This window comes from Cupressus sempervirens, chromosome 7, assembly GCF_028749045.1.
Source record: "Cupressus sempervirens isolate cs-2001-9-10 chromosome 7, ASM2874904v1, whole genome shotgun sequence".
In the NCBI taxonomy this organism is placed as follows: Eukaryota; Viridiplantae; Streptophyta; class Pinopsida; order Cupressales; family Cupressaceae; genus Cupressus; species Cupressus sempervirens.
Window position 1 is genome coordinate 46,677,621 of NC_143124.1, and position 72,089 is coordinate 46,749,709.

At 33.3% G+C, this 72,089-nt stretch overlaps 1 protein-coding gene across 1 annotated transcript; it reads left to right on the forward strand.

Annotated features, from left to right (window-relative positions):
• Positions 1 to 30,591: 30,591 nt before the first annotated feature.
• LOC149545389 (borneol dehydrogenase, mitochondrial-like) lies at positions 30,592 to 31,894 on the forward strand. Its single transcript, XM_089790639.1, has 2 exons — positions 30,592 to 30,735; positions 30,986 to 31,894. Exons 1-2 carry the CDS (start codon positions 30,698 to 30,700, stop codon positions 31,779 to 31,781), a joined length of 834 nt encoding a protein of 277 aa, XP_089646765.1. The 5' UTR covers positions 30,592 to 30,697; the 3' UTR covers positions 31,782 to 31,894.
• The last annotated feature ends 40,195 nt before the right edge of the window (positions 31,895 to 72,089 follow it).

Sequence of the window (72,089 nt, forward strand, 5' to 3'; positions counted from 1 at the left end):
ATAACCCTACAATATGGGAAGCATCATGAATTGACTTGCAAGGAAGGAAATATTCCATTTTGGAAAACCTATCATAGCCTTGTCTAGCTCTAGGTAGCCCAAGCACAAAAATCTATGCTAATGGAATCACAAGGTTTTCTATAAATAGGTAGCGATGTATATAGGCCAACATTTGAGGTTGTTCCCTTGGTTGTTTGGCACACTATGCATCTCTCTACAAACCTGCTTACATCTGCCTACATTTTAGGCCAGAAATAGAATCTCTTGACCAACTTCAATGTCATATCCAAGCCAAAGTTCCCTCCTAGTCCTCCACAATGCTTCTCTTTTATTATATTCTCCCTCATGGATCTTATAGGGATACATAACTGGCTGCCTTTGAAGAGAAGTCCTTCCTACAAGATATAATCTACAAATTTAGTATGATACTTATCATTCATCTCTTTACATAGTTGGTATGCTTCAGAAAAATCTTCAATCTAACTTTTTGCATGGTCAAATTCCTCCTACTAAGGGCATTGCTACTTTGTTAGCAACCCCCCCCCCCCCCCCCCCCCCCCCCCCCCTTTTTTTTTAATGGTGAAATTGTATGCTTGGATGTACTCCATCTATTTTACATGCCTATGGTTCAATTTATCCTACTTGTTCAAAAAGCTTAAAGCATGATTATCAGTATAAACCATAAATTCCTTAGAACACAAATAATGCCTCCATCTTCTTAATGATTGAACCATTACATACAATTCCAAATCATATGTAGAATATCTTTGTTTTTCTTCATTTAACTTTTCACTAAAGAAGGCTATTGGTTTACATTCTTGTCTTAGGAATCCTCCTATGGCCCTATTAGTTGCATCACATTCAATGGTAAATACCTTCTTGAAATTTGGTATAGCAAGGATGGGTGCCTCTGCAACCTTCTTCTTCAAGTACTCAAAGGACTAATCAGCAGCCTTATTCAATGCAAATTGACACTTTTTTCCACCCTTGATTGTATCAATCACAAGGGCACACACATCACTAGAACCTTTAATAAATTTTGTATAAAAGCTCGTGAAACCATGAAATCTCTTTACCTAACTTTCATTCCTTGGTGGAGGCTAGTTGAGGATTGCTTCCACCTTTTCTAGATCCATCTTGAGGTTTCCCTTGGATATGAGAAAACCTAAGAATACCAATTCTTCTTTCATGAAGACACATTTATCTAAGTTTATCTTCAATTTCTTCTCCTTGAGTTTCTTCAAAATGAATTCCAAGTGCGTTAGATGTTCCTCTTTAGATTTACTAAAAATTAATATGTCATTAAGATTAAAAACAACAAAATGATTGATAAAACATTCCAAAACTTCATTCATGAGTCTCATGAATGTACTAGGGGCATTAGAAAGGCCAAAGGGCATCACCATCCATTCATAAAGTCCATCATTAGTTTTGAAGGCATTTTTCCATCCATCTCCTTTCCTTATTCTGATTTGGTGGTACCCACTCATCAAGTTAATCTTAGAATAGTAATTTTCTCCTCCTAGGTGATCCATCAAATCCTCCATCCTAGGCATTGGGAACCTATATCTGATGGTTGTCTTGTTTATGGAACTTGCTTCTATACACAACCTCCATGTATCCTCCTTTTTAGGTGTCAACAAATTAAGGACTACACAAGGGCTGATACTCCTTCTTATGAACCCTTTTGCAAGCAATTTCTCAACTTTTCTTGCTAATTCCAATTTTTGTTCTAGTGTCAACCTATAGGTAGGCTTGTTAGGCAATGTAGAACCTAGAATAAATTCAATACAATGACTTACCTCTATAAATGGTGGCAAGGTATTAGTAGTAGGGTTTGAAATAACTTATTTATATCTGTCCAAAAGATGCCTCACTTCCTTGGGTTCCACATTCCTTATTCATGATCTGCCTTCTTTCTTTTTATCTTCTTGTTTTGGCCTTCCTACAATGGAAAAGCATGGTGTGTTCTTCACCTTGAGAGTCTTAAAAAACTCCTTCTCTCCAACCATCATCACACTATATGTATGTTTGGTCTCCTTTCCATCTTTTGGCAATGGTGACATAGTGTACTCCTTCCCATTTTTGGTGATGATGTAGACATTATTCCTCCCATCATGCTTTGAATTGACATCATACTTCCATGGCCTACCTAACAAAAAATGAAAATTATCCATCTCTACAACATCACAAACAATTTTTTCCTTGTACTCTCCAATTTGAAATTGAAGATTAACTTGTTCATTAACTACAACTTGTTGCTCCTTGCTTAACCATGAGACCTTGTAAGGGTTAGGATGAGAAGAGATCTTTAATCCAAGCTTATTTACCATTTCTATTGATGCAATATTATCATTTGAACTAGAATCAACAATTAGCTTACACACTTTACTTTTCACCTTGCACAAATTTTTGAACAAAGTCTTCCTTTGGGGTGGTTACTGCTCTGCAACTGTCTTCAACAAGTTTCTATTGAACATTAAGGATTCCCCTCTCTATGGATCAACATTACCTCTCACTCCTTGGTCACTTTATGCATCCTCTTCTTTGGCCAAGTGGATCCTTCTATCTCCTTCTTGGTTATTGCCTCCCATCTTCTCATGATATCTAGATGATTTATGCCCTGTCTGGTTGTAGGTGAAACACCTTCTAGTGAATACCCTTAGAGTTCTTCCTCCAAACTTTCCTCTCCCATTAGGTCTCCTACCTCTAAATCCTCCTCTAGGATTTGTGTCTCCTTCTATCTTCTCTTAATTTCTTGTCTCCTCTTGAGACTTATTGGATGAGCCTCTACCTCAAAATCTTCCTCCACCTCTAGTGCTTCCCCCTCTTCCTCTTTTTTTTATCTTCAATCTTGAGAGCCAACTAATAGCACTGATGTACTAATTTGGGGTTGAATAGTATCAACTCATCCTTCATGGAGTACTTAAGCCCATTCAAGTACCTTGTCGGTTTTTGCTTCTCATTCTCAGGAATCTTAGCCCTTAGAGTGAATTTATGAAACTTCTTTGTATAGGCCCCTACATCTAAATCCTTTTGTCTAAGCCTTTGCAACCTTTGGTGTATTAGGACCTCATAGTCCTCAGGCACAAATTACCTTTTGATTTCTGACTTCATCTTCTTCCATGTTGTCAAGGGTTCCTTCCCTTCATCCTTCCTTTCATTTTGCAAGAAGTTCCACCAACCAAGGGCAGATCCTTTCATCTTTAACTTTCCCACCTTCACTCTTTGGCTTTTAGGTGTATTATCAAACTCAAAGAAGTTATCAAGTGCCTCAATCCAATCCATACACTCCTTTGGATCTATCTTTCCACTGAACATAGAAAGTTCTAATCTTTGATCTTTTCTTCCCACTCTTTCCAAGGCTTCTAACATTTCTCTCTGATCTGTAGACATGGCTTTTCTATACAACCAAGGATCTTCTTGCTCATTCCTTTCTTCTTCTCCTTCAGAGTCTTCTAGGACTCCTCTTTCCACTTTTCCTTTCAATCTATCCAATTCCCTCTTCATGGTTCTATTCTCTTCTCTCATTGCCCTACTTTCTGCCATGTTCTCTTTGATTGACTTGGCCAATTCCACATTTGTAATCCTGAGATTTATCTCCCTCTCTCCTTCCTCATTCTTAAACATATTTCCTCCTCAATTAGGCTCTTAGTGGCTCTAATACCACTTTGATGCAAAGCATGCAACAAAAGCACAAAGTACTCTTCCAACCTCCAATCAAAAACCTAACTTTCTTTCAACCTCCAAATAGAAACTTGACTTTATTTGAAGGTTAATTACTACTCAAATGGACTTCTAACATAGGTAGACTTTACCCTACAAGTGGACTCCACTTCACAAGCTCAACCCTCAAACCTAGGGTACTCAAGCAACTTCGAACAATCACATCTCTTAGGGACTCCCTATCACCAATAGGCCTAAAATGGTGAATTCTTCTTAGATTGGGTTAAGACTCAACTTCCTTGATAGAAATGGTTTCTATAGAACCAACTCAATAAGAAACCCCAAACATTGAAGTTTCTCAATGCTCAACAATAAATTTGCAAAAAATGTTACCAACACTTCAACTAGGAAAAATCCTAGGTTACTCGATCAAACTCCCAAATCATACAAAGGACCACCAAATGTTTTCACACCTTTAAACACCCTTCATCTTCTCCTAAGAGATTCTGAAAGGACAAACACCAACTCTATTCCAACACCAACTTAAGCCCACTTTGTGTCACAATCCTAATTGGCCAGATTAGTCCAGGTTACACAGAAGACAAGGGAAAATAGGTTCATATACTTTGTTCAACCCCTTAGATATCTTTCAAACCTTTAATTTCTCCTTCTACACCCTTCACCTAGGTCAAATGAATCCTTTTGGGATCCTGGTCATTCTTTTTCCTTCAAAACTAGACTAGACATAAGACTATGTCCAGTCTAAGGCTTGCTGGTAAAAATAGGTTCCCTACTCGTACAGACCTAAAAATCTTCCATCTCCAATACTCCTATCCTAAATTTCATTCCACAAAGTGGCATTGAAATCCCATGGTGGATTTGCAGGTTAGGAGGCCATCTTGCTGAAACTCTGAGATTTACTGTAAATCTGAATAACCTTCACAAAAATTGCTATAAATTTTGTTTTAAATCTGTACAGGCCATACAAAATTGAAATAATAGGGAAAAAGGTAGAAATTCTAAGTTTTATTCACTAAATGTTGTGCATCCATCCGTACAGTGACCTTCTCCACTTACAAAGACCTTATATAAATGTCTTTCATGGTTACAACTACTATTTTAATGGTTTAAATACCATACAACTCCTTTTTCAGTTTGAAAACCAATATTGCAAAAAGTATTGTTTAGCAAATTTTTGCATTCTGCAACTTTCTTGCACTTTTTGCAATTTTTTGCATTTTGACAATTTTTAACTCAATTGCCCCCCAATTATTTTACAACATTCCAAATGACTACCTAAGTGCCTTATACCTCCTAAGGACCTAAAAATCCCTTATTTCACCTAAACAACCTAGATTGATCAAAAAGTAACCTTTGGTTCAAATGATATCTTGGCTTATAATGGCACCAAGGATTCATTTTACCTTACATGTGGTCATGACCTTGAAGGTCCCTTAAAATTACATTCCTCCACCTATACCTATGCAACTTTTCTTGGTGCCTTGCACCATACCCTCATGCTACCAAAGTATCATAAGATCTTGCAAAGAGTGATCTCTTAACCACATCAGCTAAAATTTGAAAGACATATTTTTTGTAGCCTTGAAGGTAGTGACATAAAGATTAGTAGGATAATGATTAGAGATTCCCCAATCAAGAACTTTAGATCTGGTAGATAATTTGACATCCATCCATGAAAAGAAACCAAGAACCTATCTATCCTTTTAGAAATAGCCTCAGTCTCACTCCTTTTATTATTCTAGGGGAAGGTACCATTGCTAGGTTTAATATCAATGAGATTCAAGAAATAAATATTATCTCTATGCATATTTGAAGAAGCCCAACCGAGCTACTATGCCTCTCTTTTAACCTAAACTGGTAACAACATTAAAATCCCAAGCCACAATCCAAGGGAGGAAAGGATCTATGGAGCTAATAAAGTTGATATGTGACCACATATGGGATTTACCCACCAAATCATTAGGAGCACAAATATTAGAAAATATGCACCTTTCTCCAGTCTCAAAGTGGGAAGAAATCAAATACATAGACAACCTACTCGAAATACACCACAAAGGTGTCATCTAGCTTGGATTCAAGAGATAGGAAATTCCATAGGAGCTACCTTGGGCACTCACTCCTTGCTAGTTACCATGGGGCCACAACTTTGGCACACAACTATCCAAACCATCAACTATAATCTTAGTTTCCTAAATGAAAATAATATCTGGAGAATGGGCCTCTATCAATCTATGGAAAACCTTTTGTCTAGAGATTTTTTTCAACCCTATCACATTCCAAGGGAGAATAATTATTTAGAAGGTTGAGAGTTGTGGGAATCCAGGGGCTTCACAAACCTTGACTCAACTAATATCTCCCCCATCATCTTAGGCTTCTCCTAGTTAGTCTTCCTTCTACTCTTGGATGACTTCTCTAGGGACCCTTTTTAAAAAGGCTTCTGGTGTAATCCTAAAGTGGGTGGAGCTATGGTACCTTTTTTTTTATCTGGCATCAACTTCTAGGAAAAGAGAGTAGATGCATTTTTTTAAAAGTTGCCCCAAGGTCATGCCCTCCCAAGTACACAAAAATCCTTCTCCTAAGATGGCTTATCCAAAAGAGTTAGTTGACTTTGTTTCTCTTCTAGTAATTGGGCTAGATTCCTTACCTCCTCCTCTTGGGAACCCTATCAAGATCCACCCCTAAGAGTAGATCACCTAGTATTCCTTCCTCCCATACAAAATCATCTAGAAAATTAAACCTATTTAAAGTGTCATCATTTTGTCTATCCTTCCAAGTTCTCTTCTTCCCATTTCCTTTATAACAAGGCTTAATTGGGACAAATCCTTCTTGTCTACACATCCCTCCAACATAGGAGCCTTACTCTTATCATCCTTAGGGGCCAAAGTAGTAAAAACCAATAGATTAGAGAATCTATTTCAAGGGCACTTACAAGTTAAGTTCCCATACTCATGACATATCCCACATCTAAAAGGTAGGGTTTCGTAGTCCAATATTTGAACCCATGAAGTAGGGCCCAAGTAGGTTTTGATAGAGTCTAATAGCAAGTTATTAAGATCAACATCAACACAAATCCATGCATAAGAGATAACCTTATGATCTTGAGCCTATGTAGCTGAACCTATAGGTTTACCAAGCAATAGCAAATTTGAGCGGAGAATATCCTCTCTCCAAAATTCTAGAAGTAGTCTTCGTAGATGAACCCACAAAAATACCCAAGAAAATTAAATCCTATGTGCTAGGGTTTGATAAATAGACCCACCGTATTAAAGAAACATGGACCACCTTCAAACACCTTATTTCGGTCTATCATATTTGAAAAAATAGTTATTGGCAGCCAAGAGAATCTCCATGTCCCCCTTAAGATTCCAAATCATATGGGCCCATGATTCTAACATAGAAAAAGAGTGACAAAGACCCAAAAATGTACAAATGAGTGCATGATTTCTCCAGTATTCTACATCCTCTGAAATATTCTTAGGTTGAATAACTAATATTGGTTGATCATTTGATCTATCTAGAAATCCATTCACCTTTTTTATTCAAATAATACCCTTTGAAGATGAAGCATCAACCCCATTTGTTATAATATCAGCCTTTCCCTTGGCCCTCATTCGCATTAGATTAGAGGAATCAACTATCTTCATATCATCAAATAAATTCTAAGATTAGGTAATCTCTAGTTTCCCCTTGACCAAAACCTAAACAAGCCCTATCACTAAAATCTAAAATCCACTTACCTTTAGTTGACAAAACTCTACCATGCACCATGCACAGCTAAACTATAGAAGCCCTACACCCCAGGCTTACCCTAGCCATCCCCAATCCCTAAGCTTCCTTCAATAACCCTAAACTAGACCCACACTGGTAGTCAACCATAGCTAGCAGTAAGGACATCACAAAACCCCATAAGAAGCATGCAAAAAATATTGAGGAAGAGCAGGCTAGGGCATCCTTACCCTAGCTGCCCTAGTCACAGTGCTTAGCTCCATCACTCCATCACCCACATCTTCTTCTTAACATTTCCTTTCTTGAATTTTTTCTTTGATTTATTATTATTATTTTTATAGTTTTTCCTATTCTTCCCATGAAGTCATAGCCAACAACTAATATGATTGTAAATTTAGTGAAAAGTTTTGGTCAAAACATTTAGCTAAAATTTAGAAGTTAAAGATTAATGTTGAAGCTCAATTAATGGCTTCGAAGATACTACATTGCAAGTTGCTAGTTTGTGGCAGAATGGAATGTATTATTATTCAACCCATAAATTTTCCTTTTTATAAAAATCTAAAGACATAGGTCACATCTTTTATGGTTTCTCTTTTGTGAAGAAATTATGCAACCTTCATTTTCATTACCTTGTAATTTTTTCATAACCCTAACTGGAAGAGGCTTTAGTTAGAGTTGGTTTTCAAAATAACATAATTTCTAATAGTGTTTGACAAACTATTGTATTGCACATCTAGAGAGTTCGTTGTAAAGAAGACTTTGATAATGAATGTGATTATCTTAAATTTGTAATTGTAAAGCTTTATTGCAACATATATTATTGCCTTATATGTAATTTTACTCAACCATAGGTGGATTCAAAGAAGAGTTCCACAACATCATATCATGTCCAATGCATCCAAATTTAATTAGATCAACTACCCAAAAATTATAAAAATGGTCTGCTTCATAATATTCAACCTTTTATCTAGATTTTGGGAAAAAAAGGAAGGTTATATTTCATAAAATGCAATCTTCTCGATGTATATTTATTATTTGTACTACCTATAGTTTCTTTAGGTTGTAGTATTTTCTTCAATTTGTCCTGCAGTTTTCTATAACTACTCTTCTTCTCTTTTTAAAATGTATTTTTTAAGATAAAAAAATAGTACTATTAGAATGTGCTCAATTACACATTCTCTCTTCTCATATTTTATAAGTTTTAAATTATTAAAAGCACAAATTTGTGTCACCCTTTTATAAAGGAAAAGGCTAACAAAAGTATAATTGTTCATCTTCAATGACATAAAAATGGTAGTATTATTTAGAATTTGATAATGAAGTAAACTAATAAAATTTATAGAAATGGATGAGTTTTAGGATTATAATTTTTAATAATTATTTGGAATAAGAATTGATATATTTTCCCAATTTTTAAAGACAATTTTTTACTCGGTGAAAAAAGGTAAAAATTAGGGGTCTAGTTCCCACCAGAAAGTAATGTGGAAATAAACTTATTTCCCTTCTATCTTAGACTATGTTATATATAACATATCTAGGTAGAACAATAAAAAATAAAAATTGGATTTAGACCTATATTTTATCTTTTATAATGATTCAAAATTAACTCATCTGAAATCGATACTCTTCAACTCCCACCACATTTTTGGAAACAATTTTTTTCTAAGAAAAAGAAAAATTATACATTCTTGAAGAGGAATCTCTTCTTTGGAACATCATGTGATTTTTAATTTCTTTTGATATGATTCGATATTTTTTCCTTTCTCAAACTTGACATCTTCTTCAGTTTTAAAATATGCACTTGTAGAATTTTTTGATTACAATATACTATATCTAATTGAAACACTATAAACTCTATATGAGAGTATTCTTGACTTTGAAATCTATAAAATGGTATTTATATGTTATTAATAAAATATCATAAAAAATATTAAGAGTTACTGAAATTTCACTTTTCTAAAATAATTTTATTTCTTTAGTAGTTGGATACAAATTAGTATAACACATGCATTTAATAGACATTTCCAATTGAAAAAGTGTGAGACCATATATAACTTAGCTAGAGTGAATTTATCTAGATCATATGTTTAAAAAAATTATTTTTAGATAGAAATACTCAAAATTTAGACACTCTAATAAGTTAGCGTAAAAGGTGACACAACATTGTACTTTTTTTCTAAATCTTAAATTTTAAACATGTTCACCTTTATAAATTTTTTAAAATTTATTACACTCATGTTATTTTAATTTACGATCTTTAAAATTCAGCTAACACCTATTGATTTTTTTTTAAAATACCCTAGACAGAGCCTTGCTTAGGATAATAATAATTCTGACTATTGGCATCATGGAACATGCATGGTTAGTCAACAATCTTCTAACTAGCCAAATTTAAAATCGACCTCGATGAGTACAGTCATAAATTTGGGTCTAGTTATAACATTTCATTTTCTTATTGAGACACTATTCTTTTATATGTATTATACTACTTGTTTAAAAAAAAAAAGTTAAAAGAAAATCTTATTAAGGGGACACATATTTGTTTTGTCCAAATCTTTCTTGTGCATCTTGGTAATCAACTGGTTAGATAGCAATGGGTGAACTTTGGTGATAATGGCTACTTAGCTAGTGATCGTATTCTCTCTTTATCTTATCTCCTGTTATCTCAATATTCTTACTAACTTCTATAAATGACCTCCTCCTTTTATCTCTCATTATATCATCATCTCTTCTTACAGTCCTTTTATCTTACTAATCCTTTATTTACATCTCCTCCTATCTACCTCTCACTCTTTTTGTGTCCTTTTCTATCTCTCACTCTACATCTCTATCAAATAATGTAATAATAATATTTTCATCTTACCAACCCTTTATTTACATCTCCTCTTATCTCCTCACTCTTTTTGTGTGTCCTTTTCTATCTCTAACACTACATCTCCATCAAATAATGTAAGAATAATATTTTTATCTTACTAATCCTTTATTTATATCTCCTCATATCTCTCACTCACTCTTTTTGTGTCCTTTTCTATATCTCACTATACATCTCTATCAAATAAGGGTTGTGTGCAACTCTTGTCCCTTACTTTGGCTAGTTTGGAAGGAGGTGTGTAAAATGTAGATACATGTCAAGGAGATTCCAATGTAGTATATAAATAATGAAGGGTAATAATGGTTTAGAAATCTATGTTTTGATTCATAGATTTGTATAAAACACAAAGACATAATAAAAAGTATGTTATGACTGCATTGATAAACAATTTAAATAATTTTAACATTGTAAAAGAATATCATTTAGCCTCCAAGAATAATCTACATATATAACTCATCATAAAACCCTATGTAAAATCTATATTACCCAAAATTGATGAGGAAAAAAGTACCAAGAATTGTGTCCTTGAAATGAATCAATAAAGTGATGACAATAGAAGAGAAGAAAAATAATAATAACAATAATTTTTAAAAATTCCCTTTAAATCAATAAAAAATGTGATGACCATATAAAAGAAGAAAAATAGTAATAAAAATAACAAAACAATCAATTCCCTTCATTTTAAGTCATCAATCACAAGTGAACAAAACAATTTGAAAATTATGCCGTGCTTTTCTGACAGGATTCTATATTTTTGTATGAACAAGGACTATTGTATTCTCCTATCAAAAGTATCTAATAAAGTAAAATGTGGAAGTTAAAAAAAAATGTAAATAAAGGATCCTTGTGTAAAAAGTGGCATGATAATGTAATAAGCAATCCATAACTCATATAATTTGGAAAGCTTACTCTAGATAATCCAAAACCTAAAAGGTGATACGTACACAAGTACACTAAATAGATTTTGTAAGAGCATGAAAATAAGGTAGATAGATTAAAAAAAATGGTGAGATCTAATGAAGAATGATATGAACCTCAAATATTCCCAGCAAGAATGAAAGGAGCAAAAAAAATTCTATATTTACATTCCAGATACATTACCTTATCAAATGAAAGAGTAATCATTAAAGAAAGAAAGCTTTCACTCTGTACATCTCTTTTTTAAGAAAACATATCAAGCCCTATATTCATCACATTGTTTCTACCTTATTATTGCAACTCTTAATTATTATTTCAGCTGTGTTACAAAAGATAGATGTATATGAAAAGTCGTACAGTGACATGTTGAGATATCTAGGGGAAATATCTGATAACTCTTACTTATTTCATATTTCTAGAACTTTCTATTGGTGGGAATCATACTACTGAAATGAAGAAAGGTAAAAAAAAAAAAAAGATCACATAGAAGGAACTAGATAGAATAGACCCGAAGGTTAATAGCTAGTAGGACTTTCATTTAGAAGACCATAGATCTCTACTTCAATAAAAATTGTCAATGAAAATGTCACCCACATCATATAAACTGTATAATCAATTCAAGATACAAAAATCATATAAATATCATTTTGAAAGATTCAAACATGGATTTTTTAAAATATTTTTTCGTACACAACTTCTTTAATGTCAATTTTTTATTTTAAAACCTTAAAAAACCTCTTTGTCTAGTTGACAAATTAATTTACTATGATTCTTATATAAAAAGTTATAATACGAACTGGTGACAAAATAATTAAACTTGAAAGCTTTATTGGTTTCAATTTATTTCATACGTTTCAAATTTGTCTAACAAATTAGTAGACACATATTTTTTTTAAATCATTGTAATATATCATAAAACATATAATTACTATCGAATTGAGCTATCAACCAACTTACTTTTCACCATGCCAAGCTTGCTAGCTACCTCCTGATATTTGGACACAACTATCCTCCCTACAAACTCTACAGTTGATAAATTTTCAAAAAATAATAAACACTATGGATTTTTCTAAAAATTTCAGCATTTGATCTTGATGATCTGAATAGTTTGTAGTCGAAAACAACAAAAAAAATGGAAAAAAAATCACTATGATTTTTTTTTTATTTGGTGCATTTTGTCTAGAGATCAGCCTATTCCCTAATACTTTTCATACATTGAATTCTCCTTATAACTTTGAAGTTCTACCAAATAATCATACTATCGAAAATCTAGCTGCTCAATAAAATTTGATTTAGTTTATATGATAAAATAAATACCAAGAAGCCAGACATATCAAAATATAGAAGTCTAATTTTATGCTTTACAATCAAAGATCTCCGATCTATTCTGAAGTTCCTTGTAATATTATTCATCACACAACAAAGTAGCCTCCATAATAACAACCAACAAAATATGTTATCTCAAGATTGGACACCATTTTACATAGTTCGATCCAAAAATATCAAAAGTGGGAGCTCCTGAAGAATTGTTACATAGAAACAAGAAAAACCATAGCTATAAGTTCCAATACCCAACCTCATTAACGCACACAGTAATATCATGAAAAAACATTAACACAACCTCATGAACAATTATATCATAAGTTCCAATGCCTAACTACAAGAAGATGGGAGAAGTGCTCTAAAATAAAATTTAATAAAATAGATGTCCATATACTATTAATAAAAGTGATAGTTACAAAATCAAATATAGCATAAATAGAAGTGATAATTATAAAAACTAAAAGTTTGGGTCTAAGAAAAAACCAAAGCATTGTATATATTCTCCATTTTTGCATCCCTTTGAAGAACTTCATAAAAAATAAAATTGTACATCCTTCGTTGTACCTTCTTCAACATGTTAGCCAGGTCATTTCTCCTACAAGAAATAGAAATATAGATATAGTCATGTCAAAATCCTCCTACTCCCCAAAGATATCTAAAATCATCTATAAATGGGGTAGTGAAATCTAACTATTTTTTCTTACAGTGTACTTGGATCTAACAATACTTTGCATCAATGTGGCACCCCCTAAAAGGCACACCCATCTTCTAGCTAGTTGGAGATGTAATTTTTCTATTTAGGTATATACTTGAATTTAATACAATCCTAAATACATAATACCCATCCTATAAAATAAGAGAAATAAATCTGGAAGAAAAGCTTAATTCATATTAAATCACCTAAAATGACCATCTTAAATGAAATGCATGACAATCTTTTATTGATAAGAAGCAATCAGTAAATTTTCAATAGAGAATTTGATTAGCAACTAACAATAAAAAAAAGACCAAATAAAATTCAATTTGCAATATTTTATTAATTGACAGGAAAAAAAATTCCTTGCCAACTTGCAGTGAGCCTTTAAACCAAATCCAACTCAATAACAAATTTATGCAAAAAGAAACAACTTTACTCAAATATCTTTGAAATACTTATGGACTAATTAGTTACATAAAAAGGAAAAACTAGACATCCTTGACTATTTATAAAATCTATTCCTCAATAAGAAAATAATCATTATCCTATACATTTTGATATTTCCATGGTGATTTTTTTTTTCTTAGCACTTTCTCTTGTGGAAACTTAGGCAACATCAAATTCTAAATCTTGTACACTACAACAAAATTCCAATCAAGACCACAATGGCCTCAACAATGTTAATCGAAGCACCATAAGGCCAAAATTTAGAAAAATGTTATAAAGGAAAAATAGATCTAGTGATAAGAAAATATTTCTTAAAAATTCTAAACATTCCATTAAAATAGATAAAATTAATCATTATCTACAAAAATATGAGCTTGATGAGTAAACATTAAAATTATGATCACTATTAGAAAACAGTATCCCTAAAATAGATGGAGGTAAAATAATCTAAAAAAAGACCTTATTGTCAAACCATTTAGAGAGAGATATGTTTTCTTAGACAAAAGTGAGGAGAGATGGAGGGAGGTGCCCTAGCAAGTGAGGAGAGATGGAGGGAGGTGCCCTAGCTTGGTTGTAGTTTTACATATGTCGATGTGTGGCAACGTTTCAACTTATAGTGGGTGTTGTTTTTGTTTGGCGTTGTCTTCCTAGTTTCAATCTTTGCATGGCAGAGCTCTCTACGACATCAATTATGGATCTTTCTCACATGGAAAAGGCTCATAGTGGGTCCTCTTCAAGAATGCATGCTCAATAAGTATATACATTTTATACGAGTTTTGGCCCTAATATGAAGAAGATTAATGGGCTTCTTCCTAGAACCCAAGATCACCCAATTTTGGTCATTCCTCCCAATTTGGTCGAAGAAGATGTCTCATATTAGAGTAGGCATGCTCTAATCTATAAATTTCTTGGTATTTATATTCCTTCGTCCACTCTTGAGGCTTGGAGCTGGAGTTCTTGGTAGATTGAAGGAGATATAGACATTATGCTTGTGGCAAATAGCTATTTTATGGTTATTTTCTAGAATATTGCAGATTGCAATAGTGTTTTTGGAGGTGGCCCATATTTTTATAATCAAGTTGGATTATTTATTAAGCCATGGAATGTAGTTTTTAATTCAACTAAACAGATGCCTTCTGGAGTTCCTATTTGGGTCCATCTACCTCGCCTCCCCCTGAAGTTTTGGCGAGAAGACATTTTACATAAAATTACTAGTCTCTTGCGAAAGCTTGCAGTAGTTGCTACACAAACTCTTGATAAAAAAATTATTTCTTTTGCCTAGATTTTTGTTGAGATAGATCTCAATAATTCCCTGCTAGATTCGATGGAAATTTGTTTGGTATATTCATCATGGATTCAGATATTAGATTATGAATCTCTACCTTTTCAATGTCATTTTTTGTCATTAGTATGGCCATCTCCTGTGACATTGCCCTAAATTTCATAAGAATGTTGATTCCCTTTCTTCAGCACCTCCTCCTCTAGGTAAAGAGGACAAAGTGAAATCTCCCATGCTGGCTGAACCTTAGGGAAAAGACAAGGAAGGATTTGTACCTGTTCAAACTAAGGCTAGAGGATGTAGTCAGAAGAGGCCATTCAAGGATAAATAGACAGATGGAAGCTTTAGTAGGTTTGATGTGCTAGAGAATTTACCTTTGGAAGAAAGGGTCCGACCTGTGGTCACTTCTAATTGTGTTGGGTCGATATGGAAGGTTGTACCAACTCTTGAACTAGAACTAGGTCAAGCTATTCAGGAACAACAAGTGGCTCAGGTGACTTTAAATAATTCCATTGAGGATGAAATTTTATTGGCTGATTTAGATAGAGAAGTTTTTGTTTCATGTCAAAATAATATGGGTTCATCTCATAGATTAGTAGCTCAAGAACAACCCCTTAAGAAAAGTCCCACTAATAGCACCTCAAAAGGGTGGAAGATAGACCTTCAAAAAAAAAAGACTAGAGATCTATTGGCGGAATTTGGGTTTGTTAAACCTATTGATGATCGCTTTTCTAAACCCTTCAATGATCATTCTCTCTTGGAATGTGAGGGGTTTGAATAACACTTGTTGTCAAAGAGATATTCATGATTTGATTGAAATTCATTCTCTAGATGTCTTTTGTGTTCAAGAGACTTAGATTTGTATTGAGGTTATGCATCAGCTTGCTCCATGCATTTGGTATGCTAGTCACTATCAAACTATTGGTTGGCAAGGGTATTTTGGAGGTTTGGCTCTATTCTGGGACCCTCATAAGATTTCTCGCCTTTGGTGGATTTTTAGTCATTACTCAATCTCTATGGTGGCTACTGCCTTAGACTCTGGTGAGACTATTCTTGTGACAAATTTTTATCCCCCTATTGACATTCATGGGAAGATTCATCTCTGGGATCACATTAGGTATGTGTGTTCTAGTGCTCCTTATTTTACTTGGATTTTAGGAGGTGATTTTAATTCTATTTTAAGTCTCGAGGACAAAAGAGGAGGTTTAGCTAGGCTTGGCATTGCTTCTAATCTTTTTTAAGATCAGGTGAATGTTCTTTCTATTATTGATGCTAAGCCTTCAAATAAGGTTTTCACTTGGAATAATAGACAGAGTGGTCAAGAAGCTATTTCAAAACATTTGTATAGGTTTCTTATTTCTAGTTATTGGATTATTAGTGGCCTAATTATGAGTTCTAAAATTATTGACTGGAGAGGTTCTGATCATTGGCCAATTATGTTCTCTTCTTCTCTTGTTGTACTCCCTAAGAACACATCTTTTAGATTCTAGCTTATGTGGCTTCGACACTCATCCTTTTATGATCTGGTGGCTAAGTGGTGGAGAGAGGGTGGCCCATCTTATGGCATGGCTACGTTTCTCCTTGAGATGAAACTTAAATATATCAAACATCATCTTAAGAGATGGAATACTTCTTGCTTTGGAAACCTTAAATCTAGAAAGAGGAATGTTGTAGATCATCTTGCAATGATTACTCACCAAATTAGGGACTCAAGGTTTACAAAGAATCTAAGAGTATATGGGATGTGGAAGAATGGGAACTTCGGGAAGAGATTTACAGGAAGCAAAAGGCTTGCATTGATTAGCTGCAAGAAAGGGATAGAAATATTGCTTTCTTTCACCATTCTATTCAGGATTGTTGTAATAAAGGGTATATTTATTCCCTTGTTAATACTGAAGGGCTTAAGATTTCTTCTTAGCCTGCTATGACCAAGTAAGACCTTTTCTTTTATTCTAACATTTTTACTGAGGATTCTTAACCCGCAGCTAAGGAGGAGAACTTAATTCTTTCATGCATTCCTTCTCTTATGACCAATGCTATGAATGATTCTCTTCTTCATCCAATTTGTATATTTGAACTTTAGGAGGTTGTGTTTGGGATGAATAAAGGTAAAGCTCTAGGCCTAGATGGCTTCCCTATGGAATTCTTTCAAGAATTTTGAGAAATTATTAATATGGATCTTTTGGAATTGGTTAAGAAATCCCTTCAACATAAGAAAATCCTTTTTGCATTGAACTTTACTTTACTGACTCTTATCCCTAAGAAAGAAGATGCTGACAATCTTGACTCCTTTCACCTCATTACTCTTTGTAATTTTGTGTACAAAATTATCACCAAATTGATTGTTGATAGACTCAAGATATGTTGGAAATGATTGAAATGATCATAAGAACAATTGTTGGAATAATCTATGGAACTGGTAAAGAATGTTCTTAATCATTGTTTTGTCATTGATGTCAAACTTGCTACTTGGAGGGATGGCAATTGCTTTAGTGATCCAAATACTATCAATTAGTTGATTTTCAAGGTGGAAGCAATCAATAAGATGTAACTAGAACACCTAGAGAAAGGTTGAAGTTATCATGTTGTAATGAAGTATAAGGATCAGTCAAGCCATTAATGAAACAGTGTATTGGATGACATACTAAAAGATACAAAGAATGAGCACATTGAAACATATCAAAGATCTAAGGTTTTAGCTAAGTCTTATGTAAAGCTCAAACCAAGTTCAAGTGCCAAGAAAGTTCAAGTGCCGAGCAGGTATAGGTGCTGAGTAACACAGAAGAGCCGAGCACCAGTAACTCAATGATGTCGAGTAACACAGAGGTGCCAAGCACTAGTAACTAAATAATGTCGAGTTGCTGCATTATTTAGAAAATCGAAGATTCATCAGATCAAAGCCGACAAAGTTGTTATCTAGAAATTTTTGAATTAAAAGGAGGATAAGAATGATGAGTTGATGGCACAGAACACCATGTAGAACATTTTTAAGGTACAGTTGGCAAAGAAAACAAGATATGGGGTAGATACATTGTATCCTACCTAATCCATTTTTGAAACTCTAAAATTAGAGAGGGAGAATTGAGTGGCAAAGGAAACTCAAACTTGTATATAAGAAGACATATGTTAATAGAAAACAGTGTGGAAGAGAGTGAAAAAGAAGGGATAGTGAGAGAGAGAGCCCTGGTCAAGCATTAAAGCATGAAATGTTGAGGAACTCTGTTTGGATAGACGACCATAAGGATGATTACAGTAGCAGAATGAATAGGTAAACTCAAGGAGATGAAGCTTGAAAGGTAGACAAGCAAGTCAAAACTAAAGTGATTGAAGCCAAGCATAAGGATTAAATTGAAAGAGTGATCTGAAATCTGCAAAGTATGCTGTAAGTTATGTCAGATCAAAAGACCATTATCATTACTTTCTAGCAATTGTAACAGTAAGATAAATCCTATGGACTTAGGTTGGTTTAATATCCATTAGATAAATCCTTTAACAGGGTGACATTCCAAGTGGATGTTCTAAAGACCTTTAACCAGGCCCATTCCCAACAATTTGGTGAAATCCTCTAACAATGTCACATTTAACAGTGTGTTGTAAGCCTTTAATGGGGTATGCTTTTAACAAGGCATCACTTCAGAAGAGTGAGAATCAAGTAGCATGTTACTGGTGGCTTTTCCCAAATTGGGTTTCCACGTAAATCATTGTGTTATGTGTTGAATGTTTTATCTTTGCATGTTGATTTACAGTAATTTGCTTATCTGACTATTTTAAGTTTGAACAGATGAAAAGGGTATAAAAGTATTAGAAAGGTACTAATAGGGCATTTTGGACCTTGAATAACTGATTCACCCCCCCTCTCAGTTATTCTAAAGAATTATAACAATTGGTATCAGAGCCTGACTGCTGATTTAGTTTAAAGGGACTACTACCAAAAAAGATCAAAATGCCAAAGAGAGAAGTTCCCAAGCTCAGCAAAGACAACTTTGTTGCATGGAAAAGTTTGATGAAGCTACATCTTGGATCCATAGGAGATTATGCCCAAAATTCAATTTTCACTGAACATGTAGATCCAACAGGCACTCCTACTGCCGAAGACATGAGAAACAAACAAGAACACAACCAGACAATGCTAGAGATTGCCTCTGCACTCAGCTATGCTGAATTTGATGATATTAAAGGATGTGACACTGCATTAAAAATGTGGAAAGCCCTATCAGACATCTATGGAGGAGATCAGAGTGTACAAAGAGAAAAAAGAGAAAGTCTCAGAGGAAAATTTGATGACATGGAAATGGAACAAAATGAGAATGCTTCTCAGTATGGTGCAAGAATAAAGGAAGTGGTAAGTGCAATAAGATTATTGAATGGTCAACTAGATGAAGATACTATTAATAGTAAGTTCTTAAGAACCTTACTCCCTATCTATGCTACTAGAGTATCAGCAATACAGGAGCTAAGATGTATACCAGGAAATAATCTAAGCTTTGAAGGTATAATAGGTAGACTCACTGCATTTGAGTTATCTAACTTTGACAACTACAAACCTGAAAATGTTGAATTTGCTTTTAAAGCCAAGTTATCACTAAAAGATGCTGAATAGGTGAAATCAAGGAAATGAAGAAAAATGAAGTATGTATCTAGTGACAGTAGCACTGATGAGGAAGATGTGAAACAATTGGAAGCATTGCTCGCTAGAAGATTTCACAGGAGCAAAGGAAAATTCAAAGGTAAGATGCCTATCATTTGTTTCAATTGCAATGAAGTAGGTCATATTGCTGCAAAATGTCCATAGAAGAAGGATTCCAAGGAAGGCAACAAATACAAGAACAGAAGAGATGATGACAAGAGAGATTATAAAGAAAAAGGTAAGAAGTGTTATATTGTTGAAGATAATTCTAATGACAATGATGATGAAGTTGTTTATGTAGCCATGAAGGACCAATTTGATGAAGAGGAAGCCACAGCACTGGTGACATGTATAAACAAGAATGACAGATGGATCATAGACAGTGGATGCTGACATCACATGACAAGAGACAAAAGTAAGTTTGTTAACTTTACTCAGTGTGATGGAAATAGTGTTAGATTTGGTAATGATGCTCCATGTTAAATCAGAGGAAAAGGTTCCATTAAGATCACAGACCAAATTTCATGTGACAATGCATACTATGTTGAAAGATTAAACTACAATTTACTGAGTGTCTCACAATTAGGCAATATAGGTTGCAAAGTGGAATTTGAAAACAAAACTACAAAAATCTATGACAATAATGGTAAACTAATAGGAAAAGGTGATCAAACAAAGAGTAATTTATTTTAACTTGATGATGCTTCTTGTCTATTTGCAAAATTTGACGATGAATGGCTATGGCATAGAAGATTATGTCATGTCAACTTTGACAATCTGGTCAAAATCAGTAAAATGAAGAAAGTCAGAGGTCTACCATAATTGAAGAAGCCTAATAATATCATGTGTAAACAATGTCAGCTAGGAAAGATGACAAAGTCAAGTTTCAAAAGCAAAAACTATACATCTAAAGAGATACTTGAGTTAGTTCACACTGACTTATGTGGTCCAATGGAAATACAAAGCTATAGAGGAGATAAATACATAATGTTATTTGTTGATGACTACTCTAGGATGATGACTGTTATGTTCTTAAAACAAAAATCTGATGCTTTTCAAATGTTTAAGTGGTATGTGGCCAGAGTTGAAAAGGAAACTGGAAAAAGCTAGAAATGTCTAAGATCAGATAGAGGTGGTGAATTTACATCAAATGAATTTGAGATATTCTGTAATGACAATGCAATCAAAAGACAGACATCAACTCCTAGAACTCCCCCACAGAATGGAATTGCTGAAAGAAGAAACAGATCTATAATTGATTGTGCCAGAACATTAATGATGGAAAAGAATGTTGCTCTAAAATACTGGAGAGAAGTTGTAAGTACATTGAACCGAGTACAAGTCAAGAAAGGTACAAATACAACACCCTTTGAATTATGGTATGGTTACTCACCAAATGTAAAACATTTCAAAGTATTTGGATGCAAATGTTTTATCTTTAAAGATGTTAGAAATGGAAAATTTGATGCAAAAAGTGATGAAGGTATATTTCTTGGTTACTCCACAAGAAGTAAGGCATATAAGTGTTTGAATGTTAACACTAACAAAATTGTGGAAAGTACAAATATAAATTTTGATGAGCACATAGAAGTCCAAGCTAAAGAACCAAAGAAAATGGAAGAATACAAAACCTTTGTATATTCTTATGAAGGAATAACTGCTAATGAGGATGATGTCAATCAAATTGAAAGTCAACAACAAGTGTCAGTTTCAGCTGATTCACAACCAGTGAATGACGAGCTGCATTCAGAAGCCGAGTTACAGAATGAAGAAAATACACAATCTGATTCAGAAGATAGCATACATGATGAAGAACAACCTAATAATGAAGAATATAGTGATCTTGAATCCGAAAGATCAAACAGGGAAACAAGGACAGAGCCAAGATTATCCAAATATGTAAAAAGACATCACCTTGCTGAACAAATAATTGGTGACAAAGATGCAAGACCAATGAAAAGGAACAGACTAAGACATGAATCATGCCTGATAAGAAAATCTGAACCCAAGATAGTATACAGTGCATTACAAGATGGCGATTGGTATAAAGCTATGGAAGAAGAAATTGATCAAATAAGAAAAAATAAAACCTGGAGTTTGGTTCCCAGACCAACTGACAAGAATGTGATTGGCACCAAATGGGTATTCAGAAACAAACTAGATGAGAATGGTGAGATTACCAGAAATAAAGTCAGATTAGTATGCAAGGGTTATGCTCAAGAAGAAGGAATAGATTATGGAGAAACATTCGCTCCTGTTGCTAGAATGGAAGGAGTAAGAACTTTACTTGCATATGCTGCCTACAAAGATTTCAAAGTCTATCAGATGGATGTAAAATCTGCCTTCTTAAATGGTATACTAGAAGAAGAAGTCTACATTTAACAACCAGAAGGATTTGTTGATGAAAACAATAGGGATATGATGTGTAAGTTACATAAAACACTCTATGGTTTGAAACAAGCACCTAGAGCATGGTATGAGAGACTTCACAAGTATCTAGTGCAAATTGGATTTGAAAGAACTGATGATAATAGCAACATGTACATCAAAGCAGAAGAAGGTAAAGACATTATTGTATCTGAAATTTTTGTGGATGACATAGTATTTGGTGGTAAGGAAGTACTTTGCAAAGACTTTGCTGACAAAATGAAACATGAATTTGAAATGTCTATGTTTGGTGAAATCAAATGTTTTGTTGGATTGCAAGTTCATCAACTCAAACATGGAATTTTTATTACACAATCAAAATACATCAAAGAAATTCTTAAAATATTTGGATTGGAGGAATCCAAACCAGTCAGCACACCAATGGCCACAGGAAATAAGCTATCCAAAAATGATGAGTCAGCTGAAGTCAATCAAATAATGTACAGATCCATGATTGAAAAACTACAATATGTTGTACATAGTAGACCAGACATAGCATTAGCAGTCGGAATAGTGGCTAGGTTCTCTGCCAATCCTAAAGAAAATCATCTAATAGTAGTAAAAAGAATAATGAGATATCTCAAAGGGACTGATGATTTTGGTCTATACTACAAAAAGAATGGAAAATTTGAACTCAACGCATATACAGATGCAGACTGGAGAGGAAACATTGATGACAGAAAAAGCACAAGTGGAGGTGCATTATTTTTAGGCAAAGGGCTGGTTACCTAGACTAGCAAGAAACAAACATGTATATTCCAGTCCACTGCAAAATCAGAATATGTGGTAGCTGCTGTCAATTGTACAAACATTGTATGGCTCACACATCTATTGAATGGAATGAAAGAAGAAGTAAAAAAATCGGTGATATTATATTGTGATAATACAAGTGCTATAAACATATCCAAAAATTTAGTGATGCATGCAAAAACCAAGCACATTGCAATCAAGTATCATTATGTTAGAGAATTGGTAGAAGACAAACAAGTGAAGTTGGAATACATTCACACAAAGGAAAAAACTATAGATATCTTCACCAAACCATTGCCCAAGGATGCCTATGAATATCTTAGAGGCAAGCTGGGGGTTATGCCCCTAACTCAAGCAGTTTAAGGCAACAAGGAAGCTGCCTTGCATCAACAGGAATAAATCATTGAAATATTAACAGGTTGATGCAAAAGATGACAGTAGGAACAGAAACTCCAAATCAGTCACAAGCATGGTGATAGAGGGAGAAAGACAACAAGATGCCAAATCTTATATTTTGCATAATAAAGATGCTACATCTTTGGCATTTATGTCAAAGAGGGAGAAATATGCATAAAATTGATCAATGCAAAGTAAGAGGGAGATATATATGAAAGAGGTAGATATATGTGATCATAAGTGAAAATGCAACAAATCAATACAATCTTGGTGGTAACTGAATTGATTACTTGATTAATTTGGTTTGCCATCAATGCCAAAGAGGGAGATTGTTGGAAATGATTGAAATGATCATAAGAACAATTGTTGGAATAATATATGGAACTGGTAAAGAATGTCCTCAATCATTTTTTTGTCATTGATGTCAAACTTGCTACTTGCAGAGATGACAATTGCTTTAGTGATCCAAATACTATTAATTAGTTGATTGTCAAGGTTGAAGCAATCAATAAGATGTAACTAGAACACCTAGAGAAAGGTTGAAGTTATCATGTTGTAATGAAGTATAAGGATCAATCAAGCCATTAATGAAATAGTGTATTGGATGACATACTAAAAGATACAAAGAATGAGCACACTGAAACATATCAAAGATCTAAGGTTTTAGCTAAGTCTTGTGTAAAGCTCAAACCAAGTTCAAGTGCCAAGAGAGTTCAAGTGCCGAGTAGGTATAGGTGCCGAGTAACACAGAGGAGCTGAACACCAATAACTCAATGATGTCGAGTAACACAGAGGTGCTGAGCACTAGTAACTAAATAATGCCGAGTTGTTGCATTATTTAAAAAATCAAAGATTCGTCAGATCAAAGCCGACAAAGTTTTTATCTAGAAATCTATGAATTAAAAGAAGGATAAGAATGATGAGTTGATGGCAAAAAACACCATGTAGAACATTTTTAAGGTACAATTGGCAAAGAAAATAAGATATGGGGTAGATACATTGTATCCTACCTAATCCATTTTTGAAACTCTAAAATTAGAGAGGGAGAATTGAGCGGCAAAGGAAACTCAGACTTGTATATAAGAAGACATATGTTAATAGAAAACAGTGTGGAAGAGAGTGAAAAAGAAGGGATAGTGAGAGAGAGAGCCCTGGTCAAGCATTAAAGCATGAAATGCTAAGGAACTCTATTTGGATAGACGACCACAAGGATGATTACATTAGCAGAATGAATAGGTAAACTCAAGGAGACAAAGCTTGAAAGAGAGACAAGCAAGTTAGAACTAAAGTGATTGAAGCCAAGCATAAGGACTAAACTGAAAGAGTGATCTAAAATCTGCAAAGTATGTTGTAAGTTATGTCAGATCAAAAGACCATTATCATTACTTTCTAGCAATTGTAACAGTAAGATAAATCCTATGGACTCAGGTTGGTTTAATAGGCATTAGATAAATCCTTTGACAGGGTGACATTCCAAGTGGATGTTCTAAAGACCTTTAACCAGGCCCATTCCTAACAATTTGGTGAAATCATCTAACAAGGTCACATTTAACAGTGTGTTGTAAGCCTTTAACAGGGTAGGCTTTTAATAGGGCATCACTTCAGAAGAGTGAGAATCAAGTAGCATGTTACTGGTGATTTTTCCCAAATTGGGTTTCCACGTAAATCATTGTGTTATGTGTTGAATGTTTTTGATTTACAGTAATTTGCTTATCTGACTATTTTAAGTTTGAACAGATGAAAAGGGTATAAAAGTATTAGAAAGGTACTAATAGGGCATTTTGGACCTTGAATAACTGATTCACCCCCCCTCTCAATTATTCTAAAGAATTCTAACAAAATATGCCTTCTAGTTGTGATTTTAGAGGAACAAGGCAATTTTATGACCGGTAAGAAAATTCTTGATGGAATTGTTATTTCTTTTGAATTTATTCACTCTATGCATATATAAAACAAGTGAGCTATGTTCATTAAGTTGGATATGGCTAAGACTTATGATAGAGTCAAATGGAGTTATCTCCAAAAGATTCTTTTGCCCTTTAATTTTTTCCAATAGTGGGTGAATTGGATAATGAGTTGTGTTACTTTAGCTTCTTTTTTTGTTCTAGTGAATGGTGTTCCTTTAGAGCCATTTTCTTCCTCTAGAGGACTTTGTCAAGGGGATCCTATTTCTCCTTATCTCTTTATCATTCTAGCTGAGGGTTTGGGCCACTTTCTTAAGCTTCATGTTCACCAGGGTTTGATTCATTGGTGAAAATGGGGTGCTGGCTTGCCTCCTATTTCACATCTTTAGTTTGTGGATGATACTTCATTTATGGGATAGGCCTGTCTTCATGAAGCTAATTCTTTTAGGTATGCTTTGGATGTGTATCTTGCAGCTTCAGGATAGAAAGTTAATGAGAACAAATCCTCCATTTTTTTCTTCAATACTCCCTAGGCTATTTAGAGGCATATTGCTACTATTTTGAGGTTTCAGATTAGGTCTCTTTCCTTTGTTTATTTAGATATTCCTCTTACTATTAGTAGACATCCTAGATCTTCCTGGCAAGTTTCACTTGATAAACTATGGAAAAAGGTTAATCATTGGACTCATCGATGGCTATTAACTATTGCTCGCCTAACTCTATCAAAATTAGTTATTCAAGCCCTTCCTATTTATAGGTGTTTTGTTCAAGCTATTCCAATGTATTTTGTTCAATAATTTGATGCTTTGTCCCATCAATTCCTTTGGATTTGGAACCTTTCAACTTTAAAATGGAGTCTAGTTAAATGGGAAATAGTGTGTAGACCTTGGAAGGAGGGTGTTCTTGCCTTACAATCAACTATTTTAAATAGACAAGTTCTCATTGCAAAACTTTATTGGTGTTGGTGTACTAACCAACATCAACTTTGGGCTCATATTCTCACCCATAAGTATTTTCCAAATATTGATGTGGTTGAAGTTCACTGCTTTCCTTTGGAAGGGAGAGGATCCATGATTTGGAATACTCTAAAATTTGAAGCTCGGTTGGTCAAGTATGATCTCTTTTGGATTTGTCATTCTAGATCCCAGTCTTTATTTTGGCTTGACTCTTGGGATTGGCACCCTCCTATTCTTACCACTCATCCTCAGCTACATGCCCTCTTACTATTGGTTGGGACATAGTTAATTTTTATAAGATACAGTATGTTAAAGGTTTGGCATCTTCCTCTCATTGGAAACTCCCATCTAGGTGGCCTCTAGGAAGATTTGAGGAGGATAGGAAGTAGTTGTTTCAGATATTGCAGTCTTGTGAGTGTACTACTTTGGTTAGCAATGATGTTCATGCTTGGGACAAAAAAGATTTTTATGGAAAAATTTTAGTGTCTATAGAATATGTTAAGCTTCTTCGACAGACATTGGGGGACATTTAGATGCCTTAGTGGAAGCAAGTCTGGTACAAGTTTTCTTGGCCCAAATGTAATTTTTTAATGTGGTTATTGGTCCATAGCTGATGTCTTACATGGGATAATTTATGCAAGCGTGGCTTCCAAGGACCCTCCATTTGTGTTCTATGCCAGAATAGTGAAGAAAATATCTCTCATCTCTTTTTCCACTTCTCTTTTGGTAGACATATTTGACACTCTTTGTGGAATGTGTGGAACCAATCCTATTGGCATGTTTCCTCTGGCAGAATTCTTTTCTCACTCTACTATCAAGACTTCCTATCTTCAACTTGCTTGGACTCTTGGATCCTCCTTTATTATTTGGCATATCTAGTTGGAACAGAATGGTCGTATCTTTAAGGATGAGTTTTTAGAATATTTTCACTTATGGTTAAAAATTCTCCATTCTTTGTAGGAAACTATTTCTGCAAAATGTTACACTTCTGAGGCCATGGAGCTAGGGGAGGATATTTTTAAAACTCATCTAAATATACCCTGCTCACATGGAAATCTGCTAAGAAAGATGTATAGAAATCCCTTGCAAAAGATAAATCGGGTGGGGAAGTGGAGTGCCCCCCTATAGAGTATTCTTAAAATCAACACGAATGGGTCTTCCAAGGAAAATTTAGGCCCTGCTAGCATTGGTGGTGTTGGTAGAGATAGTAAGGGGGATATCCAATTTGTATTTTCTATTTATAAAGGTCTTCAGATAACAACCTGATGGAGGCCATAGATATTTTGTATACTGTGAAGAATGCTTGTGACCCTGGTTGGAGAAGGCTTATCTATAAATCTGATTCACAAGTGGTGATATGTCTATTGAATCAACAAAATTCTAAAGTTTTTAGTTGGAAGTTAGCTTTGATTGCGGACCAAATTCATAATTTGTCCACTTCTTTAGAGTCTATTAGTTTCACTCATATTCCTAGGGAATGGAATAGTGTTGCTGATTGTTTGGCAAAGTGGGCTTCTAACCATATATGTAATTAGAACATTGTTGATAAGAATCAACTTTTGATGGGCTTGTCTCATCACCTTGATCACTTGGATGATCTTGACAGGGCTATCTGATGCCCTTTCTCTCTTTGTATTTGTTTCTCTTTTATTGAATAAATTTCCATCCCTCTTTTATTTGAAAACCATTTAGAGAAAGAAGGTGCTGAAACAAAGAGGGGATATGAGGATAAGCCCAAGTGCTTATTCTTTGTAATTCAAATACATAAATGCAAATGATACCTGACTCCAAATGCAAGAACTAACACCTAATCATTTTATCTTAAAAATAAACAAACTTAAAATGTGTTAAGACTTTCTGCAACCAATGTGAGAGTGTAAGTTGTTGCAGCAACACTCATACATATCACCTCTTGAACCCTATAAAAAATTCAAAGCATAGAAATTAAAATTTCAAATAACTCATTTTTGTGGTAAGCTGAATATTGAACAAAATAAATAGTACATGACACTCAAGAAGGTTTTCTAAAATTAAATTTAGGTGTTTATTTTTTAACAAAACCATTAGTAATTATACTTTAATGAAATGTTTTAATACACAAAAAAGATATTATAATTACACCCTTAATTATCCACAACCATTTATATATAAAATCAAAACTTATATATGTATATATAATAAAATCAACTATATTATATATAATATACATTTAAATTTAAAATCCACTATAAATTTGCTATCAAAATGAGATTTAGTTATATTTAGCAAGCAAAATGTCTTAGCATAGCAAAGAGAGATTGTTTAGTAGTTAGTTTAAAAATGTTAATATAAAATGCAATTCATTGCATTATAATTTGAAATTCTTGGAAAATAAGTGTGATAAGAGTTTCTATCTCACTGTCTAAAATAGTTTGACAAAATAGGATGTGAAGTCATTTTTCGGAAAATATATCCACATTGATATGTGTCCAAGAGGGCTTTATCAAGTTTACTCTCTTCAGATGAAATTGGCAAGTGTGGATGTCAAAAACAATTTAAACTAATAAAATTCTGAAAAAATAAAAATACAAAATACTCATTTGTTTCTATAATAAGTTTCCATACCTGCTTCTGAAATAATAATTTAAATTCTAATAATTTATTTTCCCTATCATGCCCAACCAAGAGGCGGATCAGTAATGCAAGAATTAAAAAATAAATAATGCTATAATTGCAGCAAATAATTTCAAATGTATCTTTAGTTTACCCTATGTGAAACAAAACATTTGTATCAAAATATTTGTATTAGGATAAGTAATGCTGCAAGATATCTCCAATAAAATAATGGAAAGTATATAAATCATTTGTGCTAAATTATATTAAAGTGCAGCGTACGGGAACGAACAAACAAAAACTCTAAATTAGTAATAATATTTTTTAAGCTTGGGAAGGATAAGATAGTTTAAAGAAAAATTAGTAATAATAGTAATTACGGGGAAGATTGTTGTGGTGGTGCAACTCTTATCCTACAGGCTTTGAGAAAGATGAATCATAACTTTGTGTGATTTATTCAATATGCAAAATGGTATTCTCATATTAATGACACATGTATCAATCTTAGGATGCCACAGATAAACCACAATAGACACATGCCTGCAAATTGGTACAAATTCTAGTTTTTTTTTTTTCTCATTTTTATGAGAGAAAATAGACAGACTACAAGGAAAAAAGGTGACAACCAATGAAAGGATAGCTAAGTCTCATTGAAATTTGTACAGTTATCGAAGCAACCACTAATAGTGAATAGCCAGTTGAAAATTATAGTCCCCGCCTTTAAAGGCAGGGACTAATAATGTAATAATATTTTCTAAATTTCCTGTTTTATTCTGTACTCCTCTAACAAACATAAAATATTCAAAATTCATTCAATTATATCAATATTGTCTTTGAATTCACATATAGAGAAAGTTGGATAAAATATTTTATATGTGAAATGACAGAGACATCTGATTTTCTTCTTTTAGAGCAATGTGAGAGTGGCAGTGTCATTAATTTCTAACTCTCTACATCTCAATCAAATAATGTAATAATAATATTTTCTAAATTTCTTGTTTTGTTCTTCTTATAACTAAAATAAAATATTCAGAATTTATTCAATAATATCGATATTGCCTTTGAATTTGCATGAAAAAGTTGGATAAAATATTTTATTTGTGAAATGACAGACATCTGATTTTCTTCTTTTAAAGAAAGCATAAGAGTGGCAGTGCCCTTAATTTCCAATTCTTTCCCTATTTACTAAAAAATCAAAATGAAATGTTCGAGAAAAAAATGTTGAAGGAGTATACAAATTGATTTTAAAGTGGGATTTTGGAACTTGGCCAATCAATGCACACCAAAGCATACCGACAAATATGTAATCATTGATCCACTATGATATTTATTGAACATTTTAAAATACATTAGCTTTTTCTTAATTTAAACAAACATGAGAGTGACAGTGCCCTTAATTTTCAACTCTTTTCCTATTTACTAAAAAAATCAAAATGAAATGTTTGAAAAAAAAGGTTAAAGAAGTATACAAATTGATTTCAAAGTAGGTTTTCGAACTTGGCCACTCAATACATGCCAAGGCCAAAGCATACGGACAAATATTTAATCATTGATCCACTATGAGGTTTATTGAACATTTCTAAATACCTTATTGAACCATACAGTTATGGAGTTTGATTTAAAACATGTATTAGGAAAAAGCTTATATAAGCAGTTTATTATATTTCTATTATAACTAGGTAGTTAAGAGAATGAGTTTGAAGAAAAACAAATTCTGCAATTTGTTGGCTATAAAGCCAGCTCTTTAAAAGCTTTCATACAAGGGAAATTTTTGTTGGTGTAAATAAGTATTCACTTTTTACACTATACTTAAATTTACTTAGATTAATGAATTATATTATTATTTTATTATTTAGGATAAGACGTGTGCTTAGTTGTCATGCTTATCCTATCTTATCTCATACTTATCTTATCTCCTAGCACCTTCTAAAGATATTGTAGATGCATCTTAGAGAACACACTTCTAGTATTTATGCACCGAACATCAAATGACAATACATCAATTTTAGATATTGTTATTCTGATCATACTTTGTTTATCTACTATTGAATATTGTTATTGTGATCATCTCTTGTTATTCTGATAATCTCTGGAACATGTCTACTACAGAGGTTGCAGCTGGTCTCTACGAAAGGTTTTGTTTTCCTGAATTTTCCTCCATTCCCTAATATTTTTTGAAATGAAATTCTTCTTTTTTAAGAACTTCGTCGTTTATGAAGTACATGTTATGCTGATTTTACACAGGAAAACAACTCATTTTGCCAGTGAATGCCAAATTTTCTTTCCAGCATGAACACATAAAAAACAGAGACTCGCTACACTAATATATTTTTTTTCTAGTTTTTAAAACATATTTTAAGCAAACTTATATCTGTTAAATGCAGACTGCAAGGCAAGGTCGCAATAGTCACGGGCGGATCAAGGGGTATCGGAGAGGCCACTGCTCGATTATTCGCAAATCATGGAGCCAAAGTCATAATTGCAGATATTTCTGACGATGCTGGCATGAAAGTTGCTGAATCACTTTCTCCCTGGGCGACATATGTCCACTGTGACGTGAGGAAGGAGGAAGATGTAAGAGCAGCAGTTGATTGGGCAGTGCAAAAGTACGGTAACTTGGATATAATGTTCAATAATGCCGGAACAGCTGACGTCCGAAAAATGAGTGTGCCAGAATATGATATGCAGGAGTTCGAGCGAGTGATGAATATCAACGTAAAAGGAGTAATGCACGGGATTAAGCACGCAGCCCGCGTAATGATCCCCAACAGAAAGGGCAGCATAATTTCTACGGCAAGTATTGCAGGAATAGCTGGAGGGTTTACTCCTTACTCCTACACTGCCTCCAAACATGCCGTTGTTGGGCTGACTAAGAACGGTGCAGCAGAGTTGGGGAAAAGCGGTATACGAGTGAATTGTATATCTCCGGCTGCAATTGTTACGGATCTGGTAATGGATTTCATGGGAGTGGCCAGGTCCGCAGAGGGAAAGGCCAAGGTAGAGGCAGCGATTGAGGAACAAGCCCCATTAAAGGAAGCCATTCTTAAAGCAGAGGATATTGCGAAGGCTGCTCTCTATCTCGCCAGCGAGGATTCCAAATATGTTAGTGGTCACAATTTGGTTGTGGACGGGGGAGTAACAGTTGTACTGGATGAAACTACAGTCTTTGGAAAGTACTGACAGGGAGCCAGTTAGAAAATTTGTAAGGCTATGTGATTGTATCTTGGTCTGCAGTGGGTATAATCTACAATAAAAATTAATACTTAAATGATATAAAGATTGAGGTCTTTAAATATTGTATTATCTTTTTTGAGTAGTTAATGTGTAACAAGTAAGATATTCTCCACAATAGTGACATCTGCACCAAGTATTGTAGTCCCAACCAAATAATGCTTTGATAACCTGTTCTGTTAGATTGAATGATTTTGATCTACATTCAGATGCCTTGTGACTTTGTTCTTTGCATTTGTGACATTTGCCCTCAAACTTTGGCTTTTCCTTGCATTCATTTGCTTTGTGACCATGTTGATTGCAATTGTCGCATTTATCATTGAATTTTTTTTACCATTGCTCCAACATCTGTTGGATGTATGACCTAACTTTCCACAGTGATTGCAGGTAGGTTTTTGATTCTTTTGGGTACCCTGTTTGGAAGATTCACCTTCTTCATTGTATCCAAGGCCTGCTTTACCTTTTTGTGTATGAAGATTCTGCTCATTTTGCAAATTCAATTGATCCATATCTACTTGAGATTTTATCATCCTTTCATTGACTTATTTTTCAACATTTAAGTCATTTTTTAAACTTTCATTGATTTGTCTTTCAGATCTCATATCACTTTGCAAACTTGCATTGATTTGTCTTTCATTGATTAAATCATTTCTCAAACTTTCATTCTCAGATCTTAGAATCATAATTTCTTCATTTGCATTAGATAGTTGTCCTATAAGATCTTCATGCTGAAAGGATAGATTATTTCTTACCTCTAAGTCTTCATTTTCTTTGTTTCTCTATTCCAAAACTTCACATAACCTAATGGATTGGAGTTCTTGTTCTCTTTTGAGCTTTCTTACTTCTTCCTGCAGAGAACCATTCTTTGCTAGGAGATCCTTGATTGCTTCATTAGCTTCATTTGAATTGCATGATGGTAAAAGGTTTTCAATCCTTTCTTCAATATATTGATAATCATTCATTTTTCTTGCAAGTTCCTTCCTTCTTTTCAAGGATTGAGAAAGATGCTCCTTTGCTTCATTGAGTTGAGTCATGGCCATTTCTAGATCTAGCTTTTCATTCTCAATAGATTTGTCAAGTCTGAATATCTCCATTGTCCTTGATCTTTGCTCAAGTTGTCAAACTTTATCCTGAGAACCACAATGCTCTGATAACAATTGTTGGAAATAATCAAGACTGACAAGGTTACTGAGAGGGGAGGGGTGAATCAGTAACTCTAAAACTTTAACTCTATTCTGCATAATAATATTTTTACCATTCATCCATCTAAACTATTGTATGCATGAAAAGATAAACATTTGTAACACATGAATACACAAATTTGGCGACCCAGAAACCTTCCAATTAGAAAGTAAAACTGGGGTGGGGATGATACTCACAAAACTTCAATACTGCAGTATAAAGTTGGTTGGTTAAGGCTTACAATTATCACTTCTAATGATCTGCCCTGTTAGGAGCAAGTAGGATTGCTAGATCCACATTGTCAAAGGATTTGCAAATATACAATGAAGTATGCACTCTGTTAGGAGATTTACAAAAGACTATTAAGTCTACCCTGTTAAAGGATTTACAAACTGATTCACCTATTAGAATGAAGTAGTAGATTTGGTTACAACTGTTTGTGGATAAGATTCTTTGTGCTCTGATCACTTGATGTGATGGATATAGCTTTTCAATACCAATGTTGACCTTGTTGTATTCCTCTGTTCTGCTGGTAATTCGCTTTCCTTCTTCTCAAAATATTGCAACACACCACACCAACGATGATTCTACTTAGCATCTCATTGTTTCAAATGATATATATGATTCCAATAGTTACACTGGCAAGGTCGGCCAAAACACAAGTGAACAAACATTACTGAGTCAGCCAGGTGGTAGAAAACTTGGGTTCCACAAACTGACTCGGTGACCCTTTGATACTTGGCATGCACTTCAATACTCTGCATCATCATGCACTCGATAAGAGTAGAGGCACAGTCCATAATAATCATTTTGAGTAGCTCAGAACTCGGTAACCATTGGTGACTCGGTGAATGTTGTGTAACTCGATAGAAACTGAATCCATTGATAACCTTCTTTACTTGGTAAATTCTGATTCCCTTGTTTACTCGGTAAACATTGATTCTTTCATTTACCTTGTTTACTCGATAAAAATGAACTCCTTCATTTACCCTGTTTTACTCGGTAAACACTAATTCCTTCATTTACCTTGTTTACTCAGTAAACACTAAGATCTTTGATGACTCAGTGAGCATTGTCTACTTGGTAAACATTGTGAAGCTTGGTAATCACTAACTGATTGGAGAACACTGTTCTACTCGGTAACTACTGTGAACTTGGTAAATACTGCTAAACTTCCCATATGCTCGATTTCTAAAGGAATGCTCGATATCAACTGTTTACGTGTGGAATTTATAAGGTAACTATTGAATGCTCAGTGTGAACTGTAGACTAGGTGATGAGCTTGGTAAGCATTCAAAATCGAATAAGTGTTGTCACTGATGACAAATATATCATAATTCCAACATCTTATTCTTGATCCATAAATTTTATAGGTCCACTTTCACATGCAAGAAAAAAATAATGTCCAAACTGGGGGATGGGGTGATAGGGGGGTTGGGGGGAGGGGGTATTTTGGAGGGGGGGTCATGGGGCATAAGTTCATGACTAAAAGGGAAATCTTACTTTTGTATCATCGAGGAAGAGTTAGTAATCAAAGATTAGTCCATAGTATGCTTCTTAGTGGTAAATTCCATGGTACCCATGCTAAAAGTAGTAGAGACATGTCATGGTTCATGAGAAGCTTTTACTTCACAATTCATACCAACCTTCATGAGTGAATCTTAAAGATTTTAACTAATTAAATTGATTTTTAGGAAGATTTTATAATAGTGCTTCTCTAGAAAGCATATTATACATGAATATGTCTTTCTCAGCTTCATTATAACCATCAAGTTTTTCTTCTTCAATTACATATATTTTTCTTACAATAATCAATTGATAACCTAGATCCATGAATAGGAGATGTTTCTTCATATTTCCCTCCAACTATTGTAGCTAAATCCATCAAACTTTAGACTTTCTTTCATGAAGCATGCCATAGATATTCTCAATGAGTTAAGGTTTTCCTTCGAAGACCTAATTCTCCAATACCAATTGTTAGAAGTTAAAGTCCAACAAGATAAATGTGAGTGGGGAATGGGGTGAATAAGTTATGTAATTAAACCAACTCTCAATATCTTATCTTATTGTGAAATATGTATACATAGTAGAAGTGACAACCAAAGAAAGATTTAAAAAACACACTAACATTAGATATGTTAAATAGGGAAACCCTTGATCAAAGAAAAAAATATAGTAGGGATGGTACCCACAAAATGATGTACTAATATATAAGTTCATTATGAAAGGATGTCCCTTGTTAGAAATCAATGAAATATATTCATTACACATGAGTTCCTATTAGGGGAATCTTCTCAATATGGTTCAAGGTCTCCTAACATAAATATTTCCTCTAACATGGGATAATTTGCTAAATGAATTCTATTTGACTCCCAACATGGTCAAATCATTTCATGGGGAACTTATATATTAATCCATTTTCTTATAGCTTCCATCCCCACGATTATTTTCCCTCTAATCAAGGGCTTCCCTAGTTAATCATTTAAGATCAGATTTATAAGTTTTTTTTTTAATTATATTTGGTTACAACTAATTCACACCCTCCCTCTTATTTGTGTTGGGAATTTACTTCTTAACAAGATTTGATAGAAGTCATAGTACCATAAAAGTATTTTATATGTCTCACAACTGCCAAACACACAAATTACTCTTGTTAAGAAAGATAATCAAGATAATACATCAAAAACTTCAAACTTAAGTGTTACAACATGTCTTTTTTCCTACATTCTTTAAATGTTAAACATGTCAATATGTCATCTAAGCATATGAAATTAAAATTAACATATAGTTGCAATCTCAATGTAATTCATCTTTCTTTTTAGACATCCTAGAACTATAATCCTACCATAAACCATTTTCTCATAGTGAGGGAGCACCAAATTAAAAAAAACACAAAATCTTTGCAAATATTCCCAAATTAAAAATTTTTAACTCTTGGTTTTTCCCACCCACTTGGATCCACATTACTATGTGATTTTTTGTACTTCACTAAATTACACTACATAGAACATGTTCACTTTCCACCATCATTTGTGTGGATTGTGGGGTTTGGCTGGTATCATCCTATTCCTTTATTCCTTCAACTTTATGACCAAATTTGTCCAGCATTCCCAATATATGTGCTCCATGTGGACTTCAAGTAGCCCATTCAACATGTTGTAGATTTCCTCTATTGTGGTTGTTATCTTTTACTTACATTTGTCAACTTCATCCTTCACAACATTCATGATTAACATTGAATCTCTCTCACTAGCCAGTTTATTAATTCATCTAGCTCTCGCTATCCTCATTCCCCATAGTAGGGATAAAAATTCAACTTCATTATTCCCCCCTCCCCCACACTTCCTAGCATAGGAAACCACTAGCTTACTAGTATTATCTAGGACAACACCTCCAGTCGCTATCCTCCTAGCAATGGCCAAGCCTTCAAAGTTGAGTTTCAAAAAACCTTCCTGAGGTGTGGGGGTTGCCAAATCATTTTATGTCTAGTAAAATGTTTAGAGCTGTCAAATCTTGCCACCCTTACACTTAAGTCTGAATAATTAAGTCATCCAATTTCTTGGTCCCTTGTGGGGGTGGGGGCGGGTGCTAGGAGAGTCTTCTCCTAAAATACATGATTGTTCCATTCCTTTTAAATTTTCCAAGACACATATGGGGGGATGACTCTCCTAATTGTTTTGAAGTGCAGGTGATTAGAGGGATAATCCCAATTAACATACTGATGGAGTTTTCTCATTTGAGCACCATTGAATCTCCCACATAGAGAAGATCTTCCCCCGAAAATCCATAGAAAAAGGGAGAATGTATGAGGAGGTGTTAAATGGATTCCATTGTGTAATTACATAAAACACAATAATTAGCTAGCTGGAATCCTCTCCTTTATAGATTATTAATGGTGAGGATTACCTTGTGTAGAGTCATCCACCAAAAGAAATTTATTCGTGGTGGGATCTAGGGGTGCCAAACATTTTTCCATTCCCTCATGCCTTCACCACTCTCAATACAAAAAGCATAAGAATATTTCATTATGAACTTCCTAGGAGGGTAAATTTCTATACCAAATAATCGTACAATAAGCTAGAGTGGATACAACAATTTTGTAACATTTCCTAGGGCTCCATAAGTAGCTTCATTCTAGGATTGTCTTGATTGTAAAGTATTTTTGATTTGTTCTCAAGGTTAATGTAGCTACAAACTAGAGTACCATAATGTGTAGTACATTAATCTCTTAGAGGTTGGAACATGGTATTCATGAGGGGGCCATCTTGTAACTAGTGATCCTCCAAAAAGTCAACATTGTTCCTGTTCCCAAAAATCTAATGAGTATCCTTCTTTAGAATTTTGTGAGTTTTTAAAATATGGTTCCAAATTTTTTATCCAGGGAGAGCATCATGGTCAAAATATGTTAGTGCAATGATTCACCCATGAGATAGTTAGCCCTAAGAATACTAAAAAAAGTTCTCAAGGAGCTAATAAGTTTCCATCCAACCCTATCTGGTAAGGCCTTATTCCAATGCCCAATTCTTCTATAGTTCAGTCCCCTCATGGACTTATGTCTAAAAAATTTCTCACAAATGACTAAAATTATTCTGTTCTTGTCCTCCATTCTAAACCATAGGAAATTTATTTGAATTTTTTCAATAATATTTTTATATCTACCTAGGAGCTTAAAAAGTGAAAGAAATTACACAAGGATGCCCTATAAGGAAGCTAAGAGAAGCTAAAGTTGTTGATCTCATTCTAGTTTTGAGGAATGAGTGTCTATACACTTAAGTCATTTATAGGTTATGTACTTAGATCATTCTAAATAAGTAATGCATGTCAAATAGAACATGTCAGGTAGTGCATGCCAAGTCACTCACGTGTCGAGCAATAAAATGTGCCAAGTGATTCTAGTGTTGAGTAAGTAGTGCATATCAAGTCACTCAAGTGTCTAGAAATAGTACGTGACAAGTGATTCAAGTGTCAAGTCAGTACTGTGTACTAAGCCATTTAGATGCCGAGTGACAAAATTGAAGTTGTGGTTGACGACAAGCATTAGAGACTTCAAATGTTGAGTTATATTGTTTTGACATAGTTGTTTGTAATTGCACAAATTACTATGTATATCATTTTAAACTGACTTAAGATTTATTTTGATCCTAGATGATAGAGATAAGTCTTAATTAATGATCCCTATTTAATACATGCATATGATTAGAAAAGGGAAGATTATGAAAAAATATGGGTGAATCACAATCTTTGATTCTTACCTAACCCTATGTCAAAAAAATAGTCTTAAAGAGTGAAAACCATAATTCACAAAGTATGCATGGAGGAGAACATAGAGCAAGAAGAGATGCTTTGTGCATGCAGAGAGAGAATTTTAGTGTGACAAAGGAATAGTGATCAAGAGAAAAATATTGCAAAATTAGTTAAATGAGAACATAGAAAAGAAGTGAAAGGGAAGAATAGATACATCTAATTAGAGGAGCGTCAAGAATACATGCAAAGAGGTGATTTATTGTCTAACACTAGAGTGCTAATCTTGGGTTCATTCCTAAGACATTTTAATAGGTAAATTAGTTAAATATATTAACAAAGTAGTCTTAATAAGTTGTGTTGAAATCCTATAACAAGGTGCTTACTTCATTGTGATCTGTAGTCCTCTAATTAGATACACTTCTAATAGGGTGTTGAAAAACTTGAACATGGTGAGACCTAACAATCTTTGTAAGCCTTTAATAGGGCAAACCTCTCATAGGGTAGATAATATCTTATTATCAAAAAATTGTAACCTTCATTACATACACTTAGCTATTGTAGTAGAAATTTGTGGGTGTCATCCCCACCCCACATTTACCTTCTCATTGGAGGGTTTCTAGATAATCATATCTTATTTCATTTGTGTGAATGGTTACCCATTTACATGCTTTAGATGTATATTCTTGATCTGGTATTTTATTTTACTTATTCAATTATGAGGTGAATAATTTTATGGTTAAAATTTTCAAGCACTAATTCACCCACACCTCCCCTCCTCCCTCAAATTTTACTTTCCCTATTATATCTCCAACAAAAGTTTCCCTACACTACTCAAAATGTTTTCCTTTCTATCCTATAAGCTTGCTCTATATAAGTGTTCCAACAATCCATTGCAATATTTTGAGGACACTTATTTTATTGTGCGAGGGAGGCTAAGACAAGTATATAGTAAACTCACCACCTAGGATTCTAGAATTATGATAAATGTCCTTCTTAGATCCTTGTCTGTATTAAAAAATACACATTTCTTTTTTGATAATTTATACATCGTCCCAAAACTATCTCATACTAGTTAAGAAGGGTCTTCTAAGCTCTAGCTTCATAGACAAAAGAGAGGTGAAATAGGAAGGTATCATTAAGAATCTCTAGTAAGTTTTTCTATAACCTTTTCAAGTAATGCTTACTTACTATAAATTGACACACTTTTTAAAAAAATGATTAAGAATTTCATCTATTATTAAATCATGAAATGGTGAATTTTTTAATATTTAATTTATTTGCTCAATGTGGATTGTATATTGTGGTTTGAAATGTCAATGAATTTTATTTTTCTTATATATTAATGGATGCACAAGTTGGTAAATCATTGTCTATCATTATCATCTACCTTTATTATATAGTTCTTCTTTGTTTTTTAAGGAGTATACAAACATATATTAAAAATTATGTGATCTTGTTAAAATGTATAATAATGTCAGAACTACAATAGTTTTATTTTATATTATATAAGAAAAAGTAAATAAAAATAACACTCATATATGATCTTCAATTATCTTTAAAAAAAATTTATAAAAAAAATTAGACATTATAAAAGGTTGGCCATTCATTGTTTTTAAAAAATATGTCTAATACTAATACAAATTTAATTTAAAAAATTAACATTCTAATTTTTTTACATAATTCAACAAAAAAATGTATTAATTTATTATGTGAAAAGGAAAAATTATGCATTTGAATGTGATTTCCTCATGAACATTAACATTTAAATATATTTTATTATACATATAATAGTGTGGAAATAAATATGATGAAGAATTTTTTTTTTATTTGGTCACTTCTTGTCAAATGTTCAACTTAAAAGTCCACCCTTTTTCAAATGAGAATTTTAATTCTACATGCTCCTTGAAGTAATATTGCATTCATCCATTGAACTACTATTGGGCTAATCTACACCAATGAAGGAAAGGACCTTGAAACAATAAAACATTCTCATCATGCAAGTGGGCTACTAAGGTATTGCATCACAATTTTGACTATTGTTAAAGGCCATTCAATGACATTTAGACAATAGTACAAGCTAACAGAGTGACCTAAAGTAGGCCATACCCACAAAGTAATGAATATTCCATAGTTTTTTTTATTTCTAGCTAGTGGGAATATATGTTTCATTGACCATTTTATATTTTTCCTTTCATTTCTTAACCAACTCTATGGTTGGAGTTATTAACACACTCTTGTTGGAATTATGAATGGGACATGAATCAGAAGGCCTAACATTTAAACAATTAAACTTTTAACTTGAAACAATATATGCATGAAATATATTGAAATAACGTGTAAATTAAATGCATGCACATAAACACTTGACACAAGATATGATCATCCAAAAACCCTCCAAATGAAAAGGTAAAACTAGGGTGGGTATGGAGCACACAATCTTTCACTACTTCAGCAATACAATTTTCACCTATTGAGGTAACAAAATGTTGACTATTCTCATGATCTGCCTTGTGATAGGACTACCATGTTAAAGGCTTACAAAGGACTATTAGATCCTACCCTATTAAAGTATTTTAACAAGCTACTAGAAGTGTTCCTGCTTAAAGGACTTACAAAATATTCACTTGCAATGTAACCTTGTTAAAGAATTTTACAATGATTGTTAAGTCAACCTTAGTCCAAAGGATTTCACCCTATTGATACAGTTGTTAGAAAGTAATAGTAGAATGTTTGATCTGATAACTTACAATCTTCTATTGCTGATTTCAGATCTTGATTTTGTCCATCTTGATCCTATCTAATATAATATGAAGATGCTATATCATTGATCCTCTATTTTGCTAACTGATTCCACAATTCTTTCACTCTGCTAACTCGCCTTGAATACCTCCAAGTGAATTCACCCATTTTCCTTCTTCTATTCTTTGCTCACATTCTCTCTCTCTCTCTCTCTCTCTCTCTCTCTCTCTCTCTCTCTCTCTCTCTCTCTCTATGTTTTTGAATTATGGGGCTTTGACCTCCTTATAAAACTTTTTTTGACTTAGGGTTAAGTGTGAATCTATGACTAACATTCATCCTTTTTGTCATTTAACCTTTCCAATTTTTTGATTGGTTGCATGTTGATTGCATAGGAAAGCCAAATAGATTCAATCTTATCTTCTAAGCTCTAAGATCTATCCATGAGTTGGCATAAAAATGGTTTACATGGTGTTTTGTGCCATCACAAACATCTAGGTCCATTATGTGTTACTTAGTGGTTGATAATACTGATGCTTGGCACTTGCTATAATTTAGTCTAACTCAGCATTTGAACTTGCTTGACATCTACTATTTATGTGAATCAGTTTCTGGATTAGATTGTGTGACAATTTTTACCATCAACGTTTTGAATCACACTACGTGATCCATCATCAGGATGAGAGAGCAAGAGATGTCAAACAAAATAAGTAGCAGATTTAGCCTAGACTAACCCAATAAAAGAGAACAAGAGTAAGGGAGAGCACAAACTCCGAAGTTGAGCCCAATAATAAATATAAAACTAAAAGCATAAATATAAATTTGATCACATTAATCTACTATTTACTCGACACTTGAACGTGCTGAACATTGTCTATTTGCTCAGCACTTTACTAAATCAGCACATGACTGACTTGACATCTATACATATTACACTTGACATATATTACTAGCTCAGCATCAACTTATTAAATATCTTAAGTGTGTTGACACTCAATTGTCAAAACCAATCAGTAGTCTCCCCCATTGACATGAGTGTCCAAAACACTTAATTGTACATAACAAATCTAGTCTTCTCAAGTATAATATATTTATAGTTCAACATATATACAAAACTTCAAAATATTTCAAAATTCTGTAATAGACTATACACTTTAAAATTTTGTATCTCCCCATAAGTTCATGTGTCTTATTTGTTTCCAAAATCTCTTCTTTTCTAAGTAGATTTGCCCCTTGTTGATACTCTTTGTTTATCTAATATGCTCCTTTTTTTCTATTTTTGTTGTTTGCTTCTCCTTTCATATATTTTTCCCTTTGCATACTTTCTCCTCTTGCATATCTCCCCCTTGCATATTTTCTCCCCCTTTTTGAAACTTATGTCAAAGTGTCTATACATTGATTATGTATTTGGCTAGAAAAATCTTGTTGACTTCTAGTACAATATTTAGAGCAGTGTCCCAATTCTCTATTACAACATCTAGGGATTTGGTTTAGATGGTTGTCTCTACTACAAGGTGAACTAAGTCATCCAAAGTTGAAAGATTGGGATCTTTCTTTAATATTGTTTCAGCATAGGCTAGTTCTTTCTATAGTATTTCCATGTGAGGGGTTGGGGAATCTTGAATGTGGACTATCTTGGCTCTTGTGTTAGTCTCTTCTAATGTTAATAGAACTAGTTCCTTTTCTGTGTAAAGCAGTGTATGGAAATGCTTCTCACTTTGAGCTAGGGTATGTGATAACTGCATGCCTGATATATTTAGGTTTCTTTCCAAACTTAGTATCCTTAGACTCATTTCTTTTGTAAAGAGTGTGGGATCACATAATTTTGTGTATTATGAGAATATATTCTCAAGTACCTTCTTTCCTTTTTCAATCTCTATAGTGAGTTCTACTTGTGATAGTGCTATTTCAATTGATATTTTCTCATTAACCTTGGCTTGAATTTTCTTTTTAGACCATTCCATGAGTTTTGCATTTGTATTCACCTATTCCACAATTTTTGACAATTCCTCAAGTATGGGCTTGGATTCATTAGGTGTTTTCAAGCTAAAGGAATCTAAAAAGATGTATTTGATCTCATGAAGTGCTTGCCTTAGATTATACTCTTTCCTACATATTTATTGTTTCTTCTTTCTCTCTAATGCCTCTTGCATTATATTTATCCCTTCTAACGTTATGGTTGTATAGTCATATTTCGGTATCACTATTGTCTCGTCTAGAGTTGGGTCACCATAGTCAAGTAAATTTCAAACCTTTGATGAGATCGAGCTTGGTGCTGAAATCTAAAGTGGTACTACTTTAGTGCAAGGCTTTTGAAGGACTTTGGTATGAGTGCTAGTTGTTGGTAAATTTACCAATGTCTGAATAGTTTCTTACTCCTTCTCCTTTGGGATATCCTTATCTTCATATGATCTTCCTTGATTAGTCAAAATTATTTGTCCTACACCTTGAGTTTGTGTGTCAGGCCTAGATACCTCTATCTCTCCTTCTTGATCATTTATGGGCTCTCATATCTTGGTAGTCTAAGTTTTTTGTTCAACCATAACAACCCTTACTATGGTTTCAACTTTTGCAGATGTATCATCTAATGTTTGCACTAGAGGTTGAGCACTAGAAGTTGTAGCAATGATAGAAGGTGGTTCTTGTGTATTCATCTTATCCCTAGTTATGTCGGTTACTATTGGATTATCACACAATTTGGCTTGTAGTGTGGATTGGTAAAGCATCTTTTTTAGATCCTTTGCAGTTAATGGATTGATGTTCTGAGTAGAGCTATCAAGAACATCTTTCACTATTACAATGTCTATAGGTGTGTTTGTGTTATGTGGAGGGCTTAATGCTAGAAGTTGTGTCTTGTAGACTCTATTTTTTTCTGCTCATTAGTTGTTGTCATTTCATCCTTTTTTCTATTGTGTATCCTCCTCTATGGTCTCTTGCTTTTCCTTCTTTGTTTCTTGTTCCTTTTCATTATCCTCTTCTTCTCCATCATTCCTTCCCTCAAAGGGATCCTCTTCTCCTTCTTTAAAAATAGTCAAGCCATAAATCAACTTCCACATTTTAGTAGACTTATTGACAACATCCTCAATGTTATTTTGAAAAATGCTAAATGTTCTATATTTGGGTGAAATTTTTTTGGCATGTTTTTTATTTTCTTTAGTAATTTTCCCATTTGATAGCTCTGGCATCACCTGAGCAATGATTGATTCCCTCATTTTCTTTTCAAGATTTAAAAAATAATGCCATTTTTTCTCTATAATTGTATGTAATTCCTTGGGCATTGTATTATCCAATTCAAGAGGAGTATTCTTGATTTTTTCCATCTTGGCATATATTGGCACTTCTAACATATTCTGGTCTTCTCTACCTATTTTACCAAAATCAATGTTCTTCAATCCAGTTAAGTTCACATTATCCCTACAATTGTAATAAATGTTTTCTAAATCAAATTTGGGAGCATGAATTACCACTCTAAACTGACTATTGTCCTTTGACTCTTTCTTCTCATCATTAGTCTCTGGTTGTGCAATGTACTTTCTTCTAGGTTCCTTCTACGTAGGACATTTTTGTTCAGTAGCCTTCTTCTTTCATTTTGCTTGCTCCTATTTCATTTGAGTGGTGGCCCTTGTACTGGCCTTGTTGTAGGAGCTATATGATTTACAAAGCTTTGTTTTGGTACTTTCTTTTCCTTTGGCTATGTTGCAACCTGTGTCTTATCCTTCCTCTTCTTTGTTTTAGGTTTTTTTGGCACTTCCTTGGCTTCTTCTTCCTCGATACCTTCTTCTTCCTTGACACCTTCTTCTTCTACACATTCACCCATACCTTGGGCTAAAGCAAGACGTTCTTGACCTTGTTCTTCTTTTTCCTCTTCATCTTCTTCATCATCATCCTCATCTCTAGAACCTTCTCTAAATCTAGCTTTTATGTTTCTTACCATTTTGTCTTTCTCTTTCAAGTTCGAGGCATTTTTTAACTCCATTTCAACCTTAGAATTTACAACATCATAGTTACCACAAAGTTTGGCTATCTTATCAACTTCTTCTACAAGTAGTGTAGTGATAGCAGCTGAGGCTTCATCAATGTTGATTTCATAACCTAAAGGTCTTAGCCATCTGACTCTAGGCACTACAGCCTAAATATATGTGTATTCAATATCTACGAAAAAGTAAGTATCATTGTAATGTTTTTCTACCAATGAAATAAGATTTCTCAACCTCTGTTTCATGGAATTTTGATGTTCTCAAAGTAGCTAGTCATTACTAACTCAAAATTATCACCCATTTGTTTAGTGTATTAATTTATTTGTAAAGCAATTGACCTATTGGTCTTCCATCCTAACTTGCCAAAATATGAGAACTCATTTTATACATAGAATAATATACATACCAATATGGAACCAAACTTGCATTGAGCACTTTTAGATTTCCTTATTGCTCCTGGGTTTTCCATTATTTGTTGCATCTAAAGTTTTGCAAGATCATAGGTGATCTTTCTGCGCAATCTTGTAACCTACATCTAATGCTATACATAGAAAACTATTTAGTATGCTTGACTGATAGAATTTTTGCTAAATGACTCTAATAAAAAAGTCAAGAAGAGGGTCTATGATGGTGTTAATTGTCGTTCCTCTCTTGTTCCATTTTGCTCCATTGTTTTTCTTAATCACTTCTTTTGAGTTGCTACTTAGGGTCTTGGGCCAATCTAGGGTTATGTAATCTATAACCCTATGCTCAATTTTCTTTGTTATTTTGATGGTTCCATCCTCTAACCATAGGCATCCATCATGTATTCTACTAGGGAATATCTTAATCCTTTCTATCTTGAAAGTGGTGGGGAATTATAGGGCACTAGTTAACCCTTTTCTCTCCAAAATCTTAAATTATTCCTTTAGTACCCTATTTTCACACAATTTTTCATAGGCCTAACATATTTTCATGTCTCTAATACCTCCAACCTTGCAATTATAACATTTTCTCATGCCTTGTACCATTACAACCATGGGCAAAACCATTGACAATGTGCCTAAGGGATCCTATTTATATGCAATCTCTGGTATGCCCTTGAAATTAGGCTATTCAACCTCATTACTAACCAACTAAACCTCAAAGGTGTTAGATTGTGGTGACTGATCAGGAAAGTACTATACATACTTCATAAATAGTGGAGTTCGGGGCATTGGCCCGAAATTTTTTTTTTGGGCAATAGCTAACATATTATGGCCGACATATGGCTGACATGTTATAACCCTAAAGTGGTTTAATACTTGTATAAAAGGTCTTAGGGTTGGGTATTGTTTATAATGTTGTGATACGAAATTGGTTCTTGCGGTGGTATTGAGCTGTAAGGGATTACAGATTGTAATCAGGTTGTAATCACTGGACTGTAATAAGATCAAACTTGCTGTTTGGTGGATGTAGCCCAGAGATTGGGTGAACGACGTTAAATCTTGGTGCCTTGTGTTCATTTCTGTGTGTTCTATTATTTTTTGTTATTGGTTATATTTGCATGTAGTTTTTATTTCTGTCCATGGTTTATCCTAACAAGTGGTATCAGAGCTTGGTTTTGGCCTGTTCATGGGTTCAAATCTCCTCGGTGCCTTCCCGACCCGCGTAAGCACTTGGTATGCGCATCGAGGAGGAGAGTTTTGGGTGATGTGATGCACTCCCCTTCCCACAGGTGGTTAATTATGTGGTGTTCCATGTTCACTAACAATCATGGCTTTTGGTGCAATGGAAAATGGACCCTACAATACTCAGAAGCATTCAGTTATACTTGGCACCATCGGTGGCATTTAATATTACAAAAGCAAAGATGACAGAAGATTTGATGAAAACCCTAGTGGCACTGTATGAAAAGCCCTCCGCTTCAAATAAGGTATTTCTCATGAAGCGTTTATTTAATATGAAAATGGCAGAAGCTGGATCTGTTGCAGATCATTTAAATGAGTTTAATACTATTACTAGTCAATTATCTTTTGTGGGTATCAATTTTGATGAAGAAATTAGGGCTCTCTTGATTTTGTGTTCTTTTCCTGAAAGCTGGAATGGCTTGGTAATGACGGTGAGTAATTCTATTCCTGGATCTAGTACCCTAAAATATGATGATGTGATCGGTGTTATTTTAAGTGAGGAAACTCATCGAAAATCCTCAGGTGGATCTACATCAGGAAGTGCTTTAAATGCACAAAGCAGGGGTAGAGTGACTGAAAGAGGAAGTAACTCTAGAAATCATGGGAAATCAAGAGGAAAGTCATAGGGGAGGAGATCTCAATCGAGAGGACCAAATGATTGCTAGTACTGTGGGAAACCAGGGCACAAAAAGAAAGATTTCTAGAATCGAAAGAAAAATGAAGGAGATAAATCAGATGGAGACAAGGAGGCAAATGTGGTAAGTAACAAATCTGAAGAGGATGCTTTGCTTCTGTCTTTAGAGAGTGTTGATGATTCATGGGTTTTAGATTCTGGTGCTTCATTTCATGCTACACCTCATAGAGGTTATTTCATTGATTATGTCCAAGGGGATTTTGGGCTTATTTATTTGGGGGATAATGAACCCTGTCAGATTGTTGGAAAGGGAAAAATTAAGATTAAGTTGCAAAATGGGAATCATTGGCTACTACATGAGGTAAGACATGTTCCACAACTAAGTAGGAATTTAATTTGATCAGGGCAACTCGGTGATGAGGGTTGTGTAGTTACTTTTAATGATAAACATTGGAATGTTTCAAAAGGTTCCCTTGTAGTAGCAAAAGGTGTGAAAGTAGGCACCTTATATCTTTGTACAGGTCATATTGTTCCTTCTAGTTTGATTGTTTAAGAGAAAAATGAATATTTAGGAACAATTACTGCAGTTGAGCAGGGAGAACAAATAGCTGATGTAGATTCTAACACAGCGTTGTGGCACAATAGACTTGGGCACATGAGTGAGAAAGGTATGAAAGTACTTCATTCAAGGAAAGTTTTACCATGTCTAAAATGTGTGAATATGGATTTCTGTGAAAGTTGTGTGTATGGAAAACAAAAGAGAGTGATTTTTGTAAAGATAGGGAAGGAAAACAAAAAGGAGAAATTAGAGCTTGTGCATACAGATGTATGGGGACCGGCTCAGGTATCTTCCCTTGGTGGCTCTCATTATTATGTTACATTTATTGATGATGCAACTAGAAAAGTATGGGTTTATTTCCTTAGACAAAAATCTGATGTATTTCAAACTTTTAAGAAATGGAAATGCTTGGTTGAAAATGAGACTGGTAAGAAATTAAAATTTCTCAGATCTGATAATGGTGGTGAGTATTACAGTCATGAATTTGAATATTATTGCTCCATTAATGGTATTCATAGACAGAAAACTGTTCCAAGGACTCCACAAGAAAATGGAGTGGTTGAACGCATGAACAGGACTATAATGGAGCGCGCAAGGAGCATGAGGTTGCATGCCGGGTTGCCCTTACACATGTTCGCGGAGGCTATCAATACTGTAGTATATTTGATTAATAGAGTTCCCTCTACTCCTTTGGGTTGTGGTATTCTAGAGGAAGCATGGACTGGTAAGAAGGTGAGATATTCTTTTCTCAAGACCTTCGGCTGTGAAGCTTTTGCTCATATAGACTCTGAAAATAGAACCAAGCTCGAAGCTAAATCAAAGAAATGTGTCTTTGTTGGATATGGAATTAATGAATTTGGTTATAGCCTTTGGGATTTTTAAAATTATAAAATTACAAGAAGCCAGGATGTCATATTCAATGAAAAAGTGTTGTACAAAGATCTGTTGCAGCAACATGAGAAGAAAGAAGATGATTATGTAGTGCTGGATGATACTGCAAAAGCTAATGTTTCAGCCATTCCTCATGATGTGCAACAAGCGCAACAACAAATACCACACACACCAGTGAATGTTAGACGGTCAACAAGGCAAATTAGACCTCCACAAAGGTTTTCTCCCTCTTTTTATTCTATTTTACTTACTGATGCTGGTGAACCTGAAAGTTATGATGAAGTTGTGTAGGTGGATACTAAGATTCAGTGGGAGTCTGCAATGAAAGATGAAATGGACTCTTTGCTGAAAAATAAGACATGGGATTTGTGCAAGTTGCCTACTGGTAAAAAGGCTTTACAAAATAAGTGGGTTTATAGGTTGAAAGAAGAGGAAGGAGGTAAGAAAATATTTAAGGCCAGGTTAGTTGTAAAAGGATTTGCACAAGAAAAGGGAATTGATTTTGATGAGATATTTTCTCCTGTTGTTAAAATGACTTCTATTCATACTGTTTTAAGTCATGTGGCTACTGAAGATTTTCATTTAGAGAAGATGGATGTTAAAAAAACCTTTATTCATGGTGATTTGGATGAAGAAATATATATGGCTCAGCCACAGGGTTTTGAGGTCAAAGGTAAGGAGAACTTAGTGTGCAAATTGAAGAAAAGTTTATATGGCTTGAAGCAAGCACCTTGGCAATGGTATCTAAAATTTGACAGTTTTATGCATGAGCATGGATATAATAGGTGTCATTCAGATTATTGTGTTTATTTTAAGAGGTTGGATGATGATAGCTACTTTATTTTATGTTTATATGTTGATGATATGCTTATAGCTGGGTCTAACATTGATCATATTAAGGGGCCGAAATGCCAATTAGCACATGCATTTGCTATGAAGGATTTGGGGGAAGCAAAACAAATCCTTGGTATGAAGATTTGCAAAGATAGGAAGAACAAAACCTTGACGCTATCTCAGGCTAATTATTTTGAGAAGGTGTTGCAACGTTTCTATATTGAGAATGCTAAATCTGTCAGCACACCTTTACCTGGTCATTTGAAATTGACTAAGGAGATGTGTCCCAAGACATAGGAATAGGAGAATAAGATGTCCAAGGTACCCTATACTTCAGCTGTAGGAAGTTTGATGTATGCTATGGTATGCACTAGGCCAGATATTGCACATGCAGTGGGAGTCGTTAGCAGGTATATGAGTCATCCAAGATTTGAGCATTGGAATGTTGTCAAGTGGATTCTCAGATATTTGAGAGGGACATCGAATAAATGTTTACACTTTGGGGGATCTACTACTAATTTACAGGGCTATGTTGACTCAGATTTGGCAGGGGATATTGATACCAGGCGGAGTACTACAGGTTATGTCTTTACTGTTGGTGGGGCAGCCGTGAGCTGGGTTTCTAGGTTACAAAAGATTAATGCTTTATCCACTACAGAGGTAGATTATGTTGCTGCTACAGAGGCAGCCAAGGAGATTATATGGCTTTAGTTCTTCTTGGAAGAATTGGGACATCCTCAGAAGGATAATTATTTGTTTACAGATAGTCAAAGTGTCATTCGTCTTGTTAAGAATTTAGCTCTGCATTCTAAGACCAAACACATACAGTTGTGGTACCATTTCATTTGGTCAGTTTTGGAGGATGGACAGTTAAAGCTAGAGAAGATACATACCAATGACAATCCAGCAGATATGTTGACAAAGGTTGTAACAAGGAAGAAGTTGAACTCCTCTTCTGCTTCGGTTGGTCTTTTAGACTGAACATGAATAACAGAATAGTAGAGTCGAGGCTAGTTTGATCCAATGGGAGCCCCATGTGGTAGTGGTATTGCTATAGGATCAGTCTCCAAGTGGGAGATTGTTGTTTAGTGTGTAGCCTAATTAGTCCCCAAGTGGAAGATTGTTAGATTGTGGTGACTGATCAGGAAAGTACTGTACATACTTCATAAAAAATTTTGGGCAGTAGCCGACATATAGCCAACATGTTATAACCCTAAAGTGGTTTAATACTTGTATAAAAGGGCTTAGGGTTGGGTACTTTTAATAATGTTGTGATACAAAATTGGTTCTTGCGGCAGTATTGAGCTGTAAGGGATTACAGATTGTAATCAAGTTGTAATCACTAGACTGTAATAAGATCAGACTTGCTTTTTGGTGGACGTAGCCTAGGGATTGGGTGAACCACGTTAAATCTTGGTGCCTTGTGTTCATTTTTGTGTGTTCTATTATTTTCTGTTATGGGTTATATTTGCATGTAGTTTTTATTTCTATCTGTGGTTTATCCTAACAAAAGGTATCTTTATCCTTCAAATTTTTTGAACTAGAAACCATATTGCAAAATAGGGTTTTAACAAATTTAAAACTATGTAACTCAAAACATGAAGAATACCTTTAGATCGATGAATTGATGTTGGATTTCTACTATGATTTTTGCAAATACTTGAAACTGGTTCGTGGATCATCTTTTCACTCTATTCACTCTTGCTTTGGATTTTTAATGATGAAAAATGGGCCGAAATCATCCTTATAACCTTCAAACATTTCTTTTAATGGATGGTGCATATACAACTATAATCTTAGCTCCTATACATTTCTAGTCTTACTTGGCATCAACAGAGATCTCCCTTCACTCGGCTATTGTTTAACATTTTAATCAAAAAATATTGATATTAATTTCCTCAGTAACCACTACTTACTCGGTTCCAACTTCCTTTGACTAATAAATCAACACTTACTAGCATTTACTCAACATTTGACGAGAACTTTTCACACACGGCACTAATGTGAAAAATTGAAGATTCAACTTTGGATTTTCATTAGTTCCTTGCATCTTTTGTTTGTTCTAATTTATCTTTTCTAGTGCTAACTTATTTTTGATCTAATGTATGATAAAACATTTAAATATCAATCCCACATACCCCTTTTTGATTAGTTTGAAGAGGTGTGACCACTTGACCTATTAGGTAAAGTGATGCCCCCATTTGATGTGTTGCTTTCATCTTATTTCTTCTATGTTTTATTCATCTATCCTCTAGTGTGTTCAACATCTACATTACATTTTCCTTTGTTTAGCTCACATTTGGGTTCCTTTAACCTTGTTGGGTAGTACTTGTTGATGTGACCTATCTTCAAACAACTAAAGCAAGTGGTTTGACACAACCATCTACTGTAGTTACCACTAAAATGTGTTCTAATGTTGTTTTCAGGAATGTGTCCATACTATTGACAGTAGTGACAACTTTGCCTAGTATTGTAGTCCCAACTGTAGAAGTCTCCATGACTTCTTAACTTTGTTGGTTTATTTGGTGAACACATGGGTTTAGATCTGCACTCGAAGGCTCTATGTCCATACTTCTGACAATTGTAGTAGTAAACTTTAAATCTTGGTGTTGTCATGGTTCTTATCTTGCATTCATGTGCCTGATGACCTTGTTTATTACACTTGTGATATCGAACCATGTTTTTAGGTTTGTCATGCTTATTTGCATTTGTACCCCTATACACATTAGTAGTATGTCCCTTCTTACCAAAAAAATACAAGTGCATTTAGAATTTTTACTTTTTCATTCATGTCTTTAGCAGTCTTGGATGATTCTCCTTCTTTATTTTTGGTATAGACTAGTCCAGTGGTATCATTATTGGATAGTTTAGATTTCAATAGTTTTTTAAAAGTACTCGATGGCTTTATTTGGCTAGTTGAATATTTCAGCAATCTCTCTTTCTCTTCTTAGATCATTTTGTAGTTGTTTATTCTACAACTTTAGTGTGGTGATCTCAATGTATTTTGGCATTCAACTCATGATGAGAATTCATCATCTGACTTAGGGTATCCAATTGCATGTTGTATATTCTTGCAAGCTTAGTTGACTTCTCTCCTAGTCTGTTAGCAAGGTTTCTCTTGTATTCTTCTATCATGAACTTATCTTCAATACTTACGTTCTTTTGTTTAGTCACTTTACACAACATCATGGCTTGTGATTCTTGCTCAATTTTGAGATTTCTGATCTGTTATGCTTGATCTCTATTCTTCTCCATTAGATCTACTAGTGCTGCATCAAACTCTTTTGAGTCTCCATTTAAAATACTTTTGTGGTGTCAATTTCTTTGTATTGTGTGTCATTTTTAAAGGATTTTCTCAGTTCCTCCCTAGCTTCTTCCAATGAATGCAGAATGAGATGTATCCCAATCTTCTAGTTATCAATGATCTTCCCAATTTTGTACACCTCCATGTTCAAATATTTTTTGTAAGTTGTAAGGCTTCTCCTAATGAGAAATTAGCTATAATAACATTTTTTGGAATTACGAATGAGAAATATACTTTTGAGATGGGGGGTGAATTAGAAGTCCTAACCTTTAACAAATAAAACTTTTAACTTGAAAGAATATATACATGAAACATAATTAAATAATGTGTAAAGTAAATGCACACACATAAATAGTTCACACCTAATATGGTCACCTAGAACCCCTCCAAATGAGAAGGTAAAACTAAGGTGGGGATGACACCAACAATCCTTCACTACTACAGCAATAAAGTGTTCATCTATTGAGGTTACAAAATTTTGAACATTCTCATGATCTTCCCTATGAAAGGCCTACCTTGTTAAAGGATTACAAATGACTATTAGATCCTAACCTATTAAAGGATTTTAACACACTATTAGAAGTGTTCCTGGTTAAAGGACATACAAAACATTCACTTGGAATATCACCTTGGTAGAGGATATAACAATGACTATTAAGTCAATCTTAGTCCAATGGATTTCACACTACTGATATAGTTGTTAGATAGTAATAGTAGAATTTTTTATCTTGCTGATTTCAGATGTTGATTCTATTCACATTGATCCTCTCCAATATGACATAAAAATGTTATAACATTGATCCTCTATTCTACTAGCTTGATTCTGCAATTCTTTCACTCTCCTAGGCAACCTTGGATACATCCAAGTCAATTGAACCCTTTTTCCTTCTTCTATTCTTCAATCTCTCTCTCTCTCTCTCTCTCTCTCTCTCTCTCTCTCTCTCTCTCTATGTTTTTGAACTATGGGGCTTTGAACTCCTTAAAAATATTTTTGTGACTTATGGTTAGGTATGAATCTATGGCTGAGATTCATCCTTTTTTCATTTAACCTTTCCAATTTTCAAAATGGTTGCATGTTTATTGCATAGGAAAGCTAAATAGATTCAATCTTATCTTCTAAGCTTCGAGATCTATCCATGAGCTGGCATACAAATGGTTTACATAAGAGTTTGTGCCATCACAATCAACTAGGTCCTTAATGTGTTACTCGACACTTGACAATACTGATGCTCAACACTTTCTATAATTTATTTTGACTCAGAACTTGAACTTGCTCAGTATCTATTATTCACTTACCACTTGGACTTGCTTGGCACTATCTATTTGCTTGACACTTGATTGACTTGGAACATGAGTGACTCGTCATCTATACATATTACACTCAACATAAATTACTAGCTCAACATGAACTTAGTAAATATCTTAAGTGTTATGACATTCAATTGTCAAAACCAATCAACAATTCCATATCACCTGGCTAAATCTCATTTCATATTGTACTTCATAGTTTCTCAAGATTCTATAGTGAAGCTACCTAGCATATTTAGTGTTTTCTATATCCAAATATATATAGAATTGATTGTTTTCTTATTTATTGAATAAATTAAGTTTAAAAAAATACAAATAGAGAGAGAAATAGTCAATTGGCTGCAAAAACATTTTTTGGGTACTAACTCAATAGTAAAAGACTATATCAGCCATCTCATTGATTGGAAAACCAAAAACATTCTAAAGACACTACATAACAGCCATCTCGTAGGTTGGAAAGCCAAGTGACAAGCTCTAAATAACAATAGTACATGAGAAATTTTAGTGCTACACTTGAAACTTAATAAGTTGTTGGAGCTTTCTACAACATTTCATCTCACTAGCATGGGGTTGTAGAAATAGATATTTCCTAGATTGACTCTATTGCTTAGTCTTCAAGTAAGAAAAAATAAAAACAAGATATCTAAATTAAAATACTACAAAAAAGGGCTAGAAAATATTGCTTGACATCTACTTTTCCAAATATGTACCAAAATGCATTGTCTCATAGAATTTGCAACCACATTCTTACAAAGACAAAGCCAAAAAATTGCTTCCCTCAAATGTAAAACATGATAAAAGATGGAAGGAAAATGATCAAACATAATATTCCATTTAACTTTTTCTCAAGGATAACAAATTTTGACAAAAAGGACAAAAGGTATATTGCAAAGACCAAAAACTCAATTTATCCTTGACATGCAACTTTTGATGTAAAATCTTGCAAGACAAAATTTGCGCATTTTCCCCGTCTTTAAATTTTTTGATTTTAGAGCTCAAATTATGCCACTTCCTTTTGGTAATCTTGTAACCACATTTTCTTTTTTTTCTCTTTAAAGATATATATGGAATTGAATGTTGAGATTTTTTATCTATGAGTTTAGTCTATTTAAATGAGGCATATTAACTAACTCAAATTATATGGAGATTTTTAATTGTTATCTCTTTTTCCTATTTCTTCATTGAGTGACTTACAAATATAACCCAATACATATTTTTTTCTAAAAGTAAAAAATTATTATCCGATTTTGTTGTTTTATTATCAATATTTTTTCCTCTTTGTCTAGTGGATCACATCCTAAGAGAATTATAAATGTGATGGTTGTAATGTTATATCCTTGGTATTTGGTCTTTGATCATTCTCATTGATGTTAATAATGAAATTATTATGAGCATATGATATGCTTAACATCATTTAATTAACTTATTTTGATGTTCTTAAATGTTCTTGAAAACATATTCAAGTCAAACACTTAAGTGTTATACAATTAACACTTAATGTTCATAATGTTTTAGAAAATAGTTATAAAAAAATATTTGGTCTATAATAAAGTCAACAAAGTTCTTTTGTCTGATAGACCCCAACAATCATACCTTTTCAAAAATTTCTTTGAGTTTTCTAAAATGCATCTTTGTTATTTTTTGCATAAAACATGTACAAAACGAGAAAAAGTCTATTTATCATAAATAGTTACCAAATTGTTATGACAATTTTAGTAGTTCTGAGCAATTTTGGTCTAATGGAAATTTGGGGTATGTACCTACCTCCAAAATTTTGAATTTCTTGGTTTATAAGTAGAGGATACATTCCTTTAAAATATTCAATAGGTGGTTTTGATATAAGTGTTAAGATTGGTGTGAAATTCCTTGTAGACGGAATAGTTTGCAGGCATATTTTTAATTGCAAAAAAGAGGGTAATGTTCTATGTTTCTTATTCCATATTTGTGATTTTATTTTCATTGAAGAAGATTATTAGAGATAGAAGAATGGTTGTATTACTTCTTCATTCATTAATATCAGTATTTGATCATATATTTTAATCAAAAAAGAAAATATATTTTGATATTGGATGCTTTGAGGAGAATAGAAGTATATCCTACATTATGTTTTGAGCAAGAAGTTGGAACTAGTGATTAATGATTTGGGTTTTAATATAGATGATCCTCTAATTTTATATCTCATTTGTTCATTTTGGAAGTAGGTTCTTATTGCATTAATGAAGTTGGTGCTTTAGGTGTAAGGGATGGGTGTTTCAAAAACAAGGTGTTGGTGCTTCCCAAACTTGTAGCTCTAAAAGATTTTCCCAAGAGGTCAATAAAATTTCAGATTCAAATTGTTTTTTTACTATAAGGGGTTTTTCATGTTAAAATATTGTGTCACTTTTTCTATTCATTAACTATATTTCTCATGTCTTAACTTTTTACAACTTATAATTATTTCAAGTTTTGAAAGGTATGTTAAACCACTAATTATTTCAAAAAGTGGTATCACAGAAAGGTTTCCTATATTAAGTTTAACAACTTTGGGTAGATTTTGGTTAAGTGGAATACTTATCTTTTTTGTCTTGAGATAGTTCTTCAAAGGTTCCTATTTTTGATGGATCAGATTATGCCTTTTGGGAAGTAATGATGCAAACATATTTGTTATCTATTAATGTTGATGTTTTGGCTTCAATTGTTAATGGTTATAAAGTTTCTAATACTTTACCTATAGATCCTGATAAAAAGAGGAAGTACGAAACTAATATGAAAGCTAAATTTTCTATACTTAATATTTATTTAAAGATATTTTTGTTAAGGTAATGCATTGCAGTTCTTCTAAAGAAGTATGGGACAAATTTAGAAATACATATTATGGTCATCATAGAGTTAAAGAAGTGAAGATACAATATTTGAAGTCAAGATTTGAAGACCTTGAGATTGGTAATGATGAAAAGGTAGAAGATTATCTCCCTAAGATAGATGAAACTGTAAATAGCATAAGAGGACCTTGTGAAAAAATTCATGATATTGATGTTGTAAAGAAAGTTTTGAGATATCTTCATAATAAACTTGATTCTATGATATGTTCTATATAAGAAACTAGAGATTTTCACAACTATACAATGGAACATATTCATAGAGCACTTGTAGCTAATGAAATGAGAAAGTTTGGCAAGTAGGAATCCACAAGTAAAGAAGTAGCATTCAAGGTGGAAAAAAAAGTGAAGCAAGTCTCTTTAGAATCAGAAGATTTAGATGTTCTTGAAGTGCATTTATCAAGGAAATTAAATAAAGGAGAAGGTAAATACAAAATTAAAATTCCTTTCAAATTCTTTAATTATGGTAAAATAGGACACTTTGTGTATACATATCCTTATAATAGTCATGATGAAATAGATCACGAGAAAGAGAAATCAAGTAAAAAGAAATACTATAAAAAAAAGAAAATTTTTAAGAAGAAGAAGACTTTGATTTTTGATGTATTAGATAGTGACTCTAGTATTTTTTAATTTCATGAAAATGAAGTTTCATTCATGTGTATAGAAACTACTTGTTAAGTATCAAATAGTGATGATGATTTTGAACTTGTTGAGGCTGATTTAGAATGTAAATTTCTTTATGCACTTAAATGGATAAAGGAATGAAGAAGGAATTTAAGTGTTCAAGAATATTTATTCTTAAAAGAAAAAGAGAACTTTGAAAAGGAAACTAGAGATTAAATCAACAATTTGTAGAATTGAAATTACAAGTTGACGAACAAAAGAGAATTTTCTTTGTCACTAAGGAATAGTTAAGTTCTAAATATTAGGAATGTAAAAGGTTAATGTATGAAGTGGATATAGAAGAAATTTAGAAAAATATGAGAAAACTTTGGGTGATATGTTAAGGAAAGAAAGAAGAACAAAAGATCTAATAGGAATTGGTTTTGAACTTGGACAATGTTCTAGTGACAAGAAAGATAAATCTTTATTCAAGATATTTAACTCTAAAAGTAAGGATACAAATCAGAATGCTACCACTTCAAAAGAAGATAAAAATGCAGATTTTAATCTGATTTATAATGATAAAAATCAGTTTATATCAAGCACTTCATTCATGGCTAAAAGATACTTAAACAAGTTCAATTCTTTCTTTGATCAATATTGCTTCATGTGTCATCATTATGGACATAGAGTAAGTAATTGTATATACATGTTAAGGAGCTATTCAAAGTTTAATTTTTATTATTATTTTCCTAAAATGAAAGATCTAATATGTTATCAATGAAATCTCTTTGGTCATCTTATGAGTGATTACAAAACTAAGTCAATTCAGAATTATCAATCTTATGATAGTGTACAAGTTGATAAAGAATTTGATACTAAAGTGACTAAGATATGGAGGCCTAATATTAATAAGTCTATGTTTGTTCAAATGACTCTACATTGTAAAGAAATAGACTTTTGGATAATTGATAGTGGCTTTTCTAGACACATGACAGGAGATAGAATGAAATTTGACAAATTGATTAACTACAAAGGTGGCAATGTTAGTTTTGGTAATGATTCTTCAAGGAAAATTAAAGGTTTGGGTTCTTTCATGCTTAGAGACAAAATGTCCATTCGTAGTGTGTATTATGTTGATAGATTAAAATAAAATCTTCTAAGTTTTAGTCAAATTTGTGATCATGGATATGAATTTTTTTTTTATGACCATGGTTGCCAAATCAAATTAAAATCTGGATAGTTGGTTGCATAAGGTAAAAGATCTAAATGGAATGTATACAATTTAAAGGATATCACCAATACTAAAAATCATGAACATATTTTTCTTATGGGACAAATGAATGAAAGTTGGTTATGGCCCAAAAGTCTTGGGCACTTGAATTTTGACAACTTGGTAAAAGTTAGTAAACATCAGAAAGTAAGAGGTATACCATGTATAGGTAAGTCAGAGAATTTTATTTGTGAAGGATGTTAACATGGTACACAAACGAAGGCATATTTTCCTTCAAAAGAATATTTTTCTTCTAAACCATTGTAATTAGTACATACTGATTCATGTGGTCATAAAAGAACAATGTCTTTAAGTGGTGAAAAATATTTCATTCTTTTTATAGATGATTATACAAGAATGACATGGGTAATATTATTAAAGCATAGATTACAAGCATTTAAAAAGTTTAAGATTTTTAGGAAAAATAGTTGAGAATGGTTCAGACATGAAGATTAAATGCTTACAATTAGATAAAGGTGGTGAGTTTACTTTAGATGAATTTTTTGATTATTGTGAAAGACATGGCATCAAAAGACAGTATGTAGCATCTAGGACACCTCAACAAAATGGATTTGCTGAGAGAATGAACCGAATAATGAAATAAATGGATGTTAAGATGGAATTTCTAAATGGTTATCTTGATGAAGAGATTTATATGGATCAACCTGAAGGATTTGAAAAAAAAGACTATCCTAATCATGTCTATAGGTTAAGAAGGGCTCTTTTTGGTTTGAAACAAGCTCTTAGAATTTGGTATTTATGTTGGATCAATATCTTATCAAAAATGGATTTAGAAGAGGTGGTGTTGATAGCAATTTGTAGATATATGGTACATGTGATGATGTTGTCATTTTTCTTTTTTATGTTGAAGATATAGTATTTGGATCCAATGATTATGCTTTATGTCAAGGTTTTTCAAAGCTTATAAAATCTAGATTTGAGATGTACACGCTTTGGGAACTATCCTATTTTCTTGGGTTGCAATTTCTCATTTGAAAACTAGTACATTCTTATCCCAAGCTAAGTATGAAGAAAATTGTTAAAGGAATTTAATATGGAAGATTGTAAGCCTATGGGAACATCAATAATAATAGGATGTAAACTTACTAAAAATGATGATTCTCCTAATGTTGATCAAACTACTAATAGATCCATGATTGGTAGTTTACTATATATCACAACTTCAAGGCCTAATATCATTCATGATATATGTTTGGTTGCAATATTTCATTCTTCACCTAAAGAATCTCATGTTGTGGTAGTTAAAAGAATTTTCAAATATATTTAGGCTACTTTGGATTATGGGATTTGGTATCCTAAACATGATGATTTCATATTTGTTTCTTATACTGACTCAGATTGGGCAAGTTATCTAGATGAAAGAAAAAATACTTTAGGAGAATCATTTTTCTTAGGTGAAAAGATAGTGTGTTGGCATAGTAAGAGGCAATAGTGTACTACACTTTCTACTGCAGAGGCTGAATATATAGCCACATGTTCTTGTTGTCAATAGGTTCTTTGGATGGTTCAATCTTTATGATATATGAAAGTAATTGTGTCTAAATCAGTTCCTATCTATTGTGATAGTTAGAGTGCAATCAATATTTCTAAGAATCTAGTTATGCATTCATGCACCAAGCACATTGATCTTCATTATCATTTCATAAGGGAACATTTCTTGAATAGTAATGTTGAATTAGAATTTTTTCCTTCTTCAATTCATCTTGCTAACATATTTACAAAACCTCTCTCAAAAGCCATGTTTGAAGGGTTAAGAACAAGATGTGTGGTTTTATCCCTCTCTTCTATTACATAAAGTTCATAAATCTGATAGATTTTAGGGGGAGCATATTTGTCTTATCTTTTTGTTACACTGAGACCTTGGTATATCTTCATTGTCACTGATGTCAAAGGGGGAGAAAAATCAAGATGAAAATGTCTACATATGTATAGATAGGTATAGGTACAAATGGATAGAAATATATAAATACAAGGTTTTATAGGTACATATACTTGATATACAACTACACATGAATATACAAGTGGAAGTGGGTATAGGCATCAATGCCAAAGGGGGGTTATGTTGAACCCTTGGTATTTGGTCTTTGATTATTGTCATCGATGTCAATAATAAAATTATAACATGCATATGATATGATTAACATAACGTAATTATATTATTTCATTTCCTTCAATATTGTTCAAAATATATTCAAGACAAACACAAGTTAAGTGTTATATAATTATCACTTAATGTTCACATTGGTTTAGAAAATTGTTATTAAAAATAGTTTTGGTCTATGAAAAATTCAACAAGGTTTTTTATCTAAAAGAACCCAAAAATCATACCTTTTTATTTAAGTATTTGGGTTAGCTAAAATGGGTCTTTGTTAGCTTTTGCATAACACATGTAAGGAAACAGAAAAAGTTTGTTTATCATGAACAATTACCAAATTGTTATGACAATTTCAGTAGCTTTGAGTGGTTTTGGTGTACTAGAATTTTGGGGTATGTACCTACCTCCAAAATTTCAGCTTTCTTGGTTTATAAGTAGAGGATACATTCATCTAAAGCATTCAATTGGTGGTTTTGGTAGAAGTTCTAGGATTGATGTGGAATTCCTTGTAGACCGAATAATTTGCAAGAAAATTTTCAACAACAAAGAAGAGGGTAATGCTTTATGTTTCTTGTTTCATATTTCTGATTTTTTTTCATTGAATTATTTTATTGGAGATATAATATGGGTTATATATTGCTTCTTAATTCATTCACATCAATATTTTATTAAATTCTTTAATGGGAAAAGAAAATATATTTGGATATTGGATGTTTTGTGGAGAATAGAAGTATATCGTACATTATTTTTCAACAAGAAGTTGAAACTAGTGATTCATGATTTCTATTGTAACATAGAAGATCCTTTGATTTTATATCTCATTTATTCATTTTGGAGGTTGGAACTTCTTGTATACATGAATTTGGTGCTTCAGATGTAAGGGATTGCTATTACTTGAATTGGTGTTTGTAAAATAGGGTGTTGATGCTTAAAACAATTGTAGCTCTAAAATATTTTTCCAAGATGCCAGTAAATTTTTAGATTCAAAGTGGTTTTTTACCCTAAGGTGTTTTCCACATTAAAATACTATGTCATTTCATTATTCATTAACTATCTTGCTCATGTCTTAAAGTTTTATAACCTATAATTGTTTCAAGTTTTGAAAAGTATTTTAAACCACTCATTCACCCTCCCTCTCAATGGTGTTTTTATTACAATATGTAAATGAGGATAATGTGTTTATTTATATAGGGTTAGGGAGAATATATTTATTCAAGCATGCATGTTTTTTCAATTGGGGCCATTTTTCTTACTTATAAATTTATTTTTCTCTAGCTACCAATGGGATCTTTTCATTCTATGAATGTAAGAGTGGTCACAGTTTCCAACAAGGAAAAAAATCACTCTACTTGGGGATAAAATGACCATTTTCTATTTTATATCAAGATTTAGTGTTGAATATTCTCATTTCATACAATTTCTCTATAGAGTGTTGCTTTTTTGTTTAAATTACAAACATGTTTACTAGTCACTAGATAGTGAAGCTGGAATATATGCACTCTCAAATGACATAACTGGCTCTAAGATTTTTTTTGTTATGAGGTTAATAAGACTATAAAAGTGTATAAAGAAGATGGAACTATTATCATTAAGGGAAGTTCTTGGCACTATGATTGCATGTCAATTTATTGCATTGGTTAAAGGTTTTTCATTGATGTCAACATATATTTGTTTTGGTATGGGACTGATAGAGATGTTGTACATCATATTGGTAGATTTGATCACTGATATTGGGTATCAACAAGATAACCTATGAGAGACTATATTCATATCTAGGATGCATTTATATATTCCATCCATTTTTATATATTTTATCATCAATAATTGGATGAGTTAGAGTTGATTTGACAAAGATTGGTAATAGGCGAGTGTGTAGGAAAATAGGTAAGTGATAAATTTCTTATATCTAATGAGTGAGGTTGAATGAAGATTATAGATCATAGTGTTGTAAACATTCAAGACTAGACTAAGCTTCTGAGATGGGAGGGGTGAATTAGTAACTTCTAAAACTTTAGTAATTTCAATTCCAATTGACATTTAATTCATCACATATAATTTGATGTAATTGCATGCATAAGAAACTAAAAAAAAGAAAGCATACATAACATTTTTGACACAAAGATTTAGTGACCCAAAAACATTTCAAATAGAAAGTTAAACTAGGGAGGGGATGATACCCAAAAACTTTAATATTGTAGCATAAAGTTGGCCTATTAAGGCTTACATTGATCACTTTTGATGATCCTCCCTATTAAAAGCAATAAGAACTACTAGGTCCACCTTGTGAAAGGATTTTCAAATATACAATGAAGTATTCTCTTGGTAAAGAGATTTATGAAAGATTATTAAGTCTACCTTGTTAAAGTATTTTGACTAGTTCACCTGTTAAGATTAAGTAGTAGTAGATATTTGATCTCCAACTTAGTTTGTTGAATGAGATTTCCTTCTGTACTGATCACCTTTCTATGATAGATAGGTCTTTACTACTCCTTATACTATTATGGCCTTTTTGATTTTCTCTTTTCTACTCTTCAATGATTATATTTATTACATTTCACCACATACATACACTTGAATATGATAAAATACATTACATATATATACTAGTCCAATTAACATAATTACAATCTTGGCCATCATACAAGGTTACATAAATATTACAAAGTTAGCCCACATGAAGACACTCGGGTTCTAAAGACTATCTTGGTGAGATTTTGATACTTGGCATCCACTATAAATGCTTGACATCATCATGCACTTAGTATATGTAGAAGCTCAGTCCATACTTATCACTTCCAAGTAGTCTTGAACTTGATCTACATTGGTGACTTGGTGGATAATATGAAACTTGGCATGAACTAAATCATTTTCTTACCATGGAATAACTCAGTAAATACTATCATATTGAGCTCAGTATAAACTAAATCATAGAGTAGCTTAGTTAGCATTGGATTAAAATCACATACACTATGAACTTAGTAAACACTGTATAGATCAACTTACACTGGTAAACTCGACAACAATGAAAATGCATGGTTTACACTACTAGACTTCTTACTAATTGAATCTGTTTACTAATCATTGGGATTTATCCAAGGGACTTATTACAAAATGTAGAACTCGGTAGCAATTGAAATGCTTGCAAAATATTGTAAACTATATAATGAGCTCAGTAGCTATGCACAATCTGAATATGTGTTTGTCACTAATAGCAAAATTGATTGATATGTCAACAATATCTCCCTTTGGAATTAGTGGTCCTAGAACACTTATCAGCCAAAATTGAATACCTTATATCCATCACCATGTTATAATGACTCAGACTACCTTTTTTTTGAGATTATTCAAAATTGATTTCTAAGTATACTATAGATATTTTTACATCTTTTTGTTACATACAAAAAATCTTACTATATATTTCTTACTTATTGCAAGTTCTCTCCCTTAGCATATTTCTCCCTCATAATGTCCTCCTCATACATACTATTTGTCTCTCTCCCAATTTTTCACAGTAATGCCAAAGATTTATTTTATTTATTCATAGAGAAACACCAAAATGGGATAAGAATTTGAAATGTACCTTGATAATGATTGCTAAGGTTTTATCCCAATTGTCTTGCAAAACATTGCATGTTCAAAGTGCAATTTGTACCTCAACTGAGAATTCTATCATATGGTCCATAGTAGATAATTTATTGTCGCGGATGAGAGTTTTTGAATGTACAATATGTTTTTGCAGTACATCCATATTGGGAAGGATCATATTTTGTATGTTTATCAATGTGGATCTGATCCTTGCTTCTTCTATAAGAAATTTTGTTTGCGTGTCTAAAAAAAATCTTATTTTCTTGAAATTTCCAAAGCTTGAACTAGGGTCAAGTTGCAATTTTTGAGCACTGGCCTTCATATATTCATCTATTTTGGAAAAGTTATCCTTGATTTCCTTAGAAAATTTAGAAACGTCACAAAGCTTCCCAAAAAGTGATGACACATTTGAACAAGATGTTTCAAAATTAACCAAAATTGTGTATAGTTCTACTTGATGAATAACTATCTACAGAGCAATGTTCTCCAACACTTTATTGTCAAATATTTTCTCAGCCTTCTACATTATCTTGTCTTTTCCATTAGTATCTTCATTAAATTTTTGGATTGCTTCTTCTAGCTGATAAAAAATAGGTTGAGAAGAATCAACCTCAATACCTATGGCTTCTGGAAAAATGTTCTTAGCATCTTCAATTATCTTAAACTCTTTATCTCTCTCCTCTCTTAGCCTTTTTTGTTTAGCCTTTTTTTGGAGGAGTTTACCAAATTTTTTCATTTGGTCTGGAGTGAGCTTATAAATATCCCAATTTGTGATTACTATTTCCTCATCTAAATCAATGTATTCCTCTATCTCCTTTCCTTTCCACATAAATTTTGTGGTCGGTTGAACCTTGTGCTCAATTGTCCTTACACTTATTGTTTTTATATCTACAATAGAAATAATGATGGACATACTAGGGCTAGCAGTAAAAATTGATACTGTGCTAACTAAAGGAATACATACAAAAATACTTGAGGAGTTCAAAATTGATGTAGCCAAAATTGTGATACCCAAAATTGAAGTACTCAAAATTGGTGTACTTACAACTAATGTTCTCAACATTGAAGTATCCAACTATCCATAGTTGATGATGCCAACTCAGTTGATGAAGAAGAAGTTTGCAGCTTGTTAGATGAAGTGAAAGTTACTTCTATCAATGACGTACTGAGTTGAGTGGGGGCAAAGAGTTATCACTAGTCATCACAATCAAACATGTTGAGGTAGTCTCTATGAATGATGTAGTTACAAGTTTTCTTGGGGAGTGAGGAAGTGAGCCAATGATTGTTGTCGCCACCTTTCTTTCTTTTCTTTCTTGGAAGCCTCTTGCTCCTTTTATTCTTCCTCATCAACTATAACAAAATGAGTTGACCCTTCATCATCCTCTTCTTCCTTGTCTTCATCATGATTATCATCATCATCCTTTACATCAACTAGAAAATCACTTGGCTTGTTAAGATTATAATCATTCTTCCAAGTCTTTGTAGTATTCTTAACAACATATTCAATATCCTTCATCAAAATTAAGCATGTATTAAAATTAAGAGTCATCTTATCTTCATTTTCCTCTAGTGACTCCTTTACCTCTATATTAGATATGCTTACTAATAACTGCCTCAAGGTTTGCCTATATATCCTTGATAGTTTGCATGGCATGTTCCCACCTTAGATTTATTTTCTCCATTAAGACACTGGGAATTTGAGAAGCAATTTTATTAGGGGAGTACTTCCATTTTTCCATTTTTTTCTATCACCAAATCTTCTATTTTCTTCTTCTCTTCATTTGTCCTATTTTCATATTTCAAATCCTTCAAATTTGTTATGCCTACTCCATCTTTCAATTCCTATAAACTATCCTAAAAGGTGGGTGGAGGTTTGATGAATATGATGTCTCCACCTTCTTTTTGATCTTTCTTCCTTGACCTCTTGGTGAATACTATAGTTGATAGCTTTGTAGGGTTGGTGACGATCACTTGCCCTTCTTCTTCAAACGTTCTTCTTTCTCTGACTCTTCCTCATCCTCTAATTCCTCTCCTTGCACATCCTCTACTTCCTTACCTTGCACATCCTCACCTTTTCCCTCAATTGAAACAAGGGTTGTGCTTGATTTCAACTTTGCAATCCTTCTTTTTCCTTTGCCTACCACCTAAGGGAGATTTATTTCAAGTTCAATCCTAGCCTTTCCTTCATCATACATTCCAAAGTATACGGCCTTAGGATCAACTGCCTCATTTACAAGAGCTTCAATGATGTCTTCTATCTTATCAATATTAACCTCATAACCAAGAGGTTTTACCTATGCAATTCTAGGCCTAACTACCTAAATGTACACCTAGTCACTATCCAAGATGAAGCATACATCATCTTTATAGTCTTCAACTAACTTCTTGGGAATTTTGAACATATTGTTCATTTTCTCCTTAAATACATCAAAGTAGTTGTCCATGATATTGTTGTAATTCTCACCCATCTCAGAAATATACTCATTTATTTGGTAAAGTGTAGGCACATCTTTTTTCCAAACTACAATGTTTTAGAAGAGAATAATTAATGTATATAAAAGAATAGGAAAGTTAACCAAGAACCAAACTTAGATAGATTTTTCTTTGATCTCTTTATTCTTTCCATGTTCTTGTTGAGCTACTTCAACAATAGGTCGGCAAGGTCATATGATAAATTTTTCTTAACCACGTTCTATACCAAGTCCACAACTTCACATGACACATTGTTTAGTCTACTAGAGCTATATATCTTGTGTGCAATGATATGAATACCAAAATTCAATTCCACATATAAAATACTAATGATTTTCATTTCTTTGACATCCCACTCAGCTAGGGTTTTGTTTTCCAGTTCTGGCCAACCTAGGGTTTTTGTCATTTTAGATTTGGCTAGCATTGGGAGGGTAGTGATTTGATGAATCATCTTCTTAGCTATCAAAATTGGTTGTTCTAACCATAGCTACCCATTATGCACCTAGCTAAGGATAAACATAAACCATTTGTTTTGAAATTCATGGGGCTTGTGAGGGATGTGTGTCAACCCTTTGGTTTCCAGATGTTGATGCTTAGGTTTTAAAACTCCATTTGCACATAGCTGACCTAGGGCATCATCCATCTCTAATGCACCTTTCTCTTGAAAAAAACCATTTGAAATGAGTGTCAATGTCATTAATTAGAACTAACTTTGGAGGAATTTGAGATTGCACATTGCTTCGATCTAGTGTTTTAACAACAGCAGGAGCGAACTTGAAATTTGGTGCCTTCCACTCAACTCCACAAACCAACATGTCAGATCCTCACTTAACCTTACTACTACTAGATGCCATCTTCACTTGGTAGATTGAAATAATTTTAAAACATTTTCTAGAAATTCACTCAAATCACTTTGTTTGCACTAAAGATTGCACTTTGCAATAGCAGTCAAAATTTCATGGTAAGAAATGACTTTGATTTCATGCCTTTTGTTAAAAAAATTTCATTAATTCTTGGTACAAAAGTAGACATGTTGACAGACTATCATCCACAATTTTGCATTAATCACTTGGTGATGTCTTCACAACTCAATAACCATATGTATATTTATTACTCTTGACCTTGCTCGGTAGAGTCTATGACCTGACCTTACTCTGTAGAGGAGGTAATCCATAGACATTAGTATCCATATCATTCTATGATCCCTCTATATCCCGGATATAGATTTGGATCTTTGCAACCTTTTAACTAGAACAAATTTGGATATCTTCTTGATAGCCTAGTTCCAATTCTCTCTTGAGAAATTAATTAGAAATGGTAGAGTCACCCAATTCTTGAATGACTTGACCATCATTATCTAAATTGGTATCCTTGGTAGACTTAGGGACCAATTGCTATCTTATCGACTTCTGGATGTTATTAGCCTTTGAGTTCTTTTCATTTTCAATTCTACCAATATTCATACATCTCTTCACAAGATTTCCAAGTTCTATGTAAGTGAAAAATCTTTTGGTAATATCCCTTTTCCTCATATGATGTTTAACACAATTCATAACAATGTATCCAAATTCTCCACAAACTAGATGCCTTCCACTCAACTCCACAAACCAACATGTCAGATCCTCACTTAACCTTACTACTACTATATGCCATCTTCACTTGGTAGATTGAAATAATTATAAACTTTTTCTAGAAATTCACTCAAATCACTTTGTTTGCACTAAAGATTGCACTTTGCAATAGCACTCAAAATTTCATGGTAAGAAATGACTTTGATTTCATGCCTTTTGTTAAAAAAAATTCATTAATGCTTGGTACAAAAGTAGACATGTTGACAGACTATCATCCACAATTTTGCATTAATCACTTGGTGATGTCTTCACAACTCAATAACCATATGTATATTTATTACTCTTGACCTTGCTCAGTAGAGTCTATGACCCGACCTTACTCTATAGAGAAGGTAACTCAATAGAAATTAGTATCCATATCATTCTATGATCCCTCTATATCCCGGATATAGATTTGGATCTTTGCAACCTTTTAACTAGAACAAATTTGGATATCTTCTTGATAGCCTAGTTCCAATTCTCTCTTGAGAAATTAATTAGAAATGGTAGAGTCACCCAATTCTTGAGTGACTTGACCATCATTATCTAAATTGGTATCCTTGGTAGACTTAGGGACCCATTGCTATCTTATCGACTTCTGGATGTTATTAGCCTTTGAGTTCTTTTCATTTTCAATTCTACCAATATTCATACATCTCTTCGCAAGATGTCCAAGTTCTATGTAAGTGAAAAATCTTTTGGTAATATCCCTTTTCCTCATATGATGTTTAACACAATTCATAACAATGTGTCCAAATTCTCCACAAACTAGATGCCTTCCACTCAACTCCACAAACCAACATGTCAGATCCTCACGTAACCTTACTACTACTAGATGCCATCTTCACTTGGTAGATTGAAATAATTTAAAAACTTTTTCTAGAAATTCACTCAAATCACTTTGTTTGCCTTAAAGATTGCACTTTGCAATAGCACTCAAAATTTCATGGTAAGAAATGACTTTGATTTCATGCCTTTTGTTAAAAAAATTTCATTAATCCTTGGTACAAAAGTAGACATGTTGACAGACTATCATCCACAATTTTGCATTAATCACTTGGTGATGTCTTCACAACTCAATAACCATATGTATATTTATTACTCTTGACCTTGCTCGGTAGAGTCTATGACCTAACCTTACTCTGTAGATAAGGTAACTCGATAGACATTAGTATCCATATCATTCTATGATCCCTCTATATCCCGGATATAGATTGGATCTTTGCAACCTTTTAACTAGAACAAATTTGGATATCTTCTTGATAGCCTAGTTCCAATTCTCTCTTGAGAAATTAATTAGAAATGGTAGAGTCACCCAATTCTTGAGTGACTTGACCATCATTATCTAAATTGGTATCCTTGGTAGACTTAGGGACCCATTGCTATCTTATCAACTTCTGGATGTTATTAGCCTTTGAGTTCTCTTCATTTTCAATTCTACCAATATTCATACATCTCTTCGCAAGATGTCCAAGTTCTATGTAAGTGAAAAATCTTTTGGTAATATCCCTTTTCCTCATATGATTCTTAACACAATTCATAACAATGTGTCCAAATTCTCCACAAACTAGATGCCTTCCACTCAACTCTACAAACCAACATGTCAGATCCTCACTTAACCTTACTACTACTAGATTCCATCTTCACTTGGTAGATTGAAATAATTTAAAAGCTTTTTCTAGAAATTCACTCAAATCACTTTGTTTGCACTAAAGATTGCACTTTGTAATAGCACTCAAAATTTCATGGTAAGAAATGACTTTGATTTCATGCCTTTTGTTAAAAAAATTTCATTAATGCTTGGTACAAAAGTAGACATGTTGACAGACTATCATCCACAATTTTGCATTAATCACTTGGTGATGTCTTCACAACTCAATAACCATATGTATATTTATTACTCTTGACCTTGCTCAGTAGAGTCTATGACCTGACCTTACTCTATAGAGAAGGTAACTCGATAGACATTAGTATCCATATCATTCTATGATCCCTCTATATCCTGAATATAGATTTGGATCTTTGCAACCTTTTAACTAGAACAAATTTGGATATCTTCTTGATAGCCTAGTTCCAATTCTCTCTTGACAAATTAATTAGAAATGGTAGAGTCGCCCAATTCTTGAGTGACTTGACCATCATTATCTAAATTGGTATCCTTGGTAGACTTAGGGACCCATTTCTATCTTATCGACTTCTAGATGGTATTAGCCTTTGAGTTCTTTTCATTTTCAATTCTACCAATATTCATACATCTCTTCGCAAGATGTCCAAGTTCTATGTAAGTGAAAAATCTTTTGGTAATATCCCTTTTCCGCATATGATGTTTAACACAATTCATACCAATGTGTCCAAATTCTCCACAGTAATGACATCTAAACTAAGTGTTGTAGTCCCAACCAAATATAGCTTTCAAAATTTGTTCTGTAGGATTCAATGTCTTGGTTTTGCATTTTGATGGCTTGTGTCCATGTTTCTTACATTTGTGACATTTGCCTTCAATTTTTGGTTTCTCTTTGCATTCATTGGCCCTATGACCACACTGATTGTAATTGTAGCATTTTCCATTAAATTTTTCTTTCACATTGCTCCAACATTTGTTTGATGTATGACCTATCTTACCATACTAATTGCAAGTAGGTCTTTGATTCTTTTGAGCACCTTGTTTAGAAGATTCACCTTGTTCTTTGTATCTAATTCCTTATTTTGTGCTTTTTCTATAGATATTCTTGCTCATTGAACTGATTCATGTCTGCTTGGGATTTCATCGCCCTTTCATTAAGTTACCTTTTAAAATTTAGATCATTCAGTAATCATTCTCATATCTCAGTTTCATGATTTCTTCATTTGCATTGGTGAGCTAATTAATGAAGTCAGTCTACTGAAGGGATATATCTTGAATCTCATTATCTTTTACTTCCACTTCTGCTTTTGTGTTTTTTTTCTTCCATGATTTTGCATAGCCTTACTAACTAAATTTCTTGTTCTCTTCTTAATTTTCTCATTTCTTCTTGTAGTCAACCATTCTTCTCTAAGAGTTCTTTGATTGCATTATTTGCTTCATCTAAGCTACTTGAATGATGAAAGTCTTCAATTCTTTCTTCAATGCAGTGATGATCATTTACTTGAATTGTAAGTCCTTTTCTTCTTTTCAAGGATTCGAAAAGTTTCTCTTTTACTTTCTTAAGTTAGGAAATGGCCATTTCCAAATCCAACTTCTCATTGTCAATAGCTTTGTCCAGTCTAAATATCTCCATGTTCTTGATCGTTGCTCAAGATTTTTTAAATTTCTCCTGAGAACCAAAATTCTTTGATACCAATTTCTGGAAATATTCAAGATTAGGATAAGTTACTAAGAGGGGAGGGGTGAATCAGTAACTTCTAAAACTTTAACAATTTCAATTCCAATTGCATTTAAT

Coding starts and splice junctions, on each gene's coding strand:
- LOC149545389 (XM_089790639.1), top strand. CDS start 30,698: ATGTCTACTACAGAGGTTGCAGCTGGTCTCTACGAAAG. Junction 30,736..30,985: donor GCAGCTGGTCTCTACGAAAG/GTTTTGTTTTCC, acceptor TGTTAAATGCAG/ACTGCAAGGCAAGGTCGCAA.